The sequence below is a fragment of the Microtus oregoni genome, unplaced genomic scaffold (assembly GCF_018167655.1).
Source record: "Microtus oregoni isolate MIOR12 unplaced genomic scaffold, Mior012 000002F_ref0000024, whole genome shotgun sequence".
Lineage (NCBI taxonomy): Eukaryota > Metazoa > Chordata > Mammalia > Rodentia > Cricetidae > Microtus > Microtus oregoni.
In genome coordinates, this window is record NW_024543061.1 from 1,689,199 (window position 1) to 1,761,287 (window position 72,089).

Below are 72,089 nucleotides of genomic sequence, written 5' to 3' on the forward strand. Positions count from 1 at the left end.
AATGGGCCAAGCAGTGTTTAAATGAATACAGTTTGTATGTTGTTATTTCGGGCATAAGCTAGCAGTGTGGGCGGCTGGGGTGCTGGGGACGCAGCCCCGCCACCCTTATTACTACACTATTGTGCTAAGGTTTTCTCCAAAGAACATATTGTCTGATGGCAATGAATGAAAGTGTTTAAAAAGAGAAAGCATGCTTAGCCATTATGAACCCATGGATTCAATTCCTTGAAATGAATAAAAACAAAAAACATTACTGTTTGGTATGTGTGGTGTGTGTGTATGTGTGTGTGTGTGTCTGGCAGAGGGTGATTGTATTTCCCATCTGTCTGTTTCAATCATCAGAGTGTTGACTGTGTAGGGAAGGTCATGTGTTGAATGAATCTCCTCTTCCCAGTGTTCAATGCAATCCTCAGTAAAAAGATTCAATGAATAAACTAAAGTCAAATAGTGTTGTGTTGTCACGGGCAAAACTACTTTTAATCTCTTGTATAATTTAGAAACTATTAGCTTTTGAGGCACATGCTTTTCTTTATCATTTGGCACTGTAAGCTGACTTCTACACAATAGTGCTAGTCCATTTATCTTGTTGTGATCAAATATGCAAGAAGAAAAAATTTAAAGGACAGGCATTTACTATCCTCACTTACCAGTGGGAAGGCAAGGAGTCAGCAGTGACTCATGGGGTAGTGGTCAAAGCCTGCTCATATTTGGGCAGTGCAGGAAACAGATACATGCTAACATTTCCCTTTTCCTTTATTCAGTTCAGGCCTCCAACACATACTAAATGAGCCCCTTCTGCTCAAACATCTCTCGAAACTCTCAATGTATGTCACGTCAGTGATCTATGATTTTTATTTCTTTAAAGTCCCAAAAAAGAAATGGATGCATACAGACATTGATATCTAGCAGTCCAACGTAGACAAACCCTCATTGAGACTCTCCTTCTGAGGGATTCTACATTTTATCAAGTTGGAAATACGTTGAAACCAAAGCAAGCAAATATGACAGACAGCAGAAAGGTTCATAGACAAATGACAGTATCATGTCAAACAGTCCAAAGAGTCAGGATTTCATCTGTCTGTCACAGCCTGCGTGAGCCTTGTAGGCATTTGTGGGTGTGTAAGTTTACTCAAGTAATTTAAAAACAATTTCATGTTACTTGCTACATTTAAAGATAAAAGTAATTTATCACACTTACCTGTGTTGAGTTTCCAGTATTTTATGAATTATTCCTGTGAAACAGCAGTGGAAAATTACATGTGTAAGTATATTACATGTGTAAGAATATTTAATTGTTTATGTGCTCAAGTATGGATCTTGACTATGGATGAAGGCAGCAAGAGAAGTCATATAAAATGTGATCATGGTATATATGGGATCTTTCTCAATGTATCCTTATTTGTCTCCTAAGGAAAAATAATGAATGTTTGAATTCTAGAACATACTACTGCTTAAAGTTAAGCAACAACAAATAATGAAGAATTACAAGGGACAGATGAAGGACACTGAAGAATATTCAACCCCCACTAGCTTTTTGTTGTTTATTTATTCAATAAGTATATATTAAATCCACTGAAAGCCCAGCATGACCCCAAATGAGGGGCTAAGATGAAAGCAGATATTCAGTCATTTATTTGAAGAGAGTTTAAGAACTGAGAGTGATCAAAATTGAGGGGGTCTGTGGCTCAAGGTATTATTGTTATTTGGCATAAAATACTTTAATTTCTAGTATTTGGTAAGTGAATATATGTGCTTTTTATTTCCAAATATAATCTTTGGTTATTTATTTCTAAAATATATCTATTAGATATCAGCTTCAATGATGTGACTTTCTCAATATCTTCATGAAAAGACACTTAATATAAGAGTTTACATATATGTGAGATAAATAATATATATTGTTAAAAGGAAGCTCCTCTGTGGTCATGCTAGGGAAAAATATGTTGAATATTGTAATAGACAGCCATATGGTTCCACTCTTTAGCTTTGTGTCTGAAATTTGTTATACTAGGTCTAATAAATACATAAAACCGTGCCACTTTCTCTGTCTTGTTTCTCTCATCCAGGAGAGCGCTCATCCTCTTACCACGTATGGTAGTGTGCCATTCCCTTTCATGGGGAAGCTAATATGCCACTGCATGCCTGTACCATGTTTGTTCATTCAGAGATCTGTTCATGAACACTAGCCGTGGTGAACAGAACTGCCGTGCCCCTCATTGCATGGGTTCTTGAATCTCTGCTTCCAGTGGTTTCTGGATATGTAAGTAGGAGTAAAACTGTTAGGTAATATTTGAAGTTTTGGAAAAACTGAAACAGTAGCTGCAGCACTTTATTTTACCAGCAATGAAGCAGGCTCTAGCTGCCCCTATCCCCTCCAGAGCTCCCTTCACCTCTCCTTCCATAGGTCTACATTAGTTCCTCAGGAGCTGCCCTATGGTGGGATTATAGACGTGGGCCCCCATAGCCTGGCTATTTGTGTGGTGCTGGGAGGAACTTGAGATTTTAAGTTTACTTCACAAGCACATTAATGATTGAGCCATCTCTCCAGTACCCAACTGTGATTTGGTTTTGCATTTCCCCAATGGGAAACACTTTTATATTTTCATTGGCTATTTACACAAAAGTATTATTTTAAAATTATAAATTGTTTTATGTGTTTAAAATCTCTACTGCATGTAAACTTTAAAGCTTATAAATAGAACTAACTTTAGAAAATTTAACAAACAGTCTAAGATACAGCACTCACAAGATTGTTCAAAGATGCTCACTTCTTCCTGTTTCACAGAGTCATGTCAACACTCAGCCTCAGGGAAACTTCTTACTTGAAATGTATGCTTATTATTTTTTCAGAATATATATTATTTTTCTAGTTTTATCACATATGAACATATTCCAAAAATAGAATGCTTTGTCTTAATTGTTTGTGAAGTTGACCTCTGAATGTATTTTTGTGAGAATGTTTCTGAGATTTATGCACATGTATGGCTGTAATTATAAATTATTCATTTAATTGATGCATAGAATCTCATTTTATAATTATTCCATTGTCTATACACTTGCCAGTGAACTTTTGAGTAGTCTCTACTTTCTTACTGTGTCAACAATCAGGAGCTTTCTTATATGTATGTATTTCCAGGTGTATGTGTAAAAACATCTCCTGGTACGTAGCTAAGCAGGAACTGCTAAATTACTTTATCTTTAAATGTAGCAAGAAATCATATGGTACTCCTTAGCATCCATGGTTATTTATATATTTGGATTTATAGAGAGTCCTGTGAATAACAACTGTTGACAGTGTCTTCAGAATCACTTGAAGGAGAGCTATGGAAACCATAGCAAGCAAAGATGACAGACAGTAGAAAGTTTTATGGATAAATGACAGTATCATGCCAAACAGTCAGGATTTTATCTGTCTGTCACAGCGTGCGTCAGGCTGTGGGCATCTGTGGGTGTATAATCTTACTCAAGTAATTTAAAAATAATTTGGTGTTTCTCATAGTCAGAGAAGCAAATAGTAAGAAAAACATCTGAAAGGGAGTGAACTTCTATAAAATACCAGATCAACTCTCTTGACAATTGTCAAGGTCATCTATGTTATGGTTTTCTGTCTCTTTAAAAGACAAGCCACACCCACTCCCTCCCCCATCCCCTGAGGCAGGCTGATCTTCAGCTTCCTGCCTGAGCTTGCTCTCTTTTCCATTTTCCTCTTGGAGAGGCAGCTTTGCTTCTGCGTCTCTCGCCACTTCTCTGCTTCCTCCTTCTCTGTCTCTTTCTCTTCTCTCTCTCTCTCTCTCTCTCTCTCTCTCTCTCTCTCTGTCTGTCCCCCCCCTTTACCCTTCCTCCTCCACAACTCCCTGAATAAGTATTCAACCTCACTCTGCAAGTTGTTGTCTATCCATGTCTCTGTCTCCTGCCCGCCTGCCATGAGTCTCCCTGCCTGGGACCAGCCACTGTTGGAGGACCAGCAGCCATCTCTGATTGCTTCCAGAGCCCACTGCCTGCCACCATGTGGCCTGCCACCACCACTAGGGCCACCGCTCTGGAACCAGCAGCCGTCTCTGCCTGGGACTGGCTGCTCCCAGGGCCCACTGCCACCATTTGGGACCTACAGTATTTCTGCTGCCTACTGCCGCCAGGGATCTTGCAGCATTTTTTTTTAAATCTACAATATGGAAAGACATTAAAAATATGAAAGACAAAAAAACCCCCACAATGTTGAAATTACATGGCTTGCTGACAGGAAAGGAGGGACTTTGGAGAAGAGCCAAGAAAATCTAAAGAAAGTATGGTCTGTTGGAGTAGGGGAGCCCACAACAGGTGGTCTTCTACATAGCTGGGGGATGGATATGGAGGAGAGAAGGGAGAGCAAAGGTCTGAAAAGCACCTATTTTCTACACCCTCCATCACCAGCCCATACTTTGTTCACTCCCTTTCAGATGCTTTTCTTACCATTTGCCTCTCTGACTATGAGAATGGGATAAAGGCTTTTGAAAAGGAGACAACAGAATGGATTCTCACTACATCTTTTCAGTGTGGCCTAGCAGGTACTTGACTTGTCACAGTATACATTAGTCTTAGTCTCCTGGCTTGAGATACATTTGAAAATTTCTTCCACTAAAAGTTAGTCAGAAGAAGTGGGCAAACACAGATGCTCATAAGGAATGAGGACAGTCTCGCTGCTAGAGGCTGAGGTATCTGTACCGACAACCTGCAGTTCCTCTTGGGAAGCAGTGTTTCAGTCTCCCCTTTCATGTGATTGTTAGATTGCTTATTTATCTTTATGTTAATGTTAGGATATTAATCTTGAACCTTGAATGATAGTAACTTGCTTCCTGTTCAGTTGTTTGCCTGATTGGCTATTGTGTGATCTATTGGTTTGCATGGAGATCCTTTGAATGTCTTCATCTACACTGATGTATGTTCAAGAGCTTCCTTACTTGTTGGAACTGCAATGTAAACTAAGATTATGTATTTTTTGACTAGTCATTGAGTTACCCATTTATGTAGGGGACTCTGGTTCTCTTTATTGGATAATGCTGATATAAGGAACCAAGTTTTGAAAAATAGGTACATATAATGCTAGTTAATAGGTAATTTCTTTCTATCATTTTTCTTAACAAAATAAAATATATGTGTGCATAGTTACCTGTATATTCAGATATATCAATATTTATACATGAACATGTAGACATGAATAAATTAATTGTACTGCCTCAAACTCTAATTAGTACACAATTTATTTTACACTTTCTCCATTGCTTTTCTTTTGATTTAAATAATAAAAATTCTGGATATAAGTATTCACTTAATGTGTAACCCACTGTTCAAAAAAAAAAAAAAAAAAAAAAAAACAGTGCTTAGGTCCGGGTCCATTACCTTTGTTTGCCCTTGTGGAAATTCAGCCAGGGAGATGTCGAAGAGATATGTTGCAGCATAGTCTGGTTTCTTTTTGCTTCTTTTCACAAAATGAAATAGAGAAGTAAGATGACAGTATTCTTCTTACTGACTGTAAAAGGATCTAGAGATAGAAGAAATATATGAGCCTATTCACACTGCAGAAAATAAGAAATGAGACCATTGTAATTTTAATACCCATTGCAGTGTGAGTCAAGAAGGGGGAGGGGGTTTTCAGAGATAATGCCATTATGAAGTAAGAGGGAAAGAAAAATTGGGCAAAGTAAAATAAGGTTCTCCGATTTTTCAGATTTACTTGAAGTACTAGAACACTTCGCCGTTCAAGAGAAGAAGCAGGGTTGGGGATTGAGCTCAGTGGTAGAAGGCTTGCCTAGCAAACCCAAGGCCCTAGGACCAGCCCTCAGCTCCCTGCCCCAAAAAGACAGAGACAGGATGATCTCTTTAAGTTTGAAGCCAACCTGGTCTACAGAGCAAGTTCCAGATCAGCCAAGGATACACAGACAAACCCTGTTTCAAAAACAGAGAGAGAGAGAGAGAGAGAGAGAGAGAGAGAGAGAGAGAGAGAATAATGCAGGCAGAGATTTAGAAAACATCAGGCCCAGAGTTCAGACCTTAATGCTGCAAGGGTGGACTCACATCTTTAGCTTCAGTGGAATTGCTCCTAAGAAAAATTATAGATGCAAACCCTGGAGGAGAAGTGACACTTTGAGCACTTTTTCCTGGATGGTGCAAATGATTGTTTCGAGCAGGGAATTTGATTGGAAGATACATGTTATGTTTGTTCGTTCTGCAACTACTGATCAAGAAACCATGCTAAGTAAGATACCACAATGAAAAATAAGAAATTTTATATTTACTTGTGTGTTTAAAGGCATTTGTGAAAAAAATTGTAAACAAAATACAATGTTGTTTCTGAGAGAAAGAAATCTCTACTCATATCAAAACACCCTGACTTAACCCTCCCCAGCCCAGGAAATAGTCCTACATAGTGAACTCAAGGTGAACCTCTGCTACCCATGATTATTGCCTTCTTCATTTCCATCTCCCTTGTATATTAGACAACATATCAGTGACTAGGGAGGAATACTAATTTGAATCTCATTAGTTTCCTGAAAGGATTGCTTAGAATTAGTTTCTGCATGAAGTCATGGACTAAAAGATGATCATTTATTGCTTATAGATTATTTGTAGTTTTTGAAAAATACCAGAAAGCACACACAGGGGAAAAGAATTAAAGGTATTTCCCCCAAAGCATAGCATTGTGTATCTAGTGTTTGACAGCTTTTTTTAAGCCATGGAAACAAGCTGAGAGTTAAAAGAAAAAGCAAGAAAAAAAATTTTTGTGAAATCTGTTATTTTCCTGCATTTTTTATCTATGTGCCTGGCCACTGAAGAGATAGAATAGATAATTATATTCTTAACTGCAAGAATGAGAATCTTGGCATGGTTTGGAAATTGATAATTAACAGTCAATCAAAAAGACTAGAACAGCTTAATGCTGACATTGTCATTAAAATGAGGACGATTTCATGGATCAGATGAGAGAAGAGACTTTGATCATCGAGTCTGTGGGTTTCTGTAGATTAATAGCTCAGAAGGCTGTGTGACCTCTTCTCCTTGTCAACTAATTGCCAGCGATCAAACAATTTTAGCATTAAATGTAGCTTATTTAAAACAAACTGGGTGTTCTTTTTCCAGATTTCTACATTCTGATCTTGAAGTCTTGAAAAATCTTACCTCTTTTGGTAGAACACTTTTTGTTTTGTTTTGTCTTGTGGTGTTTATAATCTTTAAAATCTCATGCATTGTATTTTAATTGTATTTACCTTTTCTCTCATGCCCTCCCAGATCCCTGTTCCCTCCCCACTCAATTTCGTATTATTTCTCTATTATAAAAACATGGCCCTCTATCCTGAGTGAGGTAAGCCAGACCCAAAAAGAGGAACATGGGATGTACTCACTCATATTTGGTTTCTAGCCATAAACAAATGACATTGAGCCTATAATTAGTGATCCTAGAGAAGCTAAATAAGGAGAACCCAAAGAAAAACATAAAGGCATCCTCCTGAATATTAACCTTCAGCAAGCGATGAGAGGAGACAGAGACAGAGACCCACATTGGAGCACAGGACTGAAATCTCAAGGTCCAAATCAGGAGCAGAAAAAGAGAGAGCACGAGCAAGGAACTCAGGACCGCAAGGGGTTCACTCACACACTGAGACAATGGGGAAGTTCTACTGGGAACTCACCAAGACCAGCTGGCCTGGGTCTGGAAAAGCCTGGGATAAATCCGGACTTGCTGAACATAGCGGACAATGAGGACTACTGAGAACTCAAGAACAATGGCAATGGGTTTCTGATCCTACTGCACGCACTGGCTTTGTGGGAGCCTAGGCAGTTTGGATGCTCAACTTACTAGACCTGGATGGAGGTGGGGGTTCCTTGGACTTCCCAAAGGACAGGGAACCCTGATTGCTTTTTGGGCTGGGGGGGGACTTAATTGGGGGAGGGGGAGGGAAATGGGAGGCGGTGGCGGGGAAGAGACAGAAATCTTTAATAAATAAATAAATTTAAAAATAAAAAAATAAAATCATGGCCCACTTTCTTCTGCAGGGCCAAGCCCAGTGAGTCTCTCTGAGCTCTCATGCCATATCTTCTCCCTAACTGCAAATCTTGTCTGAGTTCCAAATGTAGTGCTTAGATCTAATCAGGCCACTCCTACTGATACCACAACCACTAGTCTTCTGCCAGGACTGGCTCTACCTGTCACCACCTAATGGTACCTTTTGCTCCTCATCCAATCTGGATATGCACCTTGCTTTTTCAAGTGTGTCTCCCTGACACTCCCCATCCCAGAACCTTCCAAACCTTCCAGATCTAGCCTAAGTCCCATAATCAATTTCCAGACATACTCTGAACAACCCATACCTGTGCCCCCAATAATCTCTAGGCTTCTGCCAGGACCTTTCTTCCCTAACTCCCAGCCCACTGGCCCCTCCCACAGAATACCCAACTTTTCCACACAGGCAGACCTATTCCTACACTCCAGTTTGGATTTTGTCATGATATAAAATCCTTTTTAATGAATGTCTTATTTGCTACACTTGAGACACAGGGTCCAAAGGTACCCTGCAGCTGACATGAATGTCCCCTCCCTGAGGACTAGCTTTCATGATACCAGGAGACACCATGCAAACTTCCACAGGAGGGAAGCCACCAAAAGTCTTACCCAGCTATGAAGACTATAAACCACAACAGTGACTACATGGTCTGAGAACCCTAAGAGTTCAATAATACAGTAGTGGCATGCGGTGTTTGTTGCAGCCCACAGCTTTCTTCTTGGACTTAATACTTCCACTGAACAAGACCGCAATGAAAACAGGTACTGGAAACCTAGCAAAATATTCAGTGCTAGTGAATTCATGACTCTTAGAGGAGAACCTCCATCTACCACTTTGCTAAACCAGCATAAGTTATGGATTCTAAATACTTGTTCTTACGTCCATAGTTGTGTCATCCTCGCTGATCATAAAGGAAACTTCTCTATGAAACAGACTAAGACCTTTACAGAAAACAACACCAATCAAAATTCAGAGATATAGAGCTCAGTCTTAGCATACAGGGAATGACACAGCAGTGTATTCAGAGAAGCTAGTGGTTAATTAAGGGTTAACTGTTTGTGGGAAAGAAGCATGAGAGAAGAGAAAAAGTAATATCACCAATAAATGATAAATGTATGTATTTGATTGTTTCTCATTATCCCCAGGCCCCATAAATCATTCCCTAGCCACTCGCCTTAAATAGTGACAAGCTGTGGACTCATGTCACAGTTTTGAGTCCTGACCCTACCAGACAAGCCACCAATCATATTGTGTTGCACCACGCATGACTTCCCAGGGCAGGGTTTAGATCTACATTCCATTTCTCTAAAGGCACTACCCGGATAAGGGGTGGATTTGTCTAAAATAAGACAGATGACCGGTTTTTAGGTTCCCACCACTCAAGTCCTCACTGAGGGCAAATGTCTGGTACTTGAGCAAAGACATACTCTAGAGTCTGAATGAAAATTCAAAATGTCATGGTAACAAAGTAGTCGGTCCTCTCTGCTGCAAAGAAAGAATGTCTATGTATGTGGGTGTTAAGATGTAGGCGGCTGCGGCAGCGACGGCACTGCTGGTTAACAAAGAACACTGTCACACCGTACTGCTGGAGGAGGAGCACCATCTATGGAAGACATTTCCACAACTTTCTCACAAATCCGCTTATTTGAGTGCTGAATTTTAGCTTTGGAAAATTAGAAATTTACACAGTAAATGTGCTTATGTACCTGTGTAGCTGAATTGAATGGTGTCAATTGATTGGTTTATAACAGTCACTAGATGGCAGTATCAGCCAGTTAGTGTATCATGATTTGGATTCAGAATGTTTAAATATAATCACAGGGGAAAACCAGAACAAGTGGAATTTAATTCATGGCGATTTGGGAGAGTGTTGCCCTTGGTGTAAGAAGACATTCTTCTAATGGTCACAGTGAGGTAGATACAGGGTCTCAAAGCCTCAGAAACATTAGGAATGTCCAAATTTGCTGCAAAGCAAGTCTGTAAAAGAAAAAAATATTTTTGATTTGTCTGATTTGTTACAGTTAGTTAAGAGCCTTTAAAAATGTTTCACATTGAATTTTCACTCTAGGTTTGGGGTCTAGAAAAATTTTGTGTGATTATCTCTATTTTACCAAAATTTTAAAGTCACTTGTTACTAGAAATTCTAACACACCAGGTATTATTTGTTAAATTGAGGAGAGCTTAGTTACATTGGGTGGGTGGCTTTGGCTGGATTCTCAGCAGTTGGAAGTAAAGTTCTATGGATGATATGTCCTATCCTCTGCAAGAAAACTCCATGTAAGAAACTTGATCTAAGTTGATGGTGACTTTTTAGCTCTGTACAGATACTCATGTTTAGAGGCTGTAAATCAGCAATTCTCAATCTTCCTAATGCTGTGATCCCTGAACACAGTTCCTCATGTTGTGCTGGCTTCTAAATGTGAAATCATTTTATTGCTACTTCATGACTGTAATTTTGCTGCTGTTGTGAAAAGTAATGCAAAAATCTGATATTCAGGCTATCTGATACATGACCCCTATGAAAGGGAACTTCAATTATTAAAGGGGTCACAACCCATAGGTTGAGAACCGCTGTGGAAGCTTTTTGTTTTGTTTTGGTTTGGTTTTTTGAGACAGATTTTCTTTGTGTAACAGCCCTGGCTTTCTTGGAACTAGCTCTTGTAGATCAGGTAAGCCTAAAACTCACAGAGATCCACTTGTCTCTGCCTCCTGAGTGCTGGGATTAAAGGTGTGCACCACCACTGCCTGGCTTTTATCCACTATAGAAGCTTTCATCCCTGTACTTCGTACCCAGTCCCATTTTATATATAAAGTGTTTGTACAGTTTTGAAAAATACTAAATTTCCCAGAAATGTGGCTACCTTTTGAATCCAGAGTTAGTCACTCTTTGTCTGTTTAATTTCCCCACAATATTTTTGTGGTGGTTTCAATAAGCGTGGTCTAGTGGGCTCACACATCAGAACACTTAGTCATCAGTGAGTGGGAGATGTGGCTCTGGAGAAAATGTGTCATGAAGGTTGGATTTTGGGGTTTCAAAGGGCTAAGTCAGGACCACTGACACTCTCTTCTAGTTGCCTACAAATCTGGATGTAGAACTCTCAATTTCTTTAGTGCCATACTAGTTAAATGCTTTCTTTTTTAAGAGTTACCTTGGTCATGGTGTCTCTTCACAGCAATAGAACACTAAAACACATGGGAAAGAAAAATGCAAGAACTATAAGACTGTTGGGGACTGTGAACCCCCAGACCCTGAATTTCCTGTGACACCCTGCCTGCCAGAGTAAACAACTTGTTTCCCTGTGCTTGCAGCTGCTCTTAGCACAGGACCCCCAGGAGTTCCTGATGGCAGGGGAGTGGTTTCTGGTGGGTTTGTAACTGAGAGTTAGGGTGTGGCTATTAGTCCAGTAGACCCTATATAAGCTGCCCTAGAACACAATAAAAGGGGCATGCTTGGGGCATTTTTGGCATTACCTGTGTCTCTGTGTGTCTGTATGTGTTTCAATCTCCAGCCCACTGCCCAACTTGCGAACCATATTGTAGCACATGGTGTGTAGAGCAGGTGTTGTGTTATATAGGATATCGTATAGAGACCAAATACTCAAATAATAGGCATTGATACAGGAGAAGAATGCCAGGTCAAAGACTGGACAGATCTATCTATGAGTTTGATTCTAGGATAGAAGGAACCTTAGAAATACTTATTCTAAAACAGAATTTAGGCTTATTTGAGCTGAGATTGCTATCAGATGGCACAGTTAGTAACTGTAAATAGTGACTATATATCCTGCCCTATCTGATATGGGTGTGTTTTTAGAACCCCCAGAGGACCTGGCAATATATAAACAGTACACAAAGCCCCAATTGTCTCTTTGCCAAAATCCCACTGTTTCTTAATTTCCCTACCTTACTATATCAGTTTGCTATTTGGATTTCATTCTATAATAAGTTATTTAAACATTTTTATTACCTAAGAAAAATGTATACTTAATTTCTTTTTTCAAATAATAGTCTTTTAACTGAGGAATATGTGCAGAGATGAGATTGGCTGCATGCTGCATGCTTAGTCTGCCAGCTCAGTTCAGCTCACCTAAGAAATCCAAGGATCATTTTAGGTGCTAGAAGGGAAAGCGTGAATGGAGGTACTAAAGAGTTTTTGATTCTGCTCAGAACTGAGGCAGGGAAAATCTGCAGTTGGCACTGTGTGATGAGTGAGTACTGCATTAATCATGTGCAAAACCCATGCAAAGGAGCATAGAGGCCTGAGCGATTAATCCTGCCTGAGGCTGGGGCAGAAGGAATGGTGCTGAGCTAGCAACATAAAAGCCGGGGGGGGGGGGGGGGGGAATCGATGTCCTGATTCCTCTGAAGGCCTTGATCTTATAGTCTTCCATAAGTATTGGAAAAGGCAGCTCTTGGGAAGCAGATGCAATAAGGTGTTTTTAAAAGACACTTAGAGACTTGTACAATGGAAAATACCCTCTATGGAAGTTGCCTTGAGGCAATGAAGTATACACTAGAAACATTAACTACAAATGAAATCTGATGATTTGAAATCCTTTGTGACCTCTCATAGAGATGACATCAGCATTCCATGCTTTACCTGACCTGAGACACAGCGCACACTGCATTGAAATCTACAGATCACTGAGGAATGTACTTGTAAGAATTTCACTACTGAGTCCAGAAGGAAAATCCTCCACTATCAGCACTTCTTAGTGTCTGAGGTTTAAATTCTCACCCATAGTTTAGGTTCATGCTCCTGAAAGAGGTAAATGCAGCCAAAGAAGTGCTGTGTGCAGTTGGCCCTTCTGAATTGGCGAAATCATGTGTGAGCTGGAGACATCATACTTCAAACAAGCACTTGAATCATTTTGTGATGGAAATATTGGGTTAGTGATTCTAATTTAGACTTTGTCACTAAAAGGCTATAACATGAGCTTTTGACCTATCTGATGAAGTTACTAAATGCTGATATTTGCTCTGCTTAGAATTTGATCAGTAGGTATACAAGGTGATGAACCCAATACTTCACATCCTTCTAGTGAGTCCCACTCAAAGCTGTGAGAGTAAGGTGTGTTTATTCCTATTGTATAGATGAGAAACTAAAAGGCAAAGGGGAAGTGACATTTCTTGATGCATCAATGAACATGAAAACATAGAAATTTCTGTAATACATAAAGAGAAGTGTTTACAAATGAATTTAAATGTTTATTAAATATTTTATTTCAGTTCACTGATGTGCTTGGAGATCTTCTAGGAAGAGTGTTTGCTGCCATGCTGTCATCTTCCACTCTGAGCTGTCCACATTTACCTTTCATTTCCACTATTTCCTGCGAAGTTGCAAGACATTCTCTAAAGACCAGTTTATTGGAAGGTTTGCTTTTTCTTGAAGGATTCTGAGAACTAAGCTTTATTTTGATGACTCCCATAATACACATCAAGATTATAGCTTTAATTTTTATTATTTGCAATAAGGTTATTTATTTACTTAGTTACCACAAAGAAGAAAATGAAATAGAAAACTAATTACAATTACCCTATATGTTCTTAATTGACAAAAGTCTCACAAGAATATGCTTAAAAGCCTGGTGCTCAGAAAATTGTAGCTGTTTAGACATGGAAATCAACAAGATAAAATGGGGTCATTCATTCTCCATCCACCTTCTTCCCCAAAGGTACTTACTATTCAAGAAAAGAAAATTTCCTTAGTTTCTCTCTCTCTCTTTTTTTCCTTATTATAGCCCTTCGTCTCTGTCTTTTTCTCTCTGTCTCTGTCTTACAGTTTCTCTCAATTTCTTTAAGTTTTAATTGGAAAATACCATATAGTTTATAAATGATAACATGTGGTCTCTACATTTATCATTCTTTTGAGGGAAAAATTAAGTTTTTTATTTTTTTTCACTGTAGAAAGTACAACATTCTGTTTGGAAGTACCTCATTTCTTTGGCTGCCCAGACTGACTTATGTATGCAAATGAAAAAATAGCCTAATATCTACAGAGGAGAGGGCTTAAAAAGCTGACCATCTCTTTAACATGGATTTGTTAGCTAGTGCTTCTCATAAAAGTAGGAATCAGATAAAATGTCACTCGTGAATAACTAGAACTCCACAATGAAAGATCAGAAAGTATCTTTTCTCTAGTTATGAACTGGGGAGGAAGAAACCGTTCTTCTCCATGGAAAATGGGTCTGGAACATGAGCAGTGCTTACTTTGTAAATCAAACCTCTCTGTATGGGGGACAGTAACTAGGGTTTCTGGTTTGCCTCCTAAGGATGACTCAGAACCGGGGCTCAGCATCTACCTATTGATGTAGGGTACATTTCCAAGGTCAACCATGTGGGCTTCTTAAGGTATGTTGAAAGAGTCACAAGAAGAATCTTGAAATTCCTCTCAAAGTCTTAGTGCCAACACTGTTTGACCTGTGTCTTCAGTGAACTACAGACAAATGCAATCAGAAGTCAGAAGCAATGTTTGACTCATGGATACATTACAAAGTCTACCACATGCACAGAGATGTAGAAAAAAATGTATGACTATGTCAGTTTCCAGGAAGTCACCATCATAGGTCAGGACTATTTCTTGCTGAAAAGATTACTAATTTATATGTGCCAAGATGTAACCTAACACAGTTTTCAAAATCAGCAAGAAACCTGGAGGGTTATACATGTTTCCTTCTCTGTTTTTATAAACTTTGGGGAAGCAAGTGTCTCCTGATTTAAGGTTCTGGTCTTGCCTTTTAATAGCTCTAACGTGAGACACTCTCCCAAGCACAGATCTGCTAAAGGAAAAGAGTAATCATGGTGTTGTTGTTTTAAAAACATAAAAGTAGGATTCACAAGATGTAAACTAAAAAGTATTCTGCTGCTAAGGAGGTAGTGCCTAACAATTACACATTTCTCTCCTTGGTATTGAAAGGTTGGTGAAACACATGTGTTACCAAGATCTAAACGCCTATTTTGAACCCTGCTTAGATTCTCTACCACTCTCACACAGATATGCAAGTGCATCCATGATGCTGATAGCTTTAAGTATCTTACTAGATGGTTTATAACTTCTTGTGATCAACAGTTAAATAAAACTAGCAGGGCCTTCTATGTAACACTAGTTGAAGTTTTGCCCACTGGAAACAATAGCTTGGCACAAAAGGTATCTGTTTTCTGATTCCCTTAGGTCCCAAGCTTGCTTCATTGACCTGACTTTGAACTCTGCTCCCTTGGAGATAGGAGAATGTATTAGCTTGCAACAGGAGATAATCTTTCCCTTCTGTCTCATCTGGTAGTCACCCACCCCAGCTTTATTTGCTGTAAATCAGGAATCTCTGCTTAATGCTTTTTTCTATCTCTTTTTACTTCTTGTCTATAGTGATAAGTGTTGTGATACTGCATGTGTTTGTGTGTGCATGTGCGTGTATGTGTGTGTGTGTGTGTGTGTGTGTGTGTGTGTGTGTGTGTACAGGCTCACTCCTGTTCTAGGCAGGACAATACTGTTACATGCTAATGACTTTCTTAGCCACAGGGCATTATATTGCAGTAGCATCATGTTCAAATTGAGTAATAATTTATACTTGACTAGCACTGGCAACAGTTATTGCTACTATTATGAATATAATGTGGAACTAGATCTTCCTTGTAATGCATTGCTTAATAAATTTTAAATATTATCCTATCAGATCTGACAGCAATACAGAAATGATGAATAAGTCGCTGTTTGTCATATCGGATGGCTTGTGGTTCAGCATGAATACTTATTATGACTTAATACCCTGCATTAAAGGCCATTTATGTGTTTACCAGTAAAATTAAAAGTGACTTTAACATTTAAAAGTCATACAGTTTACTAGTCTCACTAGATTTTTCAAACTAAATTGCTGGTATTAAAGTGTGTAGGTTTCCAGGGGTGAATTGGAAACTTATTTCATTTTCATTAATAACTATGTTTTTAAAAAAGTCACTTTCTGAACACAAGAAGCACATGTTTGTTTGTTTTTTTTCAAGTCTTAAAATCTTCCTTTTCTATATGACCACAGCCTTTACAACTGGCATAATGCTAGGATCCAAGAGACCATACTTAAGTTCCTTCATTCATTCCTTCCTTCTCTAGGTGAGACAGTACTGGCTATGAGAGGACCAGCTGCCTTCCTGGCTCCTCTAGCAGTGTGCTTTGCTTTCATAGTGACAGAGAAGATATGAACCAGTGCTGTTAGTCTCTGAGATCTCACATTGTGACCAGATTTTGAGTGACTGTACTCTCAGTGGGTCCTTTAATATCCTGACAACAGCTAAAACAGGCAAAGCACTTGATTAAGAAATCTCCCCTCTTAGAATGGCTTTGTAAAGTAGTTATCAATATAGTTTTCTGGTTGGAAAAGTTTAAGCTGCTAGATTTTTCATGCTAGGACATCAAAAAGAGTAGAGCTGTGTACCTCACCTACAGACAGAAGACTGAATACAGAACACACCCACCCCAAGTTCTCCTTCAGTCCAAGGTCATTGAACACAATTTTATCCTGATATTTTCTTGGGGAGAGTAGATACCAATTTGAGCTTCTTGTCTTAGGTTACAGAATCTTGATTTAGTTCTGCCAACAGAATATTTGGGAGTGAAAATATCTATGAAAACATAGAGCTTGTTCCTTCATGAAGAAGAGAATGTCCTTGAAGAAAACTACAGAAAGCTTCCAGCATTGATTCTTAATTATCTGAAGTTGCTACCTAAACCATGAAGACTGACTATAGTAAAGAACATTAGTAATGATACTACTAGGCAAAGGAAGACCAAGGAAAGTGAGAGTTAAAATATTTACTCTATCTTTATAAAAGAGAACAAAGCACAAGTCTGTATTTACATTATTTCTTGCTGGATTTTGTATGTCTGAATTAAGTCATAAGCCAAAGAAAAGGTAATTTGAGAAATGGTGTCTGCTGTAGGAAATTCTTCAGCCAGTAAGCTTTAAGCTACGAGCCCACTTGGGCGAGGCCTCTTATCCTATAAACGCTGGTGTAAAGCACACAGTCCCTCCCTCTTTGGGGTGCTGGATTCTGTTGTTGTTCCCTGTTCAAGCAGAGGACTGTGATCTGTGAGTCTACTCCTAAATAAATAACCCTGTATTATACTCAATTCTGAGCTAGTGTTGGATTTCTTTTTAGCATCCATATTAATTAAAACACTGGTTGGCCTATTAGCTCTAGATTCTTCTTTTTTTTTTTTTTTTTTTTTTTTTGGTTTTTCGAGACAGGGTTTCTCTGTGGCTTTGGAGCCTGTCCTGGAACTAGCTCTTTAGACCAGGCTGGTCTCGAACTCACAGAGATCCACCTGCCTCTGCCTCCCGAGTGCTGGGATTAAAGGCGTGCGCCACCATCGCCCGGCTAGCTCTAGATTCTTATTAGCTAACTCTTACATATTAATTTAACCCATTTCTATTAATATGTGTGTCACCATGTGGCTGCGACTTACTGGCTAAAGTTGTGGCATCCATCTCCAGCAGGACTACATGGCTTCTCCCTGACTGCCCTTCTTTCTCCCAGCATTCAGTCCAGTCCTCTCCATCTAGTTGTTTTAATTAATATGGTTTCTGTGTGATTATTTTGGAGATCTGGGCACCCAATTTCCCAAATATTGTTTATAAATGATTTTTTTGTATTTAAAAGGGGATATGCTATAGATATTTGCATTGGTATTGATCTTAGTTTATTGATGCAAATTTAAGGTCAATCTTGTTATATGTACATTTCTGCTCATGAATAAGGTATTGTGATTGTGTAGTTCATTTAAAAATGTAATGTATAATTAAAAATATAGGTTAATAGATAGTCATCTATAATAGTCAAACTTGTAGTCATGTTAGTTAGGTTTTCTAAATATATAGAGATATATTTCAGTTAGGTATTCTTCAAATCTCTCAGAGACCTTCAGAATATAGCATTTAAATGTTTTTAAGAAATTAAGACTTTTCATGACAGTGAGACACATCTGCTTCTGGCAGCACCAATTACTTCAAGAGGAAGATGGGCATTGAAGAAGCTCCTTATGGTGTTGATTAGCCATTTGGGCAAGAAACTGCTCTTGCCTGTATTGCTTGATGGACTGGACATACAGGACCCATAGAGACAATCCTTCTGGGTTTCTGCTTCATGAAAGAGTCTGCTAGACATTCTTCAGAACACAGAAGAAAGTGACTGAAATTTCCTTCTTCTTGGAAAAGTCTGCCGAATACTATGGGCCAGTAGGCTGAAGATAAATGTCCAAATGGTACAGAACTTTGGGTGACTGTCCAGGCAGCGAGATGCCTCTGTCATTTTCAGAGTGTTGGAAATTGTTTACAATGTACTTCCTGTTTACTTAGATAATATTATAGCCTTCTTGAGTCTTTGATGGAGTTGAAGAATAGATAGATAGTTATAATTTCCCTTAGTTATGATAAAAGAGAAAGTAGATAACTGTAATTCTTACTTGATACCTGTTTTGCTATATGTAATTTTACTATGTTAGAGTTAAAAGTTTTTTTATTTAAACAGAAAAAGGGAGGTGATATGAGAATTCCCTCTATATACTGTGATAACCATTAATGAATAAAGAACTGCTTTGAGCCTATAGCAGAGCAGGATGGGGGAGCAGAGCTTGGTGGAGAGGACTGGACTGAATGCTGTGAAAAGAAGAGCAGAGTCAGAGAGAAGCCAAGTCGCCCTGTCGGTGATGGATGCTGCAACTTTAGCTGGTAAGCCATAGCCACATGGCAAAATGTGTATTGATAGAAATGGGTTAAATTAATATGTAAGAGTTAGCCAATAAGAAGCTAGAGCTAATGGGTCAAGCAGTGATTTAATTAATACAGTTTCTGTGTGATTATTTTAGAGGTCTAGGTGGCTGGGAAATAAATGGCCATGCCGCCTTAACAAGACAATATGATACCATTGGGAAACTCCTTGGAGGGCCTCTCACAGGGCCTCTAATCAAAAGTGGCCCAGTTATTCAGTCACTCTGGAGGACATGTTTCAACAGGAAAACTAAAAAAATACAGTACCTGCTGTAAAAAAACATACTGTTCTGGATGGTGGAATAAACATGAAGGATGTGATAGAAGAGAGAGTGGGAAGTAGTCCGCAATACATGGGCATGGGAGACCACTTCCTACGTATAACCCCAGTAGCACAGACAATAAGGACAACATTGAATAAATGGGACCTCCTGAAGCTGAGAAGCTTCTGTAAAGCAAAGGATACAGTCATTAAGACAAAAAGGCAACCTACTGAGTGGGAGAAGATCTTCACCAACCCCACATCAGACAAAGGACTGATCTCCAAATATATAAAGAACTCAAGAAACTAGACATTAAAATTCTAAATAACCCAATTTAAAAATGGGGTACCGAACTGAACAGAGAATTCTCAACAGAATTTCAAATGGCTAAAAGATACTTAAGGACATGTTCAACTTCCTTAGCTATCAGGGAAATGCAAATCAAGACAACTTTAAGATACCATCTTACACCTGTCAGAATGGCTAAAATCAAAAACACCAATGATAGCCTATGCTAGAGAGGATGTGGAGTAAGGGGAACATTAATCTATTGCTGGTAGGAATGCAAACTTGTGCAATCACTTTGGAAATAAGTATGGTGGTTTCTCAGAAAATTGAGAGTCATCCTACCTCAGGATCCAGCAATACCACTCTTGGAAACATACCCAAGAGATGCCCAATCATACTACAATAACATTTGTTCAACTATATTCATAGCAGCATTATTTGAAATGCCTAGAACCTGGAAACAACCTAGACACCCCTCAATGGAAGAATAGATAAAGAAAGTGTAGCACATCTACACAATAGAGTACTACTCAGCAGAAAAAAAAAATGATATCTTGAATTTTGCATGCAAATGGATAGAAATAGAAAACACTATCCTGAGTGAGATAACCCAGACCCAAAAGTATGAATATTGTATGTACTCACTCATTAGTGTACTCTAGCCATAAACAATGGACATTGAGCCTATAGTTCGTGATCCTAGAGAACCTAAGTAATAACGTGATCCCTAAGAAAAACATATAGATCCTCCTGGAAATTAGAAGCAGACAAGATCGCCAGGCAAAAGTTGGGAACATGGGATGGTGGGGGGGGGGGGGAAGAGGGGTGGGGGAGAGAGAAGGGATAAGGGGAGGGTTGGGAGAACTTGGAGAAGTAGAATAGATGAGAAGGGGAAGGACAGATATGGGAGCATGGAAGGAGATATCTTAATTGAGGGAGCCATTTTTGGGTTGGCAAGAGATTGGCTCTGGAGCGGTTCACAGGAGTCCAAGGGGATGACTCCAGCTAGTACCCTGGGCAGTGGAGGAGAGGATGCCTAAACTAGCCTTGTCCTGTAGTCAGACTGTATTACTATCTTGAATATCACCATAGAACATTTGTCTGGTGACAGATGGAGATAGAGACAGAGACCCACATTGAAGCAATGGACTGAGCTCCCAAGGTCCAGTTGAAGAGCAGAAGGAGGGAGAATATGAGCAAGGAAGTCAGTACCATGAAGGGTTGGTCTACCCACTGAAACAGTGTGCCTGAGCAAATGGGAGCTCACCAAATCTAGCTGGATCAAATTGGACCCTCTGAATGTGGCTGACAATTGGGGCAGACTGAGAAGCCAATGATAATGGCACTGGGATTAGTCTCTTCTGCAAGTACTGGCTTTTTGAAATCCTATTCTATTTAGATGCATACCTCCCTAAGCCTGGATGGAAGGGGGAGGGCCTTGGACTTCCAACAGTTCAGGGTACCCTGCCCTTTCTTAGGACTGGAGGGGGAGGGAGGAGGGGAAGTGGGGAAGTGGGAGGGAAGTGGGAGGGGGAGAGGAAGTGGAAATTTTGATTGGTATTATTTACAAAGTAATAAAAAAAGAAACAAAAGAATCCCATGAAGGATGAATCAAAACCTCCAAAAGGAAATAGGAAACAGTATATTATGGCAGATTTCTATAAATGATCAAAGATTATCTCTATTGTCAGGCTACAGAACTAGGGAGACATTCAGCTCACTGAAAAGTGGCACATATGTTCATCTCACTGTGAAGCATAATTATGGAAGTCATTTCACATATATGCAACTGTGAGTTTCAACATAGAATTAACATATCACTCTACCACTTAATGTTAGTGCAGGTGACTTTAAAATTAACTACACTTTATGTTCTAATTCCAGGTTTTCAATCAGTCTGGACAGACTTCATCTTTTCAGCCCCAAGAGATAGTCATTGGGCAGAGAAGTCAATTTCTCATAGTTACAAATGATACAGTTCTGGCTGGCTGGAACCAAATATTTCCATATATAATCTGTGTTTTAGAGTATACAGTCAGAAACAACCACAATGAACCCATGGGAAGAACAGCATATGACCAGGCTCTGGATACTGCCGCAGCTATTCTTTTCACATGTGGTAAAAACCTGTCCTTCCATTAGGCACACTGACTTCCCACAATCCCCAAATAATGCCCAAGGGTTCTCAGGCTCATGAGTCATGTCACGTCGGATGCTATCTGAATGTAAGCATGTACCGTGTGAATACATTAAAACATTCTCATGCCAGAAGCTGGACTTTCTTTCTTCAAGTCAAAGCCAGGTTAATTCATCAAAAGGTTTCAAGCTTTTCACAATTAATGACTGAGACTTGCAATATTCAAAGTCACTGCAGAAACACAGTGAAAATGTGGTGATGTAAGTCTGATCTCCAGTGCAGAGGAGTCATGTTCTTGACAGAGTCCAAGGTCAGGGCAGGGCTAACAAAGACAGTTCATCAATACATGACCTCTCATGCCATGGTGATAGAAAGCCTGCTACATATTTGAACAACACAATCCTCCTCTTACACATTTATTGTGGCAGAAGTTTGGCTGAGGATGGGACAAGTAAAAACAGGTGCACCCAAGAGTCTTTGCACCTCACAAGCTGGGATCTGCAAGTAAAACCATCTTTTGCTATTCATCCATGCTGTATATATTTATTCTGTATTCCTCTACGTAATTTTGTATCGTTCCCTCTAAAACCCAGAGTCATAGGTGTTGAAGGCAATCAATCAACTAATAACCCACAACCCACACACACACACACACACACACACACACACACACACTCAGAGGGAAAGAGAGAAAGAGAGAGAGAGAGAGAGAGAGAGAGAGAGAGAGAGAGAGAGAGAGAACAAACTAGGTAAAACAATTCTAAATAATATAAAAACTTCTGGAGGTTTCACCATCCCTGGTCTCAGGTTAGTACTACAGAAAAATAGTAAGAAAATTATAAAAATAGCACAGCATTGGACACAAAAAGCACATGTTGATCAATAAAATTGACTTGTTCAGGCATAAATCCACACACCTATAGGTACCTGATTTTTGATAAAGAAATCAGAAATACACACTGGAAAATAAGACAGCATCTTCAACAAATGTTGCAGGTCAAACTGTAAGGCTGCATATAGAAGACTGCACAAAACTGAACTCCACATGGATCAAAGACCACAAAATAAAGCCAAATACACAGAATCCGATAGAAGAAAAAGTAATAAATTCAAATACAATGAATTTATTAGCACAGTGAAGGACTTTCTGAACAAAACACTATTAGTACAGGCACTAAGACTGACAATTAGTAAATGGGACTTCATGGAATATGAATAGAGCATCATTGAACATGGTTGAGCAAGTATCTTTATAGTAGGATGAAGCAGCATTGGTGTATATGGCAAAGAGTGATTGAGCTGAAACTTGAAAGAGATTAATTCCCAGCTTCGGGAAGAGCCACTACACTGATTTCCATTGTGACTGTAAAATTTGCACCAAATGAGCAAAGGATAAGAGTCCCCCTTATGCCACATTTTCACCAACATAAGCTGTCATTTGTTTAATTGGTCTCGACCATTCTGACTGGTGTAAGATAAAATTTCAAAGTAATTTGATTTGCATTTCCTTGACGATTAAGTTTGTTGAATAATTCTTTGTTTCTCTTCCATTTAAGCTTCTCTTTTGAAAATTTTCTTTATCTGTACCTCATTTTTAATTTGAGTTGTTTTCTTGTTGTACAGATTTTCAGCCTTGATATCTTTTGGATAATAGCCTTTGATTGGATATACAGTTGGTAAAAGCCTTGCCCCTTTCTGAAGTCCACTGCTTTGTCCAAATGATGATGTTCTTTGACAGAAAGAAGATTTTCAGTCCTTTCATGTTTGTGTGTTATTGAATTTCCTTTTTTATTGAAAACCATTTTATCATACAATATGTTCTGATCACAATTTCCCTTCCTTCATAGATATTTTTTTTTTGACATTTAGCTAACAGCAAGTCAGGCCATCATATAGAACATGGGGCAATTGTTTTATATGCATCAACTTTAAAGTGGAATGTTAGATATGTAATAGACACCTCTGTCTAGTAATTCTGATTTTTGCTGCCACTTATCACAAGAATAATGCTTTATGTTATTTGTGTATCTGAATGAAGCCATACATACTTAATAAAAAACACCTTAATGCAGAAAACCTAAATGGAAAATTACGTAAAATCACTTACCTTGAAAAGCCCATATTTATTTTGGGCATGTCGGAAAAACCTATAATTGTATCACTTAAGAGACAGAGATAAGAGAATCACAGATTTGAGAATGTTATGGGTTATGAAATGAGCTCAAGGCTAGACTGTGGTACATAATGAGACCATGTCTAAGCAAAACAAAACAAAAACAAAAACAAACCAAAGCCAAGCTTACCACCTAATCTCCACCTTCTTCAATGCATCTGTTTATTTGCATACATGATTATCTTTTTTCATATTGCTTATTTGCGTGTTTAGCATTTGCTGCTGTTTCCTTTAGTTTGTCTGTATATTTGGGATGACATCAGACTCCATGTTTTGTTGTAATTATACCAATTCATCTGGTGGTGATGCAATAAATTCTTTTTAATAGATGCACAACGTCTTTATCAGTAAAGTGTTACAATCTATTCAACTTTTGACTGACCACCTTTGTCTTTTGCCAACAAAATCTCTAATAATCACCCTTGAAACTTGCTTGCTAATGCTTTTATTTTTCATGGGGTGATTGCCCAGAAGGGGAAATGCTAGGTTTAAAGATATGAGCCTATTCAATTTTTAATAGATGCTTCCAGATGGTTTCCTAAATATCCTACGATTCCAATTTTCACCCTTTCTGCCAGTGGTTTGCGTTTTTGTTACACTGCTAGGAGTCTGTCTAATGGAGAAACCATCATTATTTTAATGTTAATTTTCATAGTTGCTATGTCAATTCATATTTTGGTCTTTGAACCAAATGCCTGAACATTAGGAATCTAATAAAAATAATTTGCTATATTTTCGTTTCACCAGGAACTATGTGAATGCACTATGTAACATATGCTCTATGTAACAACAGTCATTCCATAATCTCTGTTATATTCAGTCTTGATACAATTAGGAAGCCAATTGCAAGGCTAGTCTGTCAAGATGTCATAAGCACAACTAGATATCTCCCAGGGAATTCATTCACTGGACAATGTTGTTTCCTGCTGACCCTACCCTACTTGTATGTTTTCCAATCCCCAGATATGCTGTGTCTAACAACCAAGACTATCTCAAACTGGCAAGCTATACCATGCCTTCCTGAAATTATAGACTGGCTGAGTCTTTCAACATTTTTTCTCACCACCTTGGGTCATTCGTCTTATGTGCCAGCAAAACCTGTTATATCTACACAAGACATACAACCAAAAAAGGAAGTCCACATGACTAGGTATAATTGCAAAAACAATATGAAAGTTTGAGAAATTTTGTTCTTACAAAAATCTACCATTTATATAGAAATGTTCTTCAATAAGAATTACCTATGAAAACCCAGGACACAGAACTTAAAAGAACAATCATAAGCTTCATCAAATAATTCAATGAATTTAAAGAAGACACAAAGAAATAGGTCAATAAACTTAAGGAGAATGAACTTAAAGGAAATAAACGTGTGAGTGATGCCCAAGAAAACATAATGCTGATGAAATGACAGAGACAATTCAGAATTTAAAAACTGAATTCAATAAGGTGATTGAAATACTTAAGTGAACTCAAACTAAAATGAAGATGAAATTGTTAGAAGCTGATAATACAATTAGAAAACTTTGGGTAAACTCTTACAAATAGAATGGATTAAGTAGAAGAGATAATAACAGGAATCAACTTCCATATCAGCAAAGAACATGACCACACAAACAATGTAAAACATATACATGCACTCACATTCTCTCTCTCTCTCTCTCTCTCTCTCTCTCTCTCTCTCTCTCTCTCTCACACACACACACACACACACACACACGCATATATACAAACAAGAAGGAACATTCAAGGATTGTGGGAATCCATGAAAAGACTAAATTTTTGAACTACAATGAGAAGATTCTCAGATAAGTTACAAAGACCAGATTTTCAACAAAATCATAGACGAAAACTTCCCCAAATAACGGGTATAGTAATCTATATGGATGGATATTTTATCAAAATCAATTTAAAGACTAAACACAAACCCAATAAAGAATTCCACAACATTCTTTATGGGGAAATTATACTAGAATTTATATGAAACCCCAAAAGACCCCAGAGATAAAAAGCACTCCTAAGCAAAGAGAACAATGCTGGAGGGTTGAGTTCAGACTTCAATATATAGTAAAGATCTATCATAATAAAAACAGTATGATATGTACAATGAAGGAAACAATCAGCAGTAAAATGAAAAAGAAGCCCACAAAATGGCTGAGACTCTTTGCCAGCTTTATATTTGAAAAATCATTAATGTCCACTTTATATAAAGAACTCAAAAATCAGCTGGACAATGTTAGCACATGCCTTAATCCCAGGACTCAGGAGGCAGAGGCAGGCAGATCTCTGTCAGTTTGAGGCCAGCCTGGTCTATAAGAGCTAGTTCTAGGACAGGCTCCAAAGCTACAGAGAAATCCTGTCCCAAAAAACCAAAAACAATAAACCTCAAAATTCAATGTGATAAGCAAACAATACACCTAATTAATAAAAAAGCTATTAATCTGAAAAGGAGTTCTCAAAGGAAGAAATAAAAATGGCTAAGAAATATCTCAAAAATTTTTATCTTTAACCAGTTTTTTACTATATTGAGGTTTCATCTCACGCCAGTCAACATGGCCAAAATCAAGAAGGCAGCTAACAACAAAGGGCAACAAAGATGTGGAAAAGGGGGATAAAAATAGAAAAGGAACTCAAAGTTCAAATGGTTGCTCCTCATGGTGGAATTAATGTTACATTTCCAGTCACCCCAGAGGTCACTCAGCATTTCCAAAGGGCTAACAGTATTCACTCTGCAATCTTGGAGGTTTTTCAGACCTGCTCCCATGAAGATTACTTGCTTGGGCCTGCTAGCACAGAAGCTGCTACTTTGGGCCTGCTCCTGCAGAGGTTGCTGACTCAGGCCTGCTCTGGTGGAAGTCCTTGACTCAGGCCTGCTCTGGTGGTGATTGCTTGCTGAAACCTGTTTCCACAGAGGTCACTCACTTGGGCCTGCTCCATTAGGCCTTGGGCCTTCAGAAGATTGATTACCAAAGACACTAGCCCCATTACACCAATTCAGAGAAAAATGGGTAGATAAGGTAAGAAGACACTCAGCACAACACAAAACAACATGACACCAACAAAAACTAGTGGTTCTAAAACAGTAAGACTTGAACACATTAGTACAAATGAAGCATAAGAAAATGACCTAAAAGATAACTTTAGGAGAATATTTGAGGCCCTTAAAGAGGAAATGAAAAATTCACTCAAAGAAATGGAGGAAAATATAACAAAAAATTTGAAGAAATCAACAAATCCCTTAAAGAAAACTAAGAAAAATCAAAGCAATCAAAGAGGTTAAAGAAGTGATTCAAGACTTGAAAACCTAAATAGAGACAATAAAGAAAACGTAAACTGAGGGAATTCTGAAAATGAAAAATATGGGAAAATGAACAGGAATCACAAATGCAAGCAAGAGACAGAAGAGAGAATCTCAAGGTAAAAATATGATAGAACAAATAAATTCATCATTTAAAGAAAACATTAAATCTAACAAAAGTTTAATACAAATTATCCAGAAAATATGGGACACCATAAAAAGACCAAACCTAACAATAATGGGAATAGAAGGAGAAGAAGTCACCTCAAAAGCACAGAAAATATATTAAACAAAATTAAAGAAAACTTTCTCAACCTAAAGAAACATATGCATATGAAGGAACAAGAAGCTTACAGAACCACAAGTAGACTAGACCAAAAAAAAAAAAAAGTCCCTTCAACACATGATAATCAAAACACTAAATATACAGAATAAAGAAAGAATATTAAGAACTGCAAAGGAAAAAGGCCAAGTAACACATGAAGGGAGACCTGTCAGAATTATACCTGACTTCTTAATGGAAACAATGAAAGCCAGATGATCATGGTCAAGCATTATGCTGACGTTAAGAGACCGCTATACCTAGCAAAATTTTCAATCACCATAGACAGACAAAACAAGATATTCCATGACAGAACCAGATTTAACCAATACCTAGCAACAAACCCAGCCCTACACAAAGTACTAGAAGGAAAACTTCAACTCAAGAAAGTTAGCTACATCCACAAAAACACAGACAATAGATGATCTCACAGCAACAAATCCCCAAAATTAGAAAAATACACACAATAACATCAGCATCAATGAAGACTATAATAACTGGAGCTAAAAATTGCTGATCACTAATATCCCTTAATATAAAACTTAACTCACCTATAAAAAGAAACAGGCTAACAGATTTGATCCCAAAACAGAATCCATTCTTCTGCTGCATACAAGAAACACACTTCAACCTCAAAGATAGGCATTGCCTCAGAGTAAAAGGTTGGTGATCCTAGAGAAGCTAAATAAGAAGGAGAACCCAAAGAAAAACATTTAGGCGTCCTCCTGAATATTAACCTTCATCAGGCGATGAAAGGACACAGAGGCAGAGACCCACATTGGAGCACCGGACAGAAATCTCAAGGTCCAAATCAGGAGCAGAAGGAGAGAGAGCAGGAGCAATGAACTCAGGACCGCGAGGGGTACACCCACACACTGAGACAATGGGGATGTTTTATTGGGAACTCACCAAGGCCAGCTGGCCTGGGTCTGAAAAAGCATGGGATAAAACCGGACTTGCTGAACATAGCGGACAATGAGGACTACTGAGAACTCAAGAACAATGGCAATGGGTTTTTGATCCTACTGCATGTACTGGCTTTGGGGGAGCCTAGGCAGTTTGGATGCTCACCTTACTAGACCTGGATGAAGGTGGGTGGTCCTTGGACTTCCCACCGGTCAGGGAACCCTGATTGCTCTTTGGGCTGACGAGGGAGGGGGACTTGATGGGGGAAGGGGAGGGAAATGGGAGGTGGTGGCGGGGAAGAGACAGAAATCTTTAATAAATAAATAAATAAAAGATTGGGAAAAAATTCCAATCAAATGGGCCTAAGAAACAAGCTTGTAGCTATCCTAATATCTACCAAAATAGACTTCAAACTAAAATTAATCAATCACAGGAAAAATTCGTCAAGTGGAAATCTCAATAATGAACATCTATGCTCCAAATATAACAGCATCCTCATATACAAAAGAAATGCTACTAATGCTTAAATATATATGAGTAAGCCATGACACTAGAAGTGGTTCATGTGAGGGAAGGAAGAGATCTAAAGGGCTATAGGATATAGCAAGTATAAGGAATACATGTGATAAGAGAGCAAAAAGTAGACTAACTGGAGCAGGATAGAGTTAATGGCGATAGAGGGAGTAATGTAAACAAAGCATAATGATACAAATGTATGAAAATGTACAAATGTATGGAAATCATTGCCAATGTTCATCAAAAGGCTAGAAATAGAACTACCCTTGACTCAACTTAATTGTCCTAGGAATATACCCAAAAATTTCTGTACTGTACAACAAAGATTATTGTCCAAGTGTATTTGTTGCTGCTCTAGTCACAATAGCTAGGAAATGAAATTATCGCAGACACCCACTAATTGATGAATGGATTAAAAAAAACATGGTATATATGCACAGTGACATTTTGGCTACAAAGAAAACTGAAGTATGAAATTTTCAGGTCAGTGTATGAAATTGGAAAAACATTATTAAGAGAAATAGACAGATGAAGAATGGATATATTCCCTATTTGAATTCTAGATATACATGTTTGTTGTTGTTGTTGTTGTTTAAATTGTAGTGTCTGTAGAAATAGGGAAAATAGAAAAGGGTTGTTGGAATAGAGGATACCTTAAAGGATACAGGATAGAAAAATATAGCTCTTCCCAGGGCTAACATATCATTTACTTTCATAAATTGGACTTAAATATAGTTTACAGCTCCATAAGTAGTGCAGGCCCTTCTGGAACTTTAGGCATGCAAACTGCCACTGTTCTTGGTACCATGACATTGCATAGGAATGCTGAGAAGCAGCGTGCTGTGCTGTATGGCTGGAATAGAGGCACTTTTCTTGTTTTTCCCTTAAATAATAAAATAATGAAAAAGAAAATGTAAGTAAACACATATAAAAGAAGTTTCTGATGAAATACACTCCTTTCTCTTCCTCTTTCTTCCTTCTTCTTCTCCCCCTTTTTCTTCCCCCCACCAATCACCCCCTCTTTCAACAGAATGCATGTCCTCCTATATAACTATGGCTGGCTTTCAAACCTGTTAACCTTCTTCCTCAACCTCCTGAGGCTCGGGTCACAGGTGTGTGCCACTGTGTCTTACATAAAGCATTCTTAGTAATACTCATAAAGCAGCATGATTAGATGAAAAACAACACACAAGGTTGGTGTTTGGGATGATTGGGACAAACTTGCAAGAAAATAAACTAATTGTTGAAAGCCAGTGGAATCTACTCAGCACACCAGACATACCAGGTAAGAGTTAGGCCAGACTTTCCGACATTTTAGTCTAAAGAAGAAGCATTTAAACTCTTTTAGCTATAGCTTCATCTAGCACCATAGACACTCTCCCTTTTTAATTTAAGGACTATGTGGACTAGTCTGGTTTTAGGAACAAATGGGCACACACAGACAGAAATTGTCTTTACACACTCACTTGTTTATGTTCTGATGTCATCAGAGTTCCTTCAAACTCTATTTTATATTCACAAAAGATTTGCTTGCCTGTGGGAACTTCTATTGTTTGTCTAATTATTTATGCTTCTAATATTTCCTTTTTGCAGTCTTGTACAGCTGAACAAGCTTTTCTGGATTTTATTGCTTGTGTGGTTGTTGCTGTTGTATGTTGATACCCCCTTGGCATCTAGCCTTGGACCTCTGTGTTTGCTTGTTCAGAAGCAGTACTATCTGAGTACCATAAGTAGAGAAAGTTTAGGATGCTCCTTGAGCTGTAGCTAAAGCTCTCCCTTCCCCAGGCTGGGCTCACTCCTACTCTCTCACAGGCTTCTTTCAGGCTTTATTTAAATGATGGCTTTCCTTCTTTAAAGGGTCAAAGCAATACCTCATTTCATTACTATCAGAAAAGCATCTGTCCATGCTTTCAGCTTTCATTTCCTTGAAAGCCCTTCACACAGTTTCTACTTGACCAGAGCCACAGAAGAACAATTACCAAAGATATTTTGCCTTCTGAGATCTCTTAAAGGAAAACACCCCCCTTCTGAGATGAGTTAGCAGAAACAATAGGTTCCCCATTCACTCCACAGAATGTTAAACATATCAAATTGAATTCTATGTAGTGTAAGGTTTGGGTTGTATCATTTCACCTACAGACGGGACAGGCCTGTGGCAGCATTTAGCTACACCCTTCTCCATCAAATTGCTGAGTTGCTTCTGTGACCAGCTACTGATATAGTTCAATGCTCCCTACCCACAGTGTTTAAAGTATCTTGTTAATGGTGATGGTGGAACATACTGTGAGATGCCATGCAACATCTGTTAAGATGAAAATTATCGAAACTGTAACAGTCCAGGAAAGAAAATTACAGACCACCCTACATATAAGACCAATTTTGAATCTTTATTAGTTGCCCAAAAGCAAACTCTTGGCCTAAAGATTGTTAGGTATGAAACTTGGGGATAAATAATATATAAAGAAAAAAAACATAATATAAGGACATTCAGGAGTAGGTCAGGGGGACCTGATAATGTATGTTTTGTCTATACATTCAGCAGATAATTTGGTCATGAGTCTGTGTCATGATCAGAGTCATGGAATGTCCCAAAGGTGCAGCCAAGCTTAGATGTTACTGTTCAGGATGTTAAGCATAGAAAGGCAACTGAGCAGACACAAAAGTGAGTCTAATAAGATCCATCAGAACAAGATGGGCTTACCTTGGAACTTCAGAGACAAATATGTTTTGAGATAGTGCTTGGGAAGGATTTTGCTGTTGTTAATACAGATATCTTTTATAGTAATAGAATGTTTGAATCAGAGCTTATCTTATCGCAATTCTTATCTCATTTAAGCAATATCACAGGACTTTAAAGAAGATGCCTTGACTGCACTTCATAGAGCAGGGCCTTCACCTCACTGAAAACATTCCAGGAGATGTACTGGAAAGAATTCAGGCCTGAGTTACATTTTCTCAGCTTTCTTACGTAGTGTGATTTCAGGTATCTATTCCCGTGTGTTTGTATATATTAACATACATGTATATATAATGCTTATAAATATTTAATATTTACATTTATCATTTATTCAATGATATAAATATTTATAACATACATAAAAATTTCAGAAGGAGGAAAATAAATTTGTGCCATTAAAGTTAGAAACTGCACTATTGAATCATTGGTAAATATTCACAAATCTGAAAACACCAATAAAATCTATTGACAATCACACTCTGTCTAATCCTGTCAGAACAGAACTAAAGTGGAGGACACAGACTAAGGGAGAAGTGATTTTGTTTTCAAGATGGAATTGTATACCAGGCAGTCTGACTGAGATGTAAACATTCAGCATCAGGAACAGGCTTCCCAATTATCTCCTTCAGGTACCAGCTCCCAGATTAAAGGCATCTATTCAGGACTCATGTTTTGTATCTAATTTTTCTTCCTTGTTGCATGAGCCTGCATCTGAGTGGGAATATGGGAACATATATGTTATATAGAAGAGCTTTTTATTCTTACAACATACTGCCTACACAAGTAGTGCTTCTTCAGGCTCACTGTAGTCTCTACTAGACTGATGTCTATGTAGAGGCATTTCCTTGTATTCCGAGTAGCGTTTATAGTTTACCAAATTAACATTAAAATAGTGCTTCTGGATATCTACATTTTTGAGACCCATTATTAAATAAAAAAAAATCCAACCACATTTTTCTGGAAGAATCAGAAAGAATAATTAAATCAGAAGATGTGAAAGTTGACTTATTTTCTAGAAGAATTTAAAAGAATGATTGAATCAAAATAATTAAAAATCTGATTATTTTGGATGAAATGTAATTATGTTTCTCTGTTTGCACAAATAAAGCTATCACTGATGTGAAATCTGTTCTGTATCCTGAGGCTAGCCTGTCACAGTGATTAGTGGCTACCATTATTTGTTTTCCATCCTGCAGAATTGAGTATTAGATAACATGTGCTCCCAAGAAAACAGCCTTCTTTAAGCATTCCTTCCAGATCTAGGACAGCTCTCTAGAGAGGCCAGGTTCCTGCACTTGAAGACAGATCTCTAAAGTGATGGATGCCCGGACACCATAAAGCTTCTGGGAATGTCTCCGAAAAGGTCAACCTTCCCACACATCACTCAGTGAAGGATAAAGGAAGGAACACATCCACCCCACACTTCACCTGACTAAAGCCACACTACACCTACTGAAGGGAGAAATGACGTCAAAAGTGAGGATGTTAAATTTTTAAGGGAGAAAGGATGATTTACTAAGATAAGCAGTGACTAGGTGGACAAGAAACTCAGGGAGAAGAAATTACCTTTTGAATTTTGAGAGCTGTCCTTGCTCTAAAGCCTAATCTTGCTACAATAAGAACTCGTCAATCAGCTCTATGGGAAAATTGGGTTACAGTATGGCCAAGGGTCAGATGGCTTGGAGAATATCCTTCAGGACTTGCAATTAAATAAAAATCAATCCAGCAAATTCAATTCTTCCTTGATGTAAGACATAAATTTTTCTGGCTATTACCTTCACTTTTCCTAACAAAAATGATGAAGGACGCCTTAAAGAGTACTCCGGGGAAAAAAGAAAGGTACTTTGCAGAGCAATATTCTCCTTTCCTTCTAGGTGAACATGAAACCTGATGTGTTGCTTGTTCTCTTTGCTTAGCTGACTCCCTTGCATACATGTGTGTTCAGATTTTCAGGCACTATTACACACAATGTTGTTTACAACTGTTTGCTGTCTGTTACTCATCAGACATTTATGTGGGTGCCAGCAGGCTTCAAGAAGGTTGACCCATTCCCTTGGCAAACTTTTTTTTTTAACTCAATTATGGGTATGTGATAATTTTGAATGAGTAAGCCAGTTCTCCCAATCCCATTGTTTATTGGCAAATGATTAGTTAAGGCAGGCCATGTGACTTAATTCAGCTTAGTGGAAAGCAAGAGACATCTAAGAAATTAAAATAAACTTCTAGATCTTAAATGATTTCAGGGACTCTCAGTACCTGCCCCTTATTTCACCCCTGGGCATTTCTGTTCCTGTTCATGCTAATGATACCTCTGAGCCTATCTTGATACCAAGAAAAACAAAAAAAGCAACAGCAAAATTACTAACATGATATGAAGGGAAGAATGGAATATAAGTCTTTAGGTTACTTTTAATTTTTTCAAAATAAAACCTCTATCTTCAATGTCATTTGAGATAAGCAAACTAAGAAAGAAAATCAGTATTTATAGATGTAGAAAAGGAACCGGAACCACATTTCAAAAGAAGTTCTGTGATGACAGACAATGCAAGGCAAGAAGGCCCCTGTCATTTCCAGTGCCCAGTGCTATCTCAGCTTCTTAGTAATAGTTTGCATTCCCGGCTGTCATTTTCGTCTTGGCGTTTTCCTGTATCTACATATTACATCATTGTTTTGTACTGTTCACGGAGGACCATTTTCTGACTTAGATTTCTGATGTTCGAGTGAGGTCAATGTATATTGAGCAGTATGCAAATACATAAAGCCCTTGGACACGTCCCTATTTTCATGTGATTCTCCATTACCATTTGGGTGTCTGGCCACACACACTTTTTTAAACACTGATCTTCCATCTTGTGCACTATTGCAGTAGTCTTAAATTACCTCTGTGGCTGAAGCCAATGGATACAGAGTTCAGATGATATTCTTGGGTCTGTGAATCAGCTGAGCAAGTGAAAATGAGTTTTCATTATACTTTATAAAAATATACCTTATTGTTTTGGTATCTTTCCTACTTAGCCTTTTGTCAACCTGAAACAAGGCAGAGCCATTTGAAAAGAGGGTAGCCCAGTTGAGACATCCCACCCCACCTAGATTGCCCTGTTGGACATTTTCTTGATTAATGATTGATGTAGGAGATGCCAATCCAGTGGGGATAGGGCTACCCCTGAACAGGTGGACATGGATGGTATAAGAAAGTATGTTGTGCAAGCCAGCAAGTAGCACTCTTCTATGGCTCTGCTTCAATTCCTGATGGGGAATCACTGTCAGTCTCAATCTTTAAGAGGTGGGACAAGATTGGGGCATAACCTTTTTGGTACCTTGAGAAAAACACCGGGTCGCCCAGAGTTCTAGCTCTCTCTCTCTCTCTCTCTCTCTCTCTCTCTCTCTCTCTCTCTCTCTCGTTCCCATGCTACACAACTGAGCTTGAACTTCTTGTTCCTGTTTTGTGAGTTTGCACTTTTAATAAAGAAAAATATAATTGGTTTATCTTGTAGTTAGCCTGGTATTCTTTGACCCGTGTCATTCAACACGTTTCTGCCTCCCGTTCCTGCCTGGAATTCCTACCCTGAATTCCCTCAGTGATTTAGTGGAATCTAAAAGTTGTAAGCTGAAGTAAATTCTTTCCAGTTTTCTTTTGGGAAGGGTATTTTATCACCAAAAATAGAAAATTAACTAAGATGGGGTCCCTGGAATACCCTTGATCAACATCTTGATGGAAGGTTGAGCCATATTAGTGCTGAGCTTTTAATGTGAAAACTTGTCACTTCGAGGAATATCATTCTCTCTTTTGTAGGGTAACTCCAATTAAGCTTTTTTATTTGATGGCTTTTCTCTTTCATATATATATGTAGATGTATATAAATATTATATATTATGTGTGAAATATCATATAAATCAATAGGTTTCCATATGAATTTTTCAAGCATATTTAGTGTTAGTTGTCCCTTCCCCCCTTCTCTTTCCAAGCCCTCCCTGACTTAAATTTCCATAGAACTAGGGTGCCCAACAGAACTTGATGGTAGGATCCTATTGCTGAAATATCAGATACTTTGGTCACAGGACATAGAGAAATCAAATTGATACTGACGAGGAAGCTTCCTCTCTATTGTCAAGCTTGCATACTAGCATAAGTTACTATGGAGATTGCTGACTGGTAATTCATCATGAGTCTTACCCAGCTATGAACCGTGTAGGCAACAATCATGACAAGTTTCACAAGATATGTTTGTGGGTGCTATAGTTATTGGGGTAACCAGATGCTTCTGAGTGTATTTAGCACCAGTTCCATGGGAAGAAATGCTTACCTGGTACTGTAAGTCTGGTGAAGAGTTTATTATAGGGAGCTCATATGATCCCAAAGTGAACCTGATGCTATTTTTTTTTTTTTTTTTTTTTAGCAAACTGCCTTCTGAATTCATATGTCTACACCCATCTCTTAGTGGAGCACTCCAATTTCATTACAGAAATTTCTTTATCCAGAGGGCATTGCGTTAATGTAGAAAATGACAATTAGTTGAAGTACTGGGACATTTAAAACACACACACACAAACACACACACACACACCTTGGAACTAGAGTTACATCTAGTTTTGAGCTGTCATAAGGAACTGGGAACCAAACCAAGTCTTCTGTAAGAGCAATCTTAAATAATCACTGAGCCAGCTCTCCAGCCACAAAATATTAAATTGAGAAGAAATCAGTTTTCCACCTATTGCAAAGAAGCAGTGATTATTCCTAAATATCAAGAAAGCGCATCTTTCCAGAAACATAGTAAGAAAGACAGACAGAAAGGCAGCTGTAGTTAGGAGCAATAAAAAAAAAATGTCATTTGAGGACTTAACAAGAAAAATATTCAGGAAGGTGATTTGCAGAGAAGATGATAAGGGCAGGGTGAGAAAGGGGACAACATCTTTGCGTAAATAATTTAGCTAATGCTTAGCACTTGATAAAATCGAATGCTTGTGGGTACTCATCATTTTCTAAGCATGATACAGTGTAGTGACACTGGGTCACAAACAACTCACCTCTGTGCAGCACAATTTCTAATTTATCTTAATTATAAAATCCTGGAGTCAGATATCTGGGTAAAAGCGAAAAGATCAGAGAAGTAAAGAAGTCAGCCACTAGAGAGAGAAACATTTTAACTCTACCGAATTCTCAGACTAAAGTGGACAAGTTCCTCTGTCTGCAAATCCTCAGACTGAATGCCTTCTCTACAAAACCTCAGACAGAATCCTGAGCTTCTGTCTCCTCCTGCTTTTATATTTCTCTCTCTACCTAGCCATAACACTTCCTGTCTCTACATTCCGGTGGTGGGATTAAAGGTGTGAGCCACCACCACTTGGCTCTAATTCTTTCTTAGACTGATTCAATCTTATGTAGCCTAGGGTGGCCTTGAATTCATATAAATCCATCTGCCTGTGTCTTCCCAGTGCTGGGATTAAAGGTGTGTGCTAGCACTACCTAGTCTCTAGGGCAAACTAGTGTGACTAGCTCTGCACTCTGATCTTCATGCTAGCTTTACATGTTAAATCACAAGCAAATTATCACCATAACTCTGAGTGTTGAAATTGAGCTTTTGGGAAAGTATTCTGACACCTTGATAGCAGGTCAGTGTCCATATTCCTTCAGAATCTTTGCTGTGTTCATACAATCCCTCCTGATACTTCGAGCTTGCAGAGGTAACTTACACCTACTAATCTTATTAATGAAGCAAATTAACAAAACAAAGCAACCAGGACAGTGATACAGTTTCTTGAAGGGGGAAACAGAAAGAAAGAAAAGTATGCCTAAATAAAGTTTACTTGGGTAATGTGTAGTAAAGGAAATATCTAAATTCTATTAGCAAGGGCCATGAGGCACGAGGTCCTCTGGGTTACTATCACCGTATGATGTAATGAGAACATAGATTAAGTCTTCATACCATATTCTTAAACATAACACTCTTATAAAGTCATAGATGATAAAAGCAATAAAAGTGACAGAAGCATCTTTTATTTTTCTCATGAGCCCCTTCCTACTATACAAAATTTGAGACTACTAAGAACTTTGAAGAGCCCGGTAGCTAGAACACGTAGGTATAGGGCTAGAGCTCTGAGCTATACCTTGGACCTCCAGGGAGGTGAAGGGCTATAAGCAATAGTTTAATCAATCCTTCCTTTGTAATGAAGCCTTCATAAACTCCAAAACAGTGGTTTGGAAAACCTCCTAGTCAGTGTCCAAGGATTCTGTCAGCAAAGCTGACCTCCCTATTCACTCATGACCCTTTGGACAACGTTATTATCTATTTATCTCCTCAACTAGATTGATTTGTGTCCTTTAAAATAAACTAGTACTACACTCAGTAGATTATTTTCCTGGACTTTGGATGGTTATAGCAAATAATGGATTTAAGTCAAAATTTACAGTCAAATCAGAAAGATGTAACCCTTAACCCATTGGGTCTGCACTGATTACAAGTAATCAGAGTCAGAACACTTGGAATAGAAAATATAGACAGCCAGTATCTGAAATGCTCTATATTGTATGCCTTTACTGATGAAAGAAGTTTGGTTTTATTTCAAAACAACAGATCACAAGAGGATGCGATTAATCTTCCCATATAAAAGGACCATGTACCCATTGGTAGAGGGATGCAGCTGTTCCTGAATGACCTTTTGAGAAATAAACCATGAAATCAATGCCCTGCCTTTCTCTTCCTACACTCTGGTGTGGCGCTGTTATTTCCCACTAACTGAGCCCAATCAGAAGGCAGCAGCAGTGATCATGCTTGGGAGCAGTGTGAGACCAAAAAGTGGGGCCCTCCCACAGACTGTGACTTAGTTACCTGCGTATTGCTGTGACAAAACACCATGGCAATTTATAGAAAGAAAGATTGGAGTCCATCAATCATCTTGGTGGGGAGCAAGACAACAAGCAGCTGAGAACTCACATCTCAATCCGCAAATAGGAAACCTGAACATCGCTAGGGACAGACAGGAGGAGGCATTTGAAACCTTAAAGTCTGTCCTCTTGAAGTCTTGCCATTCTCTAAGAAGGCCACAACTTCTAATCATTCCCAAACAATTCCATCAGCTGGGGACCAAAAATTCAAACATGAGTCTATGTGGGCCTTCCTCATTCAAACCACCACAAGTTGTTTTCCAGTGGATCTTTTAAAAACCACATAGTCCTTAGGAACTTCCTTCTGGGTGTGCTTGCTTACTTGATCATTTTTTTAGACCTCCACATTTTTTTTTATTTTCTTGAGCTCCATTTGGCTAAAGGATAGTTCTGAATGCTAATAGAATGTGGCACCTCCAGCAAGCCTAGGCTGTGTCTCTTCCTCACATCTAGAAGAGTAGATGGAATTAAGATCCTTTGCATAAAGTAAACTACCCAGTAAGGAGGGCTCAAGTATGATAGAAGTTTGCTTTTTAGTTATATAAACTGGATAAACTTGGGAATAGGCATAAGCCTCAGAGAACTGTTATGTAGAAAAAAAAAAAATACGATCCACTACATGTTAGAATCTGGAGTCAAACAGAGATCTCCAAGGCTTTTGATGACCAGCTTGCCCCTATAGGATGAGAAGACGGTCGTTTCTACAATATCAAGAGAAAAGCCACAGTTTTACCATAGTCACTATTTTATGTTTTAAAAAGAAACAGTGAGTAGTCCTCATTGTCCGCTATGTTCAGCGAGTCCGGTTTTATCCCAGGCTTTTTCAGACCCAGGCCAGCTGGCCTTGGTGAGTTCCCAATATAACATCCCCACTGTCTCAGTGTATGGGTGCACCCCTTGCGGTCCTGAGTTCCTTGCTCGTGCTCTCTCTCCTTCTGCTCCTGATTTGGACCTTGAGATTTCTGTCTGGTGCTCCAATGTGGGTCTCTGTGTCTGTCTCCTTTCATCGCCTGATGAAGGTTAATATTCAGGAGGATGCCTATATGTTTTTCTTTGGGTTCTCCTTCTTATTTAGCTTCTCTAGGATCACTAATTATAGGCTCAATGCCCTTTGTTTATGGCTAGAAACCAAATATGAGTGAGTACATCCCATGCTCCTCTTTTTGGGTCTGGCTTACCTCACTCAGGATAGTGTTTTCTATTTCCATCCATTTGCATGCAAAATTCAAGAAGTCCTTGTTTTTTACTGCTGAGTAGTACTCTAATATGTATATATTCCATACTTTCTTCATCCATTCTTCTATTGAAGGGCATCTAGGTTGTTTCCAGGTTCTGGCTATTACAAACAATGCTGCTATGAACATAGTAGAGCACATATTTTTGTTGTTTGATAAGGCCTCTCTTGGGTATATTCCCAGAGTGGTATTGACTGCTGAGAACTCAAGAACAATGGCAATGGGTTTCTGATCCTACTGCACATACTGGCTTTGTAGGAGCCTAGGCAGTTTGGATGCTCATCTTACTAGAACTGGATGGAGGTGGGGGTTCCTTGGACTTTCCAAGGGGCAGGGAACCCTGATTGCTCTTCGGGCTGAGGAGGGAGGGGGGCTTGATTGGGGGAGGGGGAGGGAAATGGGAGGTGCTGGCGGGGAAGAGACAGAAATCTTTAATAAATAAATAAATTAAAAAGAAAAATAAAAATAAGAAACAGTGAAATAACAATGAAAGGAAAGGACTGAGACACACTGGACATATGTTTCTTTCAATACCATATAAGAATGCAATGGAAGAGGGACTTGGTCAAGCCAACTCATTGAAAATACCTTTTCAAACAATATCTCACCCTGCTAAGGATAACATTACCTAATTGCTTAGGTTCTGTGTAAGCATATCTGACTACTTTGCACAGAGGGGTAAGAAGAATTCTGCTAATATTGGTCAAAGTCTTTAGATTACTTGAAACTTTATGTACTAGATCAGGGGGCTTGATTTTCCTAGGTGAAGTAAATGGGAGAGATTTATCCAGCTGTAACCAAACATCAACAAAAAAATCATCTCCTGCCCTTTGGTTTAGCTTCAGAAGTTCTCATTTGAGAAGAGATGACTCAGAGAGGAACACTTCTGTCTTGCATGTGTCAGTTTGGCTGGTTACTCAGTTTTAGCACTAACTTTAAGAGAAATCTGGTCAAAGGAGGGAGAGTGACAAGAAAATTGTGGGCCATACTTCTTGAGGTTTTAACAATGTGGTTCTCAATTTATGGACTGGAACCCTTTGGTGTTAAATGACCCTTTCAGAGCGGTCACCTAGAACCATCAGAAAACACAGATGCATTATGGCTTACAACCGTAGCAAAATTACAGCTATGAAATAGTAATGAAAATAATTTTATGGTTGACGGTTCATCAGAACATGAGGAATTGTATTAAAGGGTCACAGTTTTAGGAATACTGAGAACTATTGCTATAGGTAATTCCAGAGCTGGTTGAAAGTTTCCAAAATTTGGCTAAAAAAAAGAACTTGTAAAGAAGCTAGCTTCTCTCTTTGTATTTTCACTGTGACTATCATGAGGGTAGCAAAGAACTCAGTTTGAATGTCATAACTCTGCTATGGAGGGCAGCTATGAATTTGTCCCTGACCTAACTATATCCTTTTTGACACTTCTCTGTTGTTGCCCTTATATCGACTATGACTCTTCCTCCTCCTCGCTAAGTCCCATAAAATGTCTCCTCTACCTCATATTAGGTAATATACAGAGAGTTTAACTAGATTTTATAGAAAACTAAACCTTCCAGAATGAAACAATTTGAAGTATCAAAACAAGGAAGGAGGGCTGAACACTTAAATATACCAAATGTCTTCATTTGTGCCAGAAGACAAGAGGAAAAGAAGAGAGGTAGGAAGGCAAGGAGGCAAAAAGGGAGGGAGACAAGGAGGGAAGGAAGACAGGGAGGAAAATTCGGAAGAGAGGAAGATTAACTTTTCAAATCATAAAGATTTGTTGCAGAGACTGAAGACTAATTGTGACTGGCATCTAAAGCTGTACAGCACAAATCTAACTTCTTAAGACTTGCTCTCACAAACTGATGAAACAATATTCTTTGGTGGCTTAAGGATATTGTGGCTAGTTCTCTCTCACTCTCTTTCTCTCTCTCTTTCACACACACATACACACACACACACACACACACACACACCAACATCATCATCACAACTTTGGTAAAACAACCATTGCAAAGACAAATGTAATTTAATCATTATATTAAAATTTTGCTTGATAGAATTCTGAGGAATTTTATTCAAGTGACAGAGATTTGTTGCACTATACCTATCCACTAAGCCTGAAAAGAAGAGATGGAAGTGACACTCTAACTACATTTTCTGACTGCTTTTGCTGCCATAAAAGACATTATATCTCCCATCTATGATTCATATTTTGTTCTCAGGCTGGTTTACAGCACTAAATGTCAGTCATCCATGACTGTGCAGGTGTCTCCTTCTGGTGTTCTTGAAAAGAAGCACTGATTCTGGGATAAATACAAACTCTCAAAGGCAAAACCCCAGGTTCACTTCAGTATGTCATGGTGGAATGCAGCTAGTTTTAACTATTCTTGAAGGAAATGTTTGAAAATTAGTTCTAAAGTTTCATCTGCCAGATGGGCTGTTTTAAGCAGTCCTGCTGAGAAAGCCTATTAGAATCCTAAATATGCCTGCAGTCTGCACATGAATTCCCCACGTTGACAATAAATATTTAAAGAATTGCTGGTGTGTCAGAAAAACAAAATTGCACTCTGTGTCCATGCAAGATTGCTTATGAATACATCTCTTCCTACTTCTTGTGGTTTATGAATACATCTCTTCTTATTTCTCAAATAGTTATTTTCATGCAACAGAGGTAAAATAAATCGTGTGGGCAAGGGCTCCCAGGACTTTGCACCACCTATTTAAGTCAAAGTGGTCCCAAAAAGAAAAAAATGGAGGGAGGTGGAAGGGATGGAAGAGAGAGGAAAGGGGGTATGGAAGATGTTTGTGTTTTCAGTACAAGGACCACAAGCCCTTCATAGGTGAGATACAACACAATGTGTAGCAGTTTGTTTGTGAGTACAGCCTCTCATGGATGCAAATATTGTTCTAATCTATCCCAAGTACTGAGACTGTAAAAAGTGATAATACTGAACATGATCATAATAATGTTTGTATCAAGAAGTAAGCAAACACTTCCATTTTCCCAGGTATTTTACCTTACCACACTTCAAATTTTTTAAGCAGGATAGATCCTCGCTTTATAGATATAAGGTCTTATTCTCAAAGGACGTAACATTTTTGCTTCCCTGCTTTATAAAACATAAAATTAGATTATGGCCTCCAACATGATGGCACATGCCTGTAATCCCAGAACTTAAGAGGGGGTGGCATGTGGTTCAGAAGTTCAAGGTTGACCTCTGCCTCATATCCAGTTTAAGGACAGTCAAAGTAACTTAAGAATCTGTCTCCAAAACTACTAAACAAGAAAAGAAAAAAAAAGATATACTTCCTAAACTTGAACACTTAGACTTTCCACATTTTTCAGTTCACTCAAAAGAATCTAAATATGTTGATATAAAGAAATATACCTGCATTTTAGATGGATTGCCACTGTGGTGAATCATGACAGATTGATTCAAGCAAGTCCTATTTATAAATGAAGATGGAAGAATAATGAATAGGAATAAAAGTAGAAGCAAGGGGCAAGGAATGAAGAGCAATGGGGAAGGAGGATGGGAAAATTGAGCTTCTGGTTCCTAATGTATGAATAGTTCAAGGTAACATTATGATCCTTAATCAGATTTTCCTGGAACCATTAGCTGTCAGTACTGAAGTCTTCCCTTTTCAAGCTCACTCAGGACAATAGGGAGTTTGCTGTTTATTGATCTAAATCCAAAGTTTGAATTGGACCAAGCATGACATTTTATTTACTTCAGTACTCCCCCCAAAAGTAAGACCCAAGAATAATGGTGCATTTTGACTTTAATTTTATGAGATGAAGCTTTTGTGTATGTGTTATAGAATATTAGTTGAAGATGTGTTACATTTGTCTATGTTGTGGAATATTTGTTTGATGATGCAAAAGAACTGCATTTGTTTATGTGCCTTTGCTCAACTCTGTGAAGCTGTAGTTCTTTGCCTACCTAAAACCCCTTATAGGTCAAATAGAGAGATGAAGAGAAAGACAGGAGAAAGAATACGCAGGGCTGGAAAGCAGAGGAAATAAATAGGAAGAGAAATGTGGGATGAAAAGATCAAGAAGAGAAAGAAAGGAGGACATTAGGGGTCAGCTGCCCAGCTACATAGCCAGTCACAGAGTAAGAAGTTAAGGAAAGTATATAGGATAGAGAAAGACAAAAGCCCAGAGGCAAAATATATAAGTAATAATTTAAGTTAAGAAAAGCTGACAAGAAACAAACCAAGCTAAAGCCAGAAATTCATGAGAAAGAATAAGTCTCCATGTCTGATTATTTGGGGGTTGGGTGGTAGGCCCCCTAAAAAGTCAAAAGAGAAAAAACCTAGCTACACATATAGTCATGTAGTTACTAAGTGCAGAACTGTGCTATGAGTCCATGAATCTCTGCCCCAAAGACCATGTTCTGTCTTGATTTGAATGGGGATGGAGGTCACAGCTGTACTTGAGGTCTGTTATGGTGCATCTTGAGTCATATTACCATTTTCCATGGAAACAGCACATTACACTTTAACATTAAACAGGAGCGATCTTCAGTGACCATTAAAGAGAAACCTGAGTGTCCAAAGACAGTGTTCTGTCCATGGAACTAGCTACATTAAAACTTACATTTACTGAACACCTGTTGTGACCTTGACATTTGACTGCTCTACTACTTCTAACAAAACAGAAATCATGGGGTTTCAGTCCGGTGCTCCAATGTGGGACTCTGTCTCCTTTCATCGCCTGATGAAGGTTAATATCCAGGAGGATGACAATATGTTTTTCTTTGGGTTCACCTTCTTATTTAGCTTCTCTAGGACCAGAAATTATAGGCTCAATGTCCTTTATTTATGGCTAGACACTAATTATGAGTGAATACATCCCATGTTCCTCTTTTTGGGTCTGGCTTACCTCACTCAGGAGAGTGTTTTCTATTTCCGTCCATTTGCATGCAAAATTCAAGAAGTCCTTGTTTTTTACTGCTGAGTAGTACTCTAATATGTACATATAGGTCCAAATCAGGAGCAGAAGGAGAGAGGGCACGAACTCAGGACCGCAAGGCATGCACCCACATACTGAGACAATGGAGATGTTCTATTGGAAACTCACCAAGGGCAGCTGGATTGGGTCTGAAAAAGCATGGGATAAAACCTAACTCGCTGAACATAGCAGACAATGAGGACTGCTGAGAAGTCAAGAACAATGGCACTGGGTTTTGATCCTACTGCACATACTGGCTTTGTGGGAGCCTAGGCTGTTTGGATGCTCACCTTACTAGACCTGGAAGGAAGTGGGAGGTCCTTGGACTCCCCACAGGGCAGGGAACCCTGATTGCTCTTCGAGCTGATGAGGGAGGGGGACTTGATTGGGGGAGGGGGAGGGAAATGGGAGGCGGTGGCGGGGAGGAGGCAGAAATCTTTAATAAATAAATAATAATAAATAAATAAATCGTTCTGAAATATAGTAAAAAAAAAACCCAGAAATCATGAAGATTTATTTTCACCTTTGTTTGCGATAAAACATTTTTGACTACCTACTAAGTTTTTTTTTTTTTTTTTTTTTGATTTTTCAAGACAGGGTTTCTCCGTAGCTTTTGGTTCCTGTCCTGGAGCTAGCTCTTCTAGACCAGGCTGGCATCGAACTCACAGAGATCCGCCTGCCTCTGCCTCCCGAGTGCTGGGATTAAAGGCGTGCACCACCACCGTGCCGGCTAAGTTCTTATAAAAACATTCTCAGTTGCTGAGGACAGGCTTCGACAAAATTACTTCTTACCAGAGTAGGGGTATGGAAAGAAATAAAATTAAGGAATGTGAAGACACATAAAAATAATAAGACAGTATGGGGAGGGTATTTCAAAAATTACTCAGACCCTGAAATCACCTGCATTTATTTTTCCACAGCTTTTATACCCAGTGTAAACTAGGGGAGAAAGTAACAAAAGACTTTATTAACATGATACAAAAGATTAACTCACACAGTCAGACTCTGAGACATCCAATCATTAGCATTCTGTTGTCTAGGTAGCTAGGTGCCCCAAATCACACACTCAGGTCACTTACACTGAAAACCACTCTCCTCTAGCTGACTTTATAGTTACAAAAGAAAGGAGCAGAAGCATGTCTGCATATCCTGACTACCCGCTGTCAGGATGACACTGAGCTTTCTTAACTTCAAAATGGCCAGGCAACCACCTCCTGAGTTAGAAAGTGCAATTAAGTCTGTTTGTCCCCAAAACTCTCTGACCATCAGGCAAGTTGAAAATGGACCTCCATTTTTCCAGCCACCACAATTTCTCTCTTCTAATTAGTTTTAATAAATCCTGTGATTTGGCAACAGGACCAATGATCATGTCTGCCTTGGGTGAACACTTCCCCATTTCCTAGACTTACTCATCATTGAAACATGCATTGTAATTATGTAAGTCTATGTCTTATGCACCTGGGTGTGTGTGTGGGGGGGGGAGATCAAACCTGGCACTGACTGCTTTGTAAACAAAGGAGATTAAGGGAGAAAAATACTTTTAGGTTTTGCTTCTCAGAACTAACCTTTTTGTCAAGAGAGTTCATCTGCAATTGGAGAATGCTTTGTGAATAATCAAGCTCCTAATGGCTACAGTCTCCTAATTAAAGGAGAGGGGATCACCAGGGTTGGGATTGCCCTCTTCAGTTGGTGTAGAACACTTCTTAACAAGTTTTTTACTGTATCAAGGTCTAAATTTTGTATTGAATATGTTAAGTTCAAGTACTCGTAGGAAATGTTAAACTTTTCTTAACATCTTATAGTAAAGCAGTTATAAACATTACCAGGTAAATATCACAATTCTAGAATGGGAATTAACAATAAACTCACAATTTGTCACATCACATTCTCTTAAATCCACTCTAATCAAAAGACAAAAATGGGTTTTCTGATGGTGAGAGTCCAAAGGCCTTGCTGCTTTTAAATAGTTGTCCCAGTCTTTGAGCAGCAGCAAAACCCCTTTAGGATACCCTCCTCGAATTTGAAGAGGGGCTATCAGTCACTCCTTATAATGAGTCCTTTTTTTTCCCTGAGAGGAAATGAATTCTGAGTCCCAAAGAGCAAAACAGTCCAATGTTCAGTCTGTGTTTCTGGTCTGGTTCCATGGTAAACAGATTCCCTATGTCTGGAAATCTGCATAGCAAGTCCATCAAGAGGCTGGAAATTACCAGTCTTCTCCACGATCTTTCCCTTGTCAGATTGCAGCAAGTTGTTTTCAGTAAGGAACACTGGTTCAGGTGCCCCTTTCCTTGACTTGCAGCATGGTGGGAAAAGAAGCCAGGGTCATGGGTTTAGGAATCTCTTTTACTTCTCCTATGGAGACATCAGTGGCTGCAAAGTCATCAGGGCTTGTACTACTATATGGGGTGCTAGCAGTTATGATGTCATCAGAGCTGGCACTCCTTTGCTGTATAAACAGCCATCTCATCCAGCTTTATATTTTTCCTGTGAAAAAAGTGCAAACTTATCCTCTGCCCAAAATTAAAACAGTGTTGGGTCTTTTCCGTAATCCAGTTCAAGGCATTTTTCACTTTGCCTTAGCAAAGGTCTCCTTGGTGCCATATTACCAAAATCTGTCCACAGCAGATTGTTCATGGGCATTCATGAAAAATGCATGATTTAAGGCATTATGTGGTGATTCTTAATTTTTCTGTTTTTATCCTTTTGTTTTCAAGGAGCCATGGAAATGCTCCACAATTCCATTTCACCATTAACAATAATATGTGCTTCTCTACCATTGGAAGAACCATTTGTAAAATTTAGCATAACATCCTTTAAGAAATCGTTAGTTACAACTTTAGGAAAAATAAAGAAAATTAGTTGTGTGAATGATCAGCTGGAGAAGCTTATTAATCTGGTCTTGAAATTGAGCAAATGAAGTCATCTAAGAATCACTATTTTAAAAAAAAACAAATCAATTTTTGCTTAGTATAAGAAATATTAATAATAGCAGGTTCTCTGCAAAAATACCTCCTAGATCCTATTTTGCTCTTCTGTGCTAAGCAAACTACTGCTTCAAAATAAGGGCCTTATACCTTAATTGGTGAAACAGAAAGTTGCAGCCATGAAAGCAGAATGTTTTCCCATAAAACTGCTATAGGTATAAGTTTTGTAGGTAATATACATACTTGCCAAGGCTAACCATAATTAATATAATGTATTTTCTGATTTTGTATAGCAAGCTCTTCCTGCTTGTGTACTTGTTTGTCTGCTTCTGTAAGCTGTCTATTGGAATTTGGATCACTACTCCCCTTAAGAATTTTACTCAGTGGCTCAAGATCTCCCATAGGAAATTAAATAAGGTCTTAGCCATTGTATGTCTTCTTAAAAGTTTGTAAGCTATCTTTCTAATGAAGGCTGCAGGTCTGCCTAGCTGACAGGAAAATGGAAAAAAGAAAGCATATTCAATGAATGGTGCTGGCATAATGGGACATCAACATCTAGAAGAATGAAAATAGATTCATAGCTATCACGATGCATAAAATTCAAGTCAAAATGGATCAAAGATCTCAACATAAAACCATCCACACTGAACCTCATAGAAGAGAAAGTAGGAAATACCCTTGAATGTATTGGCACAGGAGACCTCTTCCTAAATATAACCCCAGTAGCACGGACACTGAGAGAAACAATTAATAAGCAGGATCTCCTGAAACTAAGAACTTCTATAAGGCAAAGGACACAGTCAACATGACAAAACGACAGCCTACAGAATGGGAAAAGATCTTCACCAGCTCCATGATGGACAGAGGGCGGATCTCCAAAATAAGCAAAGAACTCAAGAAATTGGTCATCAAAAGAACAAATAATACAAAAAATGGGGTGGAGACCTAAACAGAGAACTCTCAACAAATGAACCTAAAGTGACTGAAAGACACTTGAGAAATGCTCAGCATCCTTAGCCATTAGGGAAAATGCAAACCAAAACAACTCTGAGATTCCATCTTACACCTGCTAGACTGGCCAAGATCAAAAACACTAATGACAGTTTATGCTAGATACTATGTGGGGTAAAGAGAAACTCCTCTTTTGCTGATGGGAGTGCAAACTGCTATAGCCACTTTGGATACCAGTATGGTGATTTCTCAAAATTTAGGCAACAACCTACCTCAAGACTCAACAATACCTTTAGGTATATACATAAAGGATGCTCAATCATACCAAAAGGGCATGTGCTCAACTATATTCATAGCAGAATTATCTGTCCTAGCAAGAATCTGGAAACAATGTAAATGCACCTCTTTTACAGAGATGATAAATGTGCTAGGGAAGAAACCAGAGAAATATCACCCTTCAACAATAGGCTCAAATAGCACAAAATATCTTGGAGTAATTCTAACCAAACAAGTGGAAGGCCTGTATGACAAGAACTTTAAATCTTTAAAGAAAAAAATTGAAGAAGGCACCAAAAAATGGAAAGATCTCCCATGCTCTTAAGTAGGTAAAAATGTAACATAGTAAAAATGACAGTATTAACAAAAACAATCTACAGATTCAATGCAACGCCCATCAAAATTGTAGTAAAATTCTCCACAGATCTCAAAAGAATGGTACTCAACTTCATATGGAAAAACAAACAAACAAACAAAAAAAAAAACCCCTCAAGATAGCCTAAACAATTTTATGCAATAAAGGCACTTCTGGAGGCATCACAATTCTTTTTTTTTTCCATTTTTTTTTATTGAGAAAAGGAGAAAAACAAAACAAGTTTCCACATCCTCCCAGCCTCCCATTTCCCTCCCCTTCCTCCCACCCTTCTCCGCCTCCTCCCACCCTTCTCCCCCTCCCCCCACTCCTTTCCCCCTCCCTCTCCAGTCCAAAGAGCAGTCAGGGTTCCCTGCCCTGTGGTAAGTCCTAGGTCCTCCCTTCTCCGTCCATTCCTAGGAAGGTGAACATCCAAACTGGCTAGGCTCCCACAAAGCCAGCACATTACGTAGGTTCAAAACCGCATGCCATTTTCCTTGGCTTCTCATCAGCACTCATTGTTCGCCATACTCAGAGAGTCCAGTTTTATCCCATGCTTTTTAAGTCACAGTCCAGCTGGCCTTGGTGAGCTCCCAGTAGATCAGCTCCACTGTCTCAGTGGGTGGGTGCACCCCTCGTGGTCCCGACTTCTTTGCTCATGTTCTCCCTCCTTCTGCTCCACATTGGGACCTTGGGAGCTCAGTCCAGTGCTCCAGTGTGGGTCTATGTCTCTATCTCCATCCATCACCAGATGAAGATTCTATGATGATATGCAAGATATTCGTCAGTATTGCTATAGGATAGGATCATTTCAGGTTCCCAATCCTCAGCTGCCCAAGGAACTAACTGGGGACCTCGGCTTGGGCATCTGGGAGCCACTCTAGGTTCAAGTCTCTTGCCAACTCTAAGGTGGCTCCCTTAACTAAGAATTGTGCTTCCATGCTCCCCTATCTAACATTCCTTTATCCCAATCCTCCTTTTTCCCCAAGTTCCCCCATTCTCCCCTTCTCCCTTTTCTCTCCCCATCTCCCCTTACCCCCATCCCACCCCACCCCCAAGATCTCAATTTTCTCCCCGGCAATTTTGTCTACTTTCCATAGCCAAGAGGACAACTATATGTGTTTCCTTTGGTTCACCTTCTTACTTAGCTTCTTTGGGATCACCAATTGTAGACTCCGTGACCCTTGTTTATGGCTAGAAACCAATTATGAGTGAGTACATCCCATATTCATCTTTTTGGGTCTGGGTTACCTCACTCAGGATAGTGTTTTCTATTTCCATCCATTTGCACGCAAAATTTGAGAAGTCATTGTTTTTTACCGCAGCGTAGTACTCTAATGTGTAGATATTCCACACTTTCTTCATCCATTCTTCCATTGAAGGGCATCTAGGTTGTGTCCAGGTTCTGGCTATTACAAATAATACTGCTATGAACATAGTTGAACAAATGCTCTTGTCATATGATCGGGCATCTCTTGGGTATATTCCCAGGAGTGGTATTGCTGGGTCCATGGGTAGGTTGATCCCGAATTTCCTGAGAAACCGAAACACCGATTTCCTAAGTGGTTGCACAAGATTGCATTTCCACCAGCAATGGATGAGGGTACCCCTTCATCCACAGCCTCTCCAGCAAAGGCTATCATTGGAGTTTTTTATTTTAGCGATTCTGACAGGTGTAAGATGATATCTCAAAGTTGTTTTGATTTGCATTTCCCTGATCGCTAAGGAGGTTGAGCATGACCTTAAGTGTCTTTTGGCCATTTGAACTTCCTCTGCTGAGAATTCTCTGTTCAGTTCAGTGCCCCATTTTTTAATTGGGTTAATTAGCATTTTAAAGTCTAGTTTCCTGAGTTCTCTATATATTTTGGAGATCAGACCTTTGCCTGTTGCAGGGTTGGTGAAGATCTTCTCCCAGTCAGTAGGTTGTCTTTTTGTCTTGGTGACAGTGTCCTTTGCTTTACAGAAGCTTCTCAGTTTTAGTAGGTCCCATTTATTCAATGTTGCCCTTAATGTCTGTGCTGTTGGGGTTACACATAGGAAGCGATCTCCTGTGCCCATCTGCTGTAGGGTAGTTCCCACTTTCTCTTCTATCAGGTTCAATGTGTCGTGACTGATATTGAGGTCTTTAATCCATTTGGACTTGAGTTTTGTACATGGGGATAGATATGGGTCTATTTTTATTCTTCTACAGGATGACATCCAGTTATGCCAGCACCATTTGTTGAAGATGCTTTCTTTCTTCCATTGTGTACTTTTGGCTCCTTTATCAAAAATGAGGTGTTCATAGGATTGTGGGTCAAAATTAGGGTCTTCTATACGATTCCATTGGTCGACTTCTCTGTTTTTATGCCAGTACCACACTGTTTTCATCACTGTAGCTCTGTAATAGAGTTTGAAGTCAGGGATGGAAATGCCTCCAGAAGATCCTTTATTGTATAGGAATGTTTTGGCTATCCTGGGTTTTTTGTTTTTCCATATAAAGTTGATTATTGTCCTCTCAAGATCTGTGAAGAATTTTGATGGGACCTTGATGGGGATTGCATTGAATCTATAAATTGCCTTTGGTAGAATTGCCATTTTTACTATGTTGATCCTCCCAATCCAAGAGCAAGGGAGGTCCTTCCATTTTCTGGTATACTCCTCAGTTTCTTTCTTAAATGCCTTAAAGTTCTTGTCAAATAGAACTTTCACTTCGTTGGCTAGAGTTTCCCCAAGATATTTTATGCTGTTTGTGGCTATCGTGAAAGGTGAAGCTTCTCTGATTTCCCTCTCTGCTTCCATATCCTTTGTGTATAAGAGGGTGACTGATTTTTTGGAGTTGATCTTGTATCCTGTTTCACTTCTTCCTTTCCAATTCGAATCCGCTTGATCCCCTTATGTTTAACTTTGGTATATGGTATTTATCTAAAAAAGTGTCCATTTCCTTTACATTTTCCAGTTTTGTGGCATATAGGCTTTTGTAGTAAGATCTAATGATTCTCTGAATTTCCTCTGTGTCTGTGGTTATGTCCCCCTTTTCATTTCTGATCTTATTAATTTGCAAATTCTCTCTCTGCCGTTTGATTAGTTTGGATAGGGGTTAGTCAATCTTGTTGATTTTCTCCAGCAATCAGCTTTTTGTTTCATTGATTCTTTGTATTGTTTTCTGTGTTTCTATTTTGTTGATTTCAGCCCTCAGTTTAATTATTTCCAGTCTTCTACTCCTCCTAGGTGAGTCTGCTTCTTTTTTTTCTAGAGCTTTCAGGCGGGCTGTTAAGTCTCCAATGTGAGCTTTCTCTGTTTTCTTTAGGTGGGCACTTAGTGCTATGAACTTTCCTCTTAGGACTGCTTTCATAGTGTCCCATAAGTTTAAGTATGTTGTTTCTTTATTTTCATTGAATTCCAGGAAGACTTTAATTTCTTTCTTAATTTCTTCCTTAATCCAGGTGGGGTTCAATAGTTGACTGTTCAGTTTCCATGAATTTGTAGGCTTTCTGGGGGTAGCATTGTTGTTGAATTCTAACTTTAATCCATGGTGATCTGATAAGACACAGGTGGTTACTAATATTTTTTTGTAACTGTGGATGTTTGCTTTGTTACCGACTATGTGGTCAATTTTTGAGAAGGTTCCATGAGCTGCAGAGAAGAAGGTATATTCTTTCCTATTTGGGTGGAATGTTCTATAGATGTCTGTTAAGTCCATTTGATTCATTACCTCCATTAATTCTCTTATTTCTCTGTTAGGTTTCTGTCTGATTGACCTGTCCATTGGTGAGAGAGGAGTGTTGAAGTCTCCTACTATTAGCGTGTGCGGTTTGATGGCTGCCTTGAGTTTTAGCAATGTTTCTTTTATGTACGTGGGTGCTTTTATATTAGGGGCATAGATGTTCAGGATTGAGACTTCATCCTGATGAACTGTTCCCGTTATGATTATAAAATGCCCCTCTCCATCTCTTCTGATTGATTTAAGTTTGAAGTCAACTTGGTTAGAGATTAGTATGGCCACACCTGCTTGTTTCTTAGGTCCATTTGCTTGATAAGCCTTTTCCCAGCACTTTACTCTGAGTAGGTGCCTGTCTTTGTGGTTGAGGTGTGTTTCTTGTAAACAGCAGAATGTTGGATCCTGTTTTCATATAAAATCTCTTAGCCTGTGCCTTTTAATAGGTGAGTTGAGTCATTGACATTGAGTGATATTAATGACCAGTGGTTTTTAACTCCGGTCATTTTTTTAGTCGTAGCGTTTGTGTGTTTCCCTTCTTTGATTTGTGTTGGTGAAGGGTCTCTAGATGTCTGAGTTATTGTGGTCATTCTTGGACTCCTTGGTTAGTGATTTTCCTTCTATTACATTCTGTAAGGCTGGATTTGTGGCTGCGTATTGTTTAAATTTGTTTTTATCCTGGAAAATTTTATTTTCTCCATTTATAGTGAATGAAAGCTTGGCTGGGTATAGTAATCTTGGCTTGCATCCATGGTCTCTCAGTTTCTGCAGTACATCTATCCAGGACCTTCTGGCTTTCATGGTTTCCATGGAGAAGTCAGGTGTAAGTCTGATAGGTTTACCTTTATAAGTAGTTTGGCCTTTTTCCTTTGCAGCTCTTAATATTCTTTCCTTATTCTGTATGCTTTGTGTTTTGATAATTATATGGCGAGGGGATGGTTTTTTTTTTTTTTTTTTGATCCAGCCTATTCGGTGTTCTGTATGCTTCTTGAACCTTCGTAGGTATATCTTTCTTTAGGTTGGGATAGTTTTCTTCTATAATTTTATTAAGTATATTTTCTGGACCATTGAGCTGCACTTCTTCTCCTTCTTCTACTCCTATTATTCTTAGGTTTGGTCTTTTTATTGTGTCCCATATTTCCTGAATATTTTGTGATGAGAGTTTGTTGGACTTGCTGTTTTCTTTGATCAGTGTGTTTATTTTCTCTATGGTATCTTCAGAATCTGAGATTCTTTCTTCTAACTCTTGTATTCTGTTGGTTATGCTTGTTTCTGTAGACTCTGTTTGTTTACTTAAATTTTCCATGTCCAGCCAGCCCTCTGTTTGTGTTTTCTTCTTTGCCTCCAGTTCAGTTTTCAAGTCTTGCACTGTTTCCATTATCTGTTTGATTGTTTTTCCTTGGTTTTCTAGGGTATCATTCACTGATTTATTCAATTCTTCAAACTTTCTGTTATATTTCTCATCCATTTCTATAAGGGCGTTTTTTACATGCTGTTTAAGGGCGTCAATCACTTTCATGAAGTCAATCTCTTCTACTTCTTCTTGATTAAGGTGTTCATGTCCTCCCGTTGTGAGGTCCCTGGTTTCTGGTGGCTTCATGTTGCTTTTCAGCTTGTTGGGCGAATTCTTGCCTTGGCGTCTGCCCATCTCTTCTTCCAAATGCTCCTTTATGGATCTTCTTTACCTGATCAGGTCTCCTTGCCTACCCAACGCTGGCTCTCCCCAACGTTGTCTCTCCTGGTACCTAGAGATCAGGTCTCCGTGCTGGTTGGGCAGCTCGCAAACAAAGCGCCTACCCTGCTTGGTGCAGGCAGGCCATAGAAACAAATGAACTCCCGCCGGCTTGGGTGCCCCGAGGATTCGGACCCAGTGCCCAGACAAGCTGGGCTGGGTGATGTTATGTGCCGAAAGAGGGCAGTGGGGCCGAAGTGGGGAGGGTTCTGGATGGAAGCTGGGTGGGCTAGGAAGAAAGAGGCGGTATGCAGGGAGTGGAGGCCCTGCAGAGGGCTCAAGAAGGATAGGGGGCCAAGGAACCTCTGAGCTCCTCTTCCCAGGCTGGCCCCGTGGGGCCAGAAACTCACCCCAATGCTGTCTCTCCTGGCGCCGAGAGTGGCATCACAATTCTTTTTTTTTTTTTTTTTTTTTTTTTGGTTTTTTCGAGACAGGGTTTCTCTGTGGCTTTGGAGCCTGTCCTGGAACTAGCTCTGTAGACCAGGCTGGTCTCGAACTCACAGAGATCCGCCTACCTCTGCCTCCCGGCATCACAATTCTTAACCTTAAACTATACTACAGAGCTACAGTACTGAAAACAGCCCGCTGTTGGCATAAAAACAGGTATGAGGACCAATGGAACCAAATCAATGACCTAGATATCAATCCACACCCTTATGAACACTACATTTTTGACAAGGAAGCAAAAAAAATATATAATGGAAAAAGAAAGCATATTTAACCTGCTTATTTACATTTTTACAGACCCTTGACTGGCCTGAAGCTGTACTTCCCTGAGGCTACTTTTTTTTTTTTCAGCTTGGCTGTCAGGTGAGGCTAGGCTCTTAGCTGAAGCTGGACCATGTAGCTGGATGCTAGCCATGCTCCCTCTGCCAGCTGGCCATCCTGCCTGGGTACTTGGGACCAGGCAGTCTGGACTTAATGCCTCCTCTGACTGGACAGGGCACACATCATGCTTTTTATGATTGACAGTCCTACCAGCGGCCAGTGTTAGCGCTGTCTGTTGTTACAGTGTCTCTGAGACTGCAGCCTAAGACCAGAAGTTTAGGTGGGTATAGCTGTGCTGATTTTTAGTATCCTGCTTTTTTATTTTAAATCTTGTAATCATAAAATTAAGAGAATTCCTGAATCCTTATCTCTGTTACAAGCCACAGAATTAATCATATCGGTTCCTTGGCTCCTGGGCCAAATAGCTTCTAAACATTTCTATTGACTTCATAGTTACAAAAGAAAGGAGCAGAAGTGCACCTGCTGTCAGGATGGCACCATCGAGCTATGTTAACTTCAAAATGGCCAGGCAACTACCTCCTGAGTTAGAAGATTCAATTAAGCCTATTAGTCCTAAAATCTCTGACCATCAGACAAGGTGATAATGTGGCTTCATTTTTCGGCTTCTACACTAAATCAGGCAGTGTTGTCACATGTCTTTAATTCCAGCACTTGGGAGGCAGGGGCAGGTGGAGTTTGAGGACAACAAGAACTCTCTGTCTCAAAATACAAAATAAATAAATAAATAAATCTAGAGAGTCTCAATGTAGTAAAGTATATAAGGGTAAAGATAAATGAGGAAAGAAATTGAAAAGAAAAGGAAAGTCATTTTGAGAAATTTAGACAGCATCCAAAACAGAAAGCCAGCCACACTGAACCTTATAGAAGAGAAAGTGGGAAGTACACTTGAACACATTGGTACAGAAGACCACTTCCTAAATATAACCACAGCAGCACAGACACTGCGAGAAACAATTAATAAATGGGACCTCCGGAAACTGAAAAGCTTCTGTAAAGCAAAGAACACAGTCAATAAGACAAAAACGACAGCCTACAGAATGGGAAAAGATCTTCACCCATCCCACATCAGACAGAGGTCTGATCTCCAGAATATACAAAGAAATCAAGAAATTGGACACCAAAAGATCAAATAAACCAATAAAAAATGGAGTACAGACCTAAATAGAAAACTCTCAACAGATGAATCTAAAATGGCTGAAAGACACTTAAGGAAATGCTTAGCATTCTTAGTCATCAGAGAAATGCAAATCAAAACAACTCTGAGATTCCATCTTACACATGTAAGAATGACCAAGATCAACAACTCTGTTGACAACTTATGCTGGAGAAGTTGTGGGGAAAAAAGAACATTTCTGCACTACTGGTAGAAATGCAAGCTGCCACGGCCCCTTTGTATGTCAGTGTGGTGATTTCTCAGAAAATTAGGAAATAACCTTCCTTAAAATCCAGTAATACCAATTTTGGGTATATATCCAAAGGATGCTCAATCATGCCACAAGGACATGTGTTCAACTATGTTCATCGCAGCATTGTTTGTCATGGAAACAACCTAAATGCCCCTTGACCAAAGAATGGATAAGGAAAATGTGGTACATTTACACAATGGAGAACTACACAGCAGAAAAGATAACGACATCTTGAATTTTGCAGGAAAATGGATGGAGCTAGAAAACATTATTTTGAGTGAGGTAACCCAGACACAGAAAGACAATTATCACATGTACTCACTCATAGGTGGTTTTTAAACACAAAGCAAAGAAAGCCAGCCTACAAACCACAATCCCAGAGAATTTAGACAACAGTGAGGACACTAAAAGAGACTTACATAGATCTAATCTACGTGGGAAGTAGAAAAAGACAAGATCTCCTGAGTAAATTGTGAGCATGGTGACCTTGGGTGAGGGTGGAAGGGGGAGTGGAGAGGCAGGGAGGGGAGCAGAGAAAAATGTAGAGCTCAATAAAAATCAATAAAAAAAGAACTAATTCTCTTCAAAACAATATTGGAACCTGACATAGATTCAAGGCTCACTTTGAAATGTGAGGTTAGTTCACACACACGACTGTGCAACAAAGACTTCATGTTTCAGAGGCAGAACAATTTGCTGTTGCTTTCAGTATCGTCTTGATGTGGGCAGTCTGACACTATCAAGAGTCACAATGGGACTTAATTCTTCATTGTGGAGTGTTGAAAACAGATCTATCTAGTCAGAAGCCTTCTAGCATTCAGAGTTGGAGATATATAATTATTTATTTACACTTATCAATGCATCCTTCCTCTTTAATGAGGCTTAAAACATTTCAGCAAGAATGGGAGTAATTAAGACAACATAAAGACAGTGACACAGAAAGTCTTGGCTTTGAAAAATCACCGATTACACATTTTTTCTCTTAATTCCAGACAAATTAATGAAGTAAACATCATATATATATATATATAAATGGATATATATATATATCCATTTTTATTTCATGGAAATATTGTTAGGACAAACCAATGCTAATCTAATTCAAAATAACAATCGAGAGTATATTTAAGTAGAGAAAAACACATTGTTGACAACTTGGTTCAATTGATATCACAATACGGCTTGTTTCACAAATGTGTGTGTGTGTGTGTGTGTGTGTGTGTGTGTGTGCGTGTGTGTATACACCTGAGTACATGAACATGCTCCATTTCCCTTGGCTGTGATAAGGATGGTACTCAGGTTCTTGTTCATGCTTGACAGGTACTCTACCTCTGAGCTACATCTCTAGCCCTAAGAAATACTACAAATTCTTTGAATAAAAAATTAGAATATCACACAAAATCCTGCTATTCACGATACACCAAAAATTTTATAATAGCCTTCCAAAAACATACTTACATGTAACATATAAAGTAACAACTTTGTTCTTAGTAAAATTAATTATAATGGATAAGATACATTCCATTCCATTGAATATTTGAGGATATAACCAGAATTTCAATGAGCACAGAATTCTCTTGTGCCTTAAGTACTTAATCCAATTCTATTGCGTAGATCTTCTTTTATAAAAATTTTAAGAGTACATATAATGTTATAGCAAAGATATTATATGTAAATTCATCTCACATAGCTATCTGAGTCTGTATGCATATAAACTATAAAGTACTGTAAGCAAACATATAAATTCAGAGAAAATGTTAATGCAAACAGTTCACTGCAGACTTCCAAATGAATGCAGTTGGCATTTCCCCAGACCATGGAGCTCACTCTCACAGCTTGCTGATACCTATATTAGCATGATTTTAAAACATTTCCAAACTGAGAAGACAAACAGAATGTACTTAATTTTAAATTTGCATTTATTTTATTTATTTGAAATATGATCACATTTTAATTAACCCAACCCCCCCCCCCCCCCGAACTCTGAGCATTACTGGATTTCAATGCTGTGACTCGGGTACTCCACTGTAAAATGGATAGAGGGGCACAGGATGCTTCCGGTGAAGGTGCAATTAAGGGAACATTAGATACTCAAAAGGATTGTGGTCAATATAAGTTGATAGCAAAGGACAGCAAATGGTTTTCCCAAAAGTCAAAACTGTGTTAAAAATTTCATTCAAGCACACTAGACACATGTACCTGGCCTGAGTTTCAACCATCTATTGCTTAACATAGTTGGGCCTGACTCTCCTGGGGCAACGCTTGCCTCCCAGCATCTTCTCTTGATCAATCTTTCATTTGAAATGAACACTAATGTCAGGTAGTAACTTAAAAACCATAGAGCAAATCCTACCCACAGTTTAAGGCTGTACCCTGAGCTTTATTGTTAGAAAAAGTTGGGTTTGATTCTCATCATCATTAATTATGTACTTTGGACACTTACTCTAAGTCTCTTGAACTTTTCTGTATTTTTAAACTAGAGAAAAGCAATTGCATGACTGTTTTCCTGGTATGGGATTATCTACTGCCTCTATTTTTTTTTTTGTGTGTGTGTAGCTATCTTCTTTGGGTTAGAGTTTTTCTTATAGTACTTTCTGTGGGGATGGATTTATGAATAGGTATTGTTTAAATCTGATTTTGTCATGGGTTATCTTGCTTTCTCCATCTATGGTGATTGAAAGCTTTGCTGGGTATAGTAATCTGTGTTGGCATCCATGGTCTCTTAGTATCTGCAGAATGTCTATCCAGGGCCTTATGACTTTCAAAGTTTCCATTGAGAAGTCGGGCCTAATTCTGATAGATCTGCCTTCATATGTTAATTGGCCGTTTTTCTTTGTATCCCTTAATATTCTTTCTTTATACTGTATGTTTAGTGTTTTGTTTATTATTATGCAGCAAGGTGACTTTTTTTGGTTCAATCTATTTGGTGTTCTGTAAGTTTCTTTTACTCTCATCGGCCTGTCCTTCTTTATGTTGGGTAAGTTTTCTTCTACAATTTTGTTGAATATATTTTCTATGACTCTAAGCTGCACTTCTATTACTATGATTCTTCGGTTTGTTCTTTTCATGGTATTCCAAATTTCCTGGATATACTATTTTAAGAGTTTGTTGGATCCAAGATTTTCTTTGATTGATGAATCTATTTCCTCTAGCGTATCTTCAACACCTGAGATTCTCTCTTTATCTCTCGCATTCTATTGGCTGTGATTGCATCTATATTTCCTGATCATTTACCCAGATTTTCCATTTCCAGGATTCCTTTGGTCTGTGTTTTCTTTATTGTCTCTATTTCAGCTTTCAAGTCTTGAACCAATTTACTTCTTGGTTTTCTATGCTTTATTTAAGGGATTTGTTGATCAATTTTTTGTTTGTCTTTTCTTCCACTTCTTTAAGGAAACGTCTCACTTTCTCTTTAAGGGTCTCTATCATCTTTATAAAGTTATATTTAATGTCATTTTCTGTGACTTCATCTACATTGTGATGTTCAGGTTTTGCTTGTTTAGAACCATTGGTTTCTGGTGATGCCATATTGCTCCTTAAGCTGTTGAATGTGTTTTTAGACTTCTATCTGCCCATCTCTTCCTCCAGTGGATGCAGGTGGGGTCTGTGATTCAGGGGGTCCCTCTTCCTCCAGTTAGTGCAGGTAGGGCCTGTGCTTAAGTGGTTGTTCTTCCTTCAGGTCCAGGTAGGTCCATTCCTCTGATGGATGGTGGTATGGCTCTGAAGCTCCTCCAGATATAGACAGGGCCTAGAGTCAGGTGTTTGCAGATCCCATTGGGTAGTTGGAAGTGTGGGAAGGCAGCTACCAGGTCTCTGGGGCTTCCTTGGGTCTGGGTAGTGCTATGATTAACAGCTCGGATGACCGTGACAGTTCTCACAGCACGTGGGAGATTGTGGTGGTTGGGAGAGAGAGAAATATGCCATGTTGAGAGAGCTTGGGTAAGGAGAATTTATTTAGTGGGTATTGGGAGTGTGTAAGGGTGGTTATGAAGGATAGAAAGAAAGAGAGGGAACTGCACATGCACACACAGAGAGGGGGAGAGAGAGGAGGGGAAGGGAGAGAAGGGGGAGGGCGAGAGAAAGGAGAGAGAGAGAATGAGAGAGAAAGAGAGAGAGAGAGAGAGAGGCAAGATCAGTTTGCCTATGCTGGAAGGGAGAGATTTGGAGTGGCTGGAGATAATCTCTTAAAGGGAGAGGGTACCCAGGTAACAGGGAAGGCCAGCATAATTATAATTATAACTGGTAGGATGTGGGATATGTCTAGGGAGCTACAGCCTACAAAATAGGGTCCACCAGCCGGGGACACAGTGACTCATCCCTCCAGGTGCATTCACAGCCAAGCTCTTTCCAAGTACTGGTGGAGCCAATGTTCTAGCGGTCTCAGATGCCATTGGGGGGTGGATGGAGGTGTCAGAAGGCTGCTCCCAGGTCTTTGGGGCTTTGCTGCGTATGGAGGAGATCAGGATGACCTCCAGGGACTATGACATAGAGAATTGGTCTCTTCAGTAGGAGAGCCAGATACTCACCTCTCCAGGTGGGGGTGGGCCAAGGCCCTGGTGGTCACAAATGCCATGAGGGATGAATGGGGGTGTGGGGAGGATGCAGCCCACAGTCTCCTGGGCTCTGATGGGTGGGAGTGGGGCATGGGGTGTGCTTCTAGTGACTGTAGCCTAGAGACTAGGGCTCTCCAGACAGGGAGCCAGATACTCACCTCTCTAGGTAGGGGGTGGGGCCAAAACTCTGCTGGTCTCAGATGCCATGAGGTATGGTTCAGGAGTGTGGGGATGCTGCTCCCAGGTCTCTGGGGCTCTCGGATAGGAGTGGGGCACGGGATATGCCTCAGAGTCTATGGCCTAAAGAGTAGGGCCTTAGAAATGTAAGATGACTTCTAATTTGAAGCTTTTGCTTGGCATTCTTTTTGGTACACTGAATGAAAACAGAATAGACCTTAATTCTGCTTAAAAAATGAAGCCAAGTTTGAAAAACAAAACTAAACAAAACAAAAATCCATGCAAACAGAAAACAATTGCAGAAATTCTTAACAAGTCAGAAGTCACATGTGACATTAATAAACAGCCTGGTAGACCTGTGAGCAAATGCATTACTTTCCTCAGTTTGGTTATGACTCTCTAACTTGTGCAAGTGGTCAGCATTTCCTTCAGGTTATCTAGATACTAGTATTTGATTATTTTCATTCCAGAATTTACAGATAAATTTTGAGTACCAATATAGGAGGGTTTTATTTGTCTCTATAGTTTAGAAATTATAATCACAAACATTGGGAAGAGTAAGTTTATCAAATGCAGACATAGTATAAAATGTATCAAATAGGAGATCAAAAAATTCACTTAGAGAGACTGAATAATTATGTTGTGCAACATCAGTAAATCTCTTTTGAAATTAAGCTACTTGCCTTCTATCTGTCACATTTGTATATGTAACCACGAGCTCCTGTATCATAAGCACCCGAACGGAAACACTGACTTTTCACGAATAGCTCAAATTTCATAAATCCTTCCACCTGCCACTGTCTCATAATTTCAGAGTTCTGATGCTTTAGCTATGATTTAATTCATCACCCATGATAGATAATTTATCTTGATCAGTTTCTCTTTAGCAGTTTAAAATAGTTTCAATACTCTATTTTCTTTTCAGGTCATTTATACACACACACACACACACACACACACACACACACACACGTATACACACACACATTATCAAATGAACAGTTTTAAAATCCAAAAGAATATTTCTCTGGAGTGACTCTTTTATGCATTTTCTTTTCCTTGAGGGAACAACACCTAAATAAAAAATTTCAATATGATGCCAAAAAGTTAAAAAAAATAACAAGCTTCATGTTTTGAGAATACATTCTAGACAAATACACAATACACGCCAACTTCTCTGCCCTTCCTTAAAAAGGAAATACCCCACTTAGATTCCCAGTTTCTGTAGAGCAAAGCAAAACAGATTTACTTTGATTTCTGCACAACAGTTAATGGACCAGCTTGATGTTCACATACTTCTCTGCCCAACCAACCTCTGAAGATGCCAAGAGTCCCCATAGAGACAACCAACTACTTTCTGTGAGCTCTGTTTACTCTGCAGTGGTTCACTTTCTAGAAGGTTCTGTGTTTAGAACCTTACCTTGAAAGGAAGCCCAAGTTCATTTTTTTTCTATGCCCAGAGGATTGAACACAATGTTCAGGATTTAGAGTAGGCGTTTAAGCAGGACCTCAGTTTGCATGTCAGTTATGATTCAAATTTCAAAACTAAAGTTTAAATTGACTGATAAATACATGTATTTAACTATACTTCATTCTCATAAAAAAATAAAATTTGTCAGGCAGTGGTAACTCATGCCTTTAATCCCAACACTGGGGAGACAGAGGCAGGTGGATTTCTGTGAGTTTGAGGTCAGCCTGGTCTACAAGAGCTAGTTGCAAAACAGCTAGTGCTGTTCCACAGAAATATCCTGTCTCGAAAAAACAAAAAAATCATAAATTTATACTGATGTCAGAACTGGAGATGTTTCTTTAAAGGTAAAAGGATACTTTTGTCATCCCAATATAAATGAATAACTTTAATAAATACTAACTTTAATAAATACTTAATTTTACTGAAAACCTATCACATGTCATGCATGTCACATACTAAAGTTGTCCTCATTTCTGCGAGATGGGCAGATGAGCCCAAGAGGCCTCAGTGGCTGTGCTGGTTCCACGACTGATGTATTCTATGTTTAGATGGCACAGAATTCAAGTCTGCTTAATCAGATGACATATTCCTTAAACAAATGACTGTGAAGTTTTCACAGGAAGTAATACACATTTGTTTAGGAATATTAAATGGGTCATCACTTTTATGAACTAAATCGTAAAGCATTCACAGACCAGGAAATAACAGTAGTACTATAAAGGCTTAATTATCTTTATATTTGGTGGAGATGTTAACAGCTAAGTAGTTAATTGTCATATGATCCTGAATTTACCGATTGCCTCTGTTTGTCTTAGCTGACACGAACAGGGAAAAGATGATGAACACAACGAACTGATCCTGACTGAAAGCTTCAGAGATTTTAATGAACGCAAAGGAAAAAAATATATGGCCAGAGATTCCATGTGTTACAATGTGTATCAAGATCTCTTTGAGAAAATTAATTTATAAATTAGAATTAGATTCATAAATAAATTCTACGTGTTAATGTCATTATGAAGAAAACCAACTTTTTCTATTATCACCTCAAGAAACTGTTCATGGATCAGTTTGCTTGCTACCATTGTATCATTATGTATAATAAGGAGTTAGAGAGAAACTTCATGTAACCTTGTGCTTTTATGTGGCCTGGAATGTTGGCACACTTCTTTAACAAGCACTCGGGAGGCAGAGGCAAGTAAATCTTTGTGAATTTTAGGCCAACCAGAGCTAAGTATCAAATTCCTCTTGCTACATATATGAATTTTGTGAGAGCTAGGGTTTAAGTTTGGAAAGAATTTAACTATATTCATCTATTGAAGAATCACAGGCACAAAGTTCATGATGTGTTCCTACATTTAAACAACCATGTGGTACTGCCTATGAGTTGCATGCACAAAGCCCTGGGTCTGATCCTCAACAATACAAAACAAACAAAAAGTATGTAAGTTTACATTTGATAAAATTTGACACAAAGTTTCAAACCTAATTTGGTCAAAGAAAAAAATCAAGTTAATGTGCTATTTATGTTTAGTAACTGTGACTTCTCATGGAATGTACTTTGTACTATATCAACCAAAAAGAGACATATATAGGTGGTTTCTTCATGTAGTATGTAATAAGTATGTCACTGCCTCTCAGAAATAAAGTTCCTAAAATAAAATGAACTTTTGTCTTCATGTTAAAAATGTTAGTTCTTGGCTTTAAGAACCATTTGTTTTCTCAATAATTTGTACATAAAAGAATTTTTAAACCCAAGAACCCAGAGGTTTTATGAAGGTGTAGAGAAGCCATGTCCCATGGTGTATGTTTGGAGAACTGGATCTGAGACACTTTACATACAGAAGAGCCAAATAAGATGAGGAAACATGATTGATTACCTCAGTAACAATTCATGAAGTACACCTAGATGAAAAATGGTTAGGGCTTAATAAAAGTTGCCTCATGGATAAAACAAGATCACTACAGAGATCCAACATAGATATAGCTCAATTGAATGTGGCAGTAATTGTAATAATAGTAATTATTTATTATATATTCTTTATTAATAATCATTTATTATCTAGTTGTTTAATTTTGTGGTGCTAGGCCTTATACACTCTGGGTATGCAGAGTCTATGCTATCTGAGGTTTTTTTTTAATTAATTAATTTATTTTTTTAATACTTCTGCCTCCTCCCCTCCACGGCCTCCCATATCCCTCCCCCTCCCCCAGTCAAGTCCCCCTCTCTTATCAGCCCAAAGAGCAGTCTGGGTTCCCTGCCTTGTGGGAAGTCCAGGGACCTCCCACCTCCTTCGAGGTCTAGTAAGGTGAGCATCCAAACTGCCTAGGCTCCTACAAAGCCAGTATGTGCAGTAGGATCAAAACCCAGTGTCCTTGTTCTTGACTTCTCAGCAGTCCTCATTGTCTGCTATGTTCAGCGAGTCTGGTTTTATCCCATGCTTTTTTAGACCCAGTCCAGCTGGCCTTGTTGAGTTTCCGATAGTTTTAATGTGCTTAGTGCAGTGACTTTCAAAGCTGCTTGATTCTTATTATTGAGGGAATATCTTTGGCTCATCTGCATTAGTTCACCATTCATGTGTATTCTTTTATCCTTTCTTGTACTGAGTTGATAACTGATTATATAAGAAAGTTAACAAATACTGTCTAACTTGAATGATGTATCACACATCTAAAAATGAATAATGAATTGCATTGTTCTGTTCTGTAGGTTTTATTTTTTAAAGCATTTTCTAGTCTATACTATGTATTAATACAAATTAAAATGCCTATGTAACGAGAGGACAGACAGAGAGTTTTCTTTAGTTAGCTGGTTAAAATCAAATCCAAATGAGACATCCAAAGCCCATCTTATGAACATCTCTTTACTGAGGTTTTTATAATATCATTGCCATCATAATTGGATGCACTAACATATTTACATATAAACTAATCTTTCTTTGGACCACTGACATTCAACTTAGCTACTGTCTCTGCATTGGTGTTTATGAGTTCATATTCTGTGGGTTGTATGGTGTGGGTGAATGCCTTGCTCCCTTCTCAGTCATCATTAAGCTACATACAAACCCACCTTTCTCCTAGGAGACAGTTATCACTGGTGGGAGAACGTTCTCTATTTTTCTTTCACTTCAGAATCTTTTATGACGACAATGTTAAAAAAAATACTACTCAGTATTTTAATCCATTAAATTCAGTACAGAGCTTTCTCACTGAAGAAAATATTTTTTCAGTGCTTGCCCGGTCAAATATGATGGCTTTATTTCCATGTTTTTAGTTCCTTATAAAGAGGCTGCCACTGTTGAGATAAAGCAGCTGTTTAGGTTTCATCAGAGGTGTGCATCACTTTCACTTGGACTTTAGTGAACTGAATCCAGTATGGTTTGCCTCCCAGTTAAAAGATCCTGTCTCAAGGCACAAATTAAATCAGCAGATGGCACTGTTTATTTCACTGAGCCAAAAATTAGTAATTGAACTTTGAAGGTGAAAATGAATGGATCTGTCACATTGTATTGTTTCCCCTCCAGCTCACTTGCATTCACTTCCACAAAAGATATAAAAAATAGATTTGCTCATCTGAAAGTGGAAAACTGACCTTGCTTCTGGAGCTTTAAACTTTTAAAGTAATGGTATGAAGGAAGGTATAATACATCTAAAATGATTAATGGAAGGACTTTGCTATTACCATTGGAAGCATAAAGTTACGTGGTGTGTGTGTGTGTGCCTGCGTGTGTGTTTAGCAACATGCAAGTCTCTATTTTTAGATATTACTCAGCCACAATTCTGTAAGTTAAAATGTATTTGTTTCCTCAACATTTGACTAAGATAAAAGTGGCAATTGTGCCCTCTGAGGATATTTCCTCTCCCAACACACAGAGCCCAACTAAACCCAGAAGATGAAAGTTATAAAGGCTGCCACGTTGGGAAAAATGACAAGGATCACTATGGACAAGAGGTAGAAGTGAAGCACAGATGATCAATGCAGGACCTCCTGGCCTTTGAGGTTCTGGAGCCACAACCAAGACAACACTTCAAGGAAATGTTGATCCTAAGCGATAGAAAGCAGAACCTCCTAAGACTTTCATAGGACCAGAAGGAAACTCAAAAACATTGTGTTTGCTCCTGCAACACTGATCTGGGGAGCAGGACATAAGAAGAAGCATTTCTGTTGAGACCTGAGCCAAGATACCTCTGAGCCCAAGACACGTGTTCTAGTTTCATTCTGTTGCTATGATAAATATTCTGATCAAAAGCAACTAAAGGGAAGAAAGAGTTTGTTTCAGCACATGGGTTACAGTCTATCATTAGGGAAAATCCTAACAGAAACTGTGGAGGAACAATGCTAGCTGACCTTCACAAGTCTCATGCTATCTTACTTACTTACTAAGACCGCCTCGCCCAACTTAGAGTACTGCCCCAATAAGCTGAATGTCTCCTCCTTCAATTAACAATTAAGATAATCCAAATACCCCACAGACATGTCCATAGGCAATCTGATTTAGGCAATTCCTCAAATGAGATTCCCTTTTCAGAAGACTCCAGGCTGTTTCAAGTAGACAATAAAAGCCAATTAAGACAGTGTGATTGGTATTGATACAATTAGAAAATAATAACACCCAGTTAGAATATTTGACTATATAGTTGGTGGCTGCAGGAGCAATGGTACTCATTTTCTTCAGAGTGTGGCTGTTGGAAGGTTGTCTATGCTCCAGTGTTGTCCCACACACAATTGCAAATGCAGGCAGCACCAATTAGGCATGGTCAAGAAAGAAAAATAAAAAAGGAGAAGAGGATGTGAAGATGGTAAGGAGACATATGCAGGGAGCTCTAGGGGAAATAGAAGAAAAAGATATGATCAAGATAAATTGTATATGTGTATGAAATTATCAGCAAATAAATTAAAATATTTGTGAAAGTCTTTACTAAATTTCAACCCTGCTTAATCCTATCCTGACTCAACTGTCTTTGAAAAATAAAATAAAAACAACTAACTAAAATAATATTTGTATTGCTTATCTGAGAACCTCAAGAACATCATACAATGTATTTTGATATTATTAATCCTTTAATCCTTCTTCTAACTCCCACAGTTCTGTACTCAGCTACCTATGACTCAAACCTTGTGCCCTTTTTTGTTTTCAGCAACTTGTTGAGTCCAATTCATGTTTCCCATATACTTCTAGATGTGGGTCCATCATCTAGAGTATGTTTGACTTACCATACTTTAATTTAAAATAAATTTAATTTAAAATTATTTAATTTAAATTATGGAAGCCATAATTTAAAATAAAAATTGGTTCCAAACCCTAGAAACCATCACATCAACTCTCTATAGTTTCTTGACTGGGTGATGCTCATGTACTTCTTTCCCTTAAGTGCTAGAATGTAGGTTGGCTTTATCTTATGCTGGTCTTGTACAAGCAATCACAGCTGCTCAGTGCCCTGATATTCTTTATTGAATCAAAGTAAAGACCCAATTTTACTGAATTGGAGTTCAGAAAATATTAAAGGAACTCCTTAGACTGTTGCAGGTGACAATGTGGATCTGTCTTTATCATTATCATCATCATTATCATTATTATTATCATGGTACTAACAGCATCATTTATAAGATGGCAGTAAAAGATCTGGAGAGTCACAAAGAATTAATGGTTCTGACACTCTGCCTTAAACATGTGAGGAGTCAAGAGTTCCAGAATACAAACAAATGCTAAGAGCCCTACAACCAAATCTCAGAGATGTAAGAGGCACCTGAGAAGTTCCAGAGAGCTCCTGATGTTGACGTAGAGTTTAAGCTTAAGCAGTATGGCAGAAATATTAAGAAGACAAAAGTCAATAGAGAAATTGAGGTGATGGAAAATATAGGCTGTGAATATCCGATGGCAGGAGTCAAGACTAAGAGGATTGGACACACTGGTTGCTAGGAAGCTGGGACAGCTGCCAAGAGATAAGGAGTCAAGGTTCCTAACACCTAAAACTCAAGAGTTCTAACTCTAGACATTCAAGTTCGCACTCTCAACTCAGAGCAATAAGCTTCTAGATTTTACAGTTGGAAGCCATAAGTCTCTGGTCCTTCAGGACTTGAAAGTAAACTTTTCTGGGTTTGCCCCACTTAGTGATCTTGTGCAATATAAGGCCACTAACATTAAGAGAGCTATTCCTTTATCTTTCTGTGACTTTCATCTCAAAAAACCAGAGAACACCCTCACCTGATCCTCATGACAGCCTGAGTGCTTGTTATTATCATACATTGTGGTTCAGTAGCTCAAAGACATTTACATTGGGCTAGTTGTCAGCTAGACACATTACATTTTAACAATGGAGAGGAGAGAAGGAGTTTTGAGAGATGTGCACTGAGCTATGCTGTCTCTCAGGAAAGGGATGAATTAATGCTGCTGGTAACAATGATACAATGGGATGTGAGGTAGACTTTCAGCCCATGAGACAAAGCAAAATGTCTTTGGTGAAGGTTTTAGAAGGAAGGGGAAAACTTGTCCTGTGCAGAAGCAGGACTGACTAAGATATTTGCCTGTGTTATGTTACAGAGAGATTGGGGCATACAATACTTTTGGTTCACAATGGGAGTCACTCATTTTACTGGGATGGGAAGTGGTGCCAGGCTAATTTATGATCCATATTACATGACAATAGTCAAGTCCTTTCTGATCGCTGTGCCACAAAGAGAATGGGTGTGTTTTTGCCCTGCTAGTAGCCATCTCTTCTTGGAAATTCATTACGTTGTAGGGCTTGGTAACTTGGAAGTCCCATGTTTTGTTTTTATGTTATTTTATTTTTTCTTATTTTTTGTTATCAACAATTTTAAGAAGAAAGTGAGATGGGGGATGCCCCAGCTTGGTTTTATTTTACAGTGATAAAATACTCTGACAAAATACCACATAGGAAGGGAAGGGTTTATTTAGCTTATACTTCCAAGTAACCATCCATCACTGAAAAAAATCAGGGCAGGAACTCAAAGCAGGACATGGAGCAGAAATCATGGAGGAACACTGCTTAATGGCTGTCTCCAAGGCTCATGCTCAGATATCTTCTTATAAAACCAACATCTACCTCTCTGGGGATGGTGGTCCTCAGTGGGATAGATCCTCTCATAGCAGTCATCAATCACCAGAATCTTTCACAAGCATAGCCACAGGCCATTATGATCTGGATACTTTCTATTGGAGACTCTCAGATGACTCTGGGCTGTGTCAAGTTGGCAGCTGAATAGCGCTAGGATAGGAGCCTAGGGATTTGTGGGAGAGAAGTGGAAACTCTATCTTTGATTGCTTCTCACTGAAATGGGACATTACTGCATTAGAAGTTTTCTGGTACAGTGAATATTCAAGATGTGCTATTTATACACCAGGGGAAATGGTTCTTCCTCTATGAAACATCTTGAACTTTGGATGAAATTAATTGTGTAAGTTTATTGAGAAGAGGGGTCCTAAGGCTGAATAAAATGATTAGTAACTGAACAGGTACCACTACAAGAGTGGATGTCCACAAGATCAAAGTTTTTATTTTGTTAGTTCCACAAAGGATATAGAAGCCATTTATAAAGTCAGGTGAAAGCTACTGAGGAAGGCCTCTGAGATATATTTAATAGGGTTGTCATGGATGTTCTTGAAGTTTACTTTAAATGAATAAGTAACTTCAGAATACACAACATAAAAACAAATCACCAACGATCAATTTCCTACCTGTTGACTTGAACACCTTTGCATCCAGATACAGAAAGAAATTTGTTAGCTGTGATCCAGATTAAATATGTGAACAGTGGTCTAAAATAAAGAAATCTCTATTTGTGGCTAGTTTGGAAATAGACATAACTAGATACTGTCTCTATTCTTTATCTGGAACAATAGCTATTGCGTGGCAGAGGACAAAATATATTTTGTCTTTCTACGTATATGGATATTATCCATAGTAAATTTTTTCTCTGGTTTGGGATGACGTAGATCCACTCCAAGTGGAGAAAGGTAGCCATTCAGTAAGAGAGATTTAAAAAACAAGTACTTTGTGTAGGGATTCGCCTCGGGCTAATGTTTACCTATAAATCTGGCGAGCATGCTCACAGTGCTTGCCTCTGTTCCCTTCTCATTATTCTCCCCCTTTTGTCTAAATAAGACAGAACTAAACCAAATACAACTATATACAATAATAACAAATAATAAATATAACAAACAATATTGAGAACAAAAGTTTTGCTAAACATTCTATCTCAAGGAGTCTAAATAATGTAGAGAGTAACTACAATTATATAATCTTCAAATCCATCAAAGATCTGAGAAGGGAATAAATATTACTTAACAAATGAGATATATCCAAAATGTGCAACAATTGACAGAGACAACTGACTACCTGGGCAATCACCCAAAATCTCGTTTGCAATATTGAGTCAACCAACTTTGGCTAAGGCCTAACATAACTGACATATCATTATTAAAGGCAAGGAACTTTTCAAAACTATCTTACCCTGTCTTGGCAGGATATGACAGTCCTGTTTTATCCATTGATGCATGCTCTGTATCTCTGCCAGTGGTTGGGGTATGGGCATTTCTTTGTCCAAAGGCCAGTTCTGCCAAATAGAAAGGCTCCAGGTGGAGTGTCTTTGGTGCTCAACATTCTCTCGGGAATAGAGCGGTGTTGACAGGAGCAATTGTGTCTCACTATCACGAAACTCTGAGTTAGATTAAAGGCCATTTTCTACAACTCTTTGAAGAAGTTGAAGATTATCTATCTATACTGAGTATAATCTCTATATATCTAGAGAACCTGATTAGGCTAATTATAAATGACAAACTTAGATGACTATTTATCTATATAATTCTCAATATCTATCTAACTTAAAAACTAAGACAATAAACAACTGTGTAACAAATGAGGATAATGACCTCCAAATATAAACATTGTACAAGTATACATTGCAATATGGTAAATATATATCAATATACAAACATTATATAAGTATCTTAATCAGAGGTAGAAATGTACACTGCAATATGGTAAATATATATATATATATCAATACAATATATGTCAATACATAAAAAATGTTTTAAACAGAGATAGAAACATGCATGCATACAATAGTCAATATAATTTAACTTTGTATCAATATACAAGAATCGATACCAATATATTTGTCTAAAAGCAGTAACTCACAATTATAAATCTATTATCCCATCATTCCCTCTTTTTTTTTTCCAAAATGATCCCTGAGCTTATAAAATTCCTCCCCCAACCTCCCAACCCCTAAATGATGTCCCTAAACC